Source organism: Mercurialis annua, linkage group LG1-X (genome assembly GCF_937616625.2).
Source record: "Mercurialis annua linkage group LG1-X, ddMerAnnu1.2, whole genome shotgun sequence".
Lineage (NCBI taxonomy): Eukaryota > Viridiplantae > Streptophyta > Magnoliopsida > Malpighiales > Euphorbiaceae > Mercurialis > Mercurialis annua.
Window position 1 is genome coordinate 54,206,927 of NC_065570.1, and position 52,738 is coordinate 54,259,664.

Here is a 52,738-nt window from a genome sequence, read left to right on the forward strand (position 1 = left end):
GCTCTTCTAGCTAACAAATGAGCCACTTTGTTTGTAGTCCTACTTGCAAAATTAAATCTCAAGCAATCTGCTCCCAGATTATAGCAGTCCTGGATCATTAAGCCAATGTCATTAGATGGCACACTTTTGTTCTTGAAGAGATCTATTACCACTTTTGAATCTGAGCTAATTTCAAAAGGAATAAGATTTTCCTCCATTGCCAACCTAACTCCATCCCTGATTGCCATTGCCTCACCATTACAGACTTCAGTGTTACCTCCATAATTGCAGAAACCTGCAGCTCTTTCTCTCCCCCTCCAATCTCGGATGATTACTCCAGTACCGAAGCAATTGTTCTTACTATCAAATCCCGCGTCTACATTAACTTTAAAGACATTTTCCTGTGGAGGTATCCATCTCTTGTCACTTGCAGCTGGGTGACCACTTCTTCTTTGGATTTCTTGTGGAGTCTTTTTCCTGTTTGCTGTCTCGAAATCTTCAACAAAGCCTTGTGCCCAGTTTATGATATGGTTTGCAGGTTTCTGTGTGTTCCCAAATAGGTTAACATTTCTATTATGCCAGATCATCCACAGGGTAGTGCCAAATACCAAAAAATCCTCCTTCTTCAAACCTGTGAACGCATGGAATATGAAGTCTTGAATGGCCCAGGATGATTCTGGTTTAACCTTCTCAGCTCTGCTCCACGTCTGCCATACCTTCCTAGCAGATTTACAGTACCAGAACACATGCATAGGTCTCTAATCATCTCCTCCGCAACTGTGACAACATGAATCTATTTTTAGCCCTCTCTGCACCAGGTTGGTTTTAGTAGGTAACCAGTTTTGGTGGCATCTCCAGAGAAACACTTTGATCTTTGCAGGGAGGTTCAGCTTCCATAAAGCCTTCCACCACATCATTATTGACATGGAGTCAGAACCTGAAGGTTGGTCTTTCATGGACCAAGCAGATCTATACCCACTTCTCACAGAGTACTCCCCATCCTTACTGAAGTGCCATCGCAGCTTGTCCTGTTGTTCTGTGATTGCTAATGGGATGCTTAGGATATCCTTAACATCAATGTCAATGAAATTGGCCTGTAAAAGCTCCATATCCCAATACCCAGTGGCTGTGATCAGGTCGCTCACCCTAGCATCCATTCCCAAAGCAGGCTGGCTTAAGGTTCTGAAGGTTGATTCTCTAGGGATCCACTTATCTTTATAGACATAAATTGACCTCCCATTCCCTACTCTCCACCTAGTGCCTGCTGAGAGGATTTCTTTCGCCCAGACTATACTTCTCCAAGTGAATGACCCCGTCCTAGGACAAGTAGCAGTTAGGAATGACCTATCCTTAAAATACCTTGCTTTATAGATTCTGGCTAACAGGCTTCCAGGTTTGGACATGATCCTCCATCCTTGCTTTGCTAGTAATGCTTTATTGTAACATTCCAAATCTTTAAAACCCATGCCACCCATACATTTTGGTTTACATAGAGCACTCCATCGAGCCCAATGGATTTTCTTATGACCTTCTTCACTTCCCCACCAAAACTTATTGCACAAACCTTCAATTGCTGCTATCAGGCTTTTTGGGATCCTGAAGCAGTTCATGAAGTAAGTGGGAATAGCCTGGATAACCGCTTTCAACATGATCTCCTTGCCACCACTGGAGAAGAGGTTTGCTTTCCAGCTTTTCAGCTTCTGCCAGATTTTATCTTTAATGGCCCTTAGGCTCTCTCCTTTCTTTCTTCCTACCATTGACGGCAACCCCAAGTACTTTTCATGGCAGTGGACTACTGGGATCCCCATTATCCGTTCTATCTGGTCTCTCAGAGGCTGACTTACTCCTTTCCCAAACGACAGGCCAGATTTTTGAAGATTAATCTTCTGGCCAGAGGCCTTCTCATAGCACCTCAGAATCTCCATAATTGTTCTGGCTTCCTCCACATTAACTCTTGCAAAGACCAAGCTGTCATCTGCGAATAGGAGGTGAGAGACCTGACATTGCCCACCAAAATCCACTCCCTGCAACATTTTCCTTTCCACAGCCATGTTAAGGAGGCAAGAGAGGCCCTGTGCACATATCAGAAAAAGGTAAGGAGATAGGGGGTCTCCCTGCCTCAATCCTCTTCCAGGACTGATTTTAGTGGATTTTAAATAGGGGTAATATAGAAAAATTGAATGTAAAAATTAGTTATTTTTTAAAAGTGGATAAGCATTTTGGAACAAATTTTTTTTCTCAAAGTGGACAATTTTATTGGGACGGAGGGAGTAAATTTTTTCTGATCACAAATTCTATCACTAATTCTAAATAAGTTTTTTTCTAATTACAACATAATGTGGCCAATGGAGTTGATGTTCGTTTTATTCACTTCAGCAAGTCATCAACGTTACTCATCAGTCTTCAACTCATTATTCATTCCACTTATCTACTTCACAAAGAAAACGATGACATTGATGAGACCCAAAAGCCTCACTTTTCTTACTATCTTCACTCTACTAATCCTCACTATTAGCTCAACTCAGCCACCATTCTCATGCGATCCATCAGACCCGTCAACAAGCTCTCACCTTTTCTGCAAAACCTCACTGCCCATTTCTCAAAGAGTGAGGGACCTTGTTTCTAAACTCACTTTAGATGAGAAAATCTCTCAACTCGTTAGCTCAGCTCCAGCCATTCCACGACTCGGTATCCCTGCTTATGAGTGGTGGTCCGAGGCATTGCATGGAGTTGCCGATGTGGGGCGTGGCATTCATTTTGAAGGAACTATCAAAGCCGCCACTAGCTTCCCTCAAGTCATTCTCACTGCTGCTTCTTTTGATGCTTATCAATGGTATAGGATTGGTCAGGTAAGCAGTTTGTACATTTTCCTTTACTCAAAGGTCAAAGTTCCAAACTTCAAAAGTGATAATGTAGCATATGATTATTGTATTTCACAATTGTACTGTTTAGATATCAAATCTGGTCAGCTAAGTAATTAAATGAATTGGTTATATTCGTGTTAAATGAATTTATTTAGGAATTTATTTGCAAATGAGATGAATTTTTGAATAAAATTGAACCACATAATATGGTCAGGTAATCAGTTAAAACAATGCCCTTTACTTACTTCTAACACAAAGTCTCAAACTTTACTCTGGTTCATTGTTATCTTTTGATTTGTTAAGGTGATTGGAAGGGAGGCCAGAGCACTATACAATGCAGGGCAAGCTACAGGGATGACATTTTGGGCACCAAATATTAATATATTTAGGGACCCGAGATGGGGGAGAGGACAAGAGACTCCTGGAGAGGATCCGTTGGTGACGGGAAAATATGCAGTTTCGTATGTGAGAGGAGTTCAAGGTGATTCTTTTCAAGGTGGGAAGCTTAAAGGGCATCTTCAAGCTTCAGCTTGCTGTAAACACTTCACTGCTTATGATCTGGACAATTGGAAGGGTGTGAACCGCTATGCGTTCGATGCTCGTGTAAGTTTAATATAATCTGTTAGTGATGGATTTCATATATGTTAGCTGTTTACTCTTTTATGTGCTTTATCAAGTGTTATGTTTCTTTTTTTTTTTTTAACTTGGAAATCGGTTGAGTGAATGTCACTTCAGTTTCATGCTCATATATGTTTTTGGAAATTGCTTAAGCTAATGAAGCGGAATTAAGAAAACAAAGAACTTGGAAAAAAAATAGAAGGTTAGTTTCCTAGATTTAATACTTGCATCAGTTTTGGCTGAACATGACTTTGAAATAGAAATGGGGTTTTCTTTCGTTTGTTTTGTCAAGTCACTTCGAAGATTTCTAGTTCACACACTTTTCTTGCCTTATTATTCACCTGGGCGTGAATAATGTCCATTGTTCTATCATCCTTGCATATTACTGGTAGAGTTATGTAGTAGCAGATTTGCGCATTGGGCTTACATATGCAAACAATTAGTTTTAACCTCTCAACTATAAAATGAAGTAAATCTACTTTGTTAAAACAGAAGGGATACTAACAATGATGTGTTTACTTATCGTATTTTTTATCAGGTGACTATGCAAGATTTAGCAGACACATATCAACCACCATTCCAGAGTTGTGTTCAACAAGGGAGAGCCAGTGGGATCATGTGTGCTTACAACAGAGTTAATGGAATCCCTAGCTGTGCAGATTTCAATCTTCTTTCTAGAACTGCTCGAGGGCTGTGGGATTTCCATGGGTATTAAAAGTTGCTCATTTATACTGCAATTTATATTCTTATGTGTGGATAATTTAGTCAATATGCAATGTGAAGTAGAGTGCTATAAATTATACTTATATTACAATGATAATCAGGTACATCACCTCAGATTGCGATGCGGTCTCCATCATCTATGATAATCAAGGATATGCCAAGTCCCCAGAAGATGCTGTGGTTGATGTTCTTAAAGCTGGTACGGGACCTACCTCTTGATCTTTTATGCCTATTTTAATAAAGGGAACATGTGCTTGTGTTTTTACCGTAGACTGGTAGATATTGCCTTATTTCTCTTCTGGCTGTCAGCATTAATTCTTTATCATGAATCTCGACTTCGGACCATCGTGATCCTATGGTCCACCATCTTTTCATCATTCAATGCCCATGTTTTTTCGCCATAAGACATGCAATTGGTTTACACTCTATCCTATTATCCAAAAGTTCAATGGCAGTGTCCGAGTGGACTGATTTTACTTCTTTGTTATGTTTTTCTGATGCTGTTTTTATAAATGAACACTTGTAACTATATCAAAAGCTGAATTGATTACATGTTCTGTATCCTCATGTTTTCCGCCTTAATAATATAGAGAAACTGTTCTATGTATGGGTCAGCAATGTGATGGAACATCATTATTTACATCTTTAAAGTTCCCATTTACAAATATGCTAGAGGCCGTAAGAGCTAAAGTGAGCTAATTTTATATAGACATGAATACGGAGCATAGTACTCTTAGTGAACTAAAAAATATTACTCAGTGAGATTCCGTTGCCGGTCATTAACTTTTTTGGTACATAAAAGAATTAAGCTTGCATTTTGAATTAGGTCATAAGATGTCTGCACAGTTCATCAGACTTTTAATTTAAGAAAATCTTCACAATAAGCAGTATGGTGAACTTACCTGAGCAAATAACTGCAGGCATGGATGTTAACTGTGGCTCATACTTGCAAAAACACACCAAAGCTGCTCTGGAGCAGAAAAAACTCTCTGAATCTTCCGTGGATAGAGCCCTTCACAACCTTTTCTCCGTAAGAATGAGGTTAGGACTTCTCAATGGAAATCCAAAATCACAGCCTTTCAGCAACATTGGTCCTGAACAAGTTTGCTCCCAGGAGCATCAGATGCTAGCTCTGGAAGCTGCCCGTAATGGCATTGTTCTCTTAAAGAACTCTGCCAGACTCCTTCCACTTCAAAAATCCAAGACTACGTCTCTTGCTGTAATTGGCCCAAATGCTAATTCGGTGCAGACACTTCTCGGAAACTATGCGGGCCCTCCATGCAAATCTGTTACTCCATTGCAGGGATTGCAAGACTACATTAAAAACACTTTCTATCTCTCAGGTTGCGATGCAGTCAAATGTTCTTCAGCTTCCATAGACAAGGCAGTTAGCATAGCAACGAGGGTGGATCATGTGGTACTGATAATGGGTTTGGATCAAACGCAGGAGAGGGAGGAGCTTGATCGCGTAGATTTAGTGCTTCCGGGGAAGCAACAACAACTTATAACCGATGTTGCAAAATCTGCAAAGAATCCAGTTGTTCTAGTGGTTCTTAGTGGAGGTCCAGTTGATATATCCTTCGCCAAGTACGATAAGAACATTGGAAGCATTTTATGGGCTGGTTATCCCGGTGAAATTGGTGGCCGTGCACTTGCTGAAATCATCTTCGGCGAACACAATCCAGGTAAATTTATCGGCAGTTCTTTCATCATTAATAAAATAGGGAGATGTGTTTCTATATTATTTGTTTGCAAGCAGTAAGTCCTTTGTAGCGTATTTATGGTTCTAACAGTTAATCTCATGGTGGTACTCAGGTGGTCGATTACCAATGACATGGTATCCCCAAGAATTTGTCAAAGTACCCATGACAGATATGAGGATGCGACCCGATTCTTCGTCAGGTTATCCTGGCCGAACATATAGATTCTACAAAGGCCGGAATGTATTCGAGTTTGGCTATGGTCTTAGCTATTCAAACTACTCCTATGAGCTTAAGCACGTACCTAAAAACAAACTTTACTTGAATCAATCTTCAACAATGCGTATACTTGACAGCTCAGATCCAGTTCGTGCTGCATTGGTCGCTGAGTTGGGCACGGAATTCTGCGAGGAAAGTAAATTATCAATTCGAGTTGGAGTAGAGAACCAAGGGGAAATGGCAGGTAAGCATCCGATATTGGTGTATACGAGACAGCAGGCAAGGCATGGAAATGGGAGACCAAGGAAACAGTTGATAGGGTTCCAAAGTGTGATATTACGTGGTGGTGAAAAAGCTGAAATTGAATTCAAGCTAAGCCCTTGTGAGCATTTTAGCAGAGCTAATGAAGATGGTTTGATGGTGATGGAAGAAGGTGCGCATTTCTTGATCGTAGGAGATGACGAGTATATAATTTCCATCATAATTTGATGTCAAGATTACTTGTTTTTCGCTTGGTGCCATTATGATGAACCAGAAAATGGGCGAAATCCAACAAAAGAAAGTTATGTATGCAAGGAGACTGAAAATGTATTGTCTGTACTTCCAACTTATTATAAAGGAAAAATTAAATGAGTATATTTGAACTTCTGATTTTACTATATTTAATGTTTGAAATTTTACTTTTTTAAATTAACATTTCAACTTTTTAATAATATCAAACAATTCTGTTTAGCTGTTCTTTTTTAATAATTGACGTATTGAAATTTATTTTGACCTTAAAATAACTAAAATACTTATTTAATGCAGTTTAAAAAAAATTGAAAAACTAATCTAAAAGAAATACAATTTTAAATAATAAAATAACATATTTTTCATCTAATTTGGTACTTGGGCAGCCAAAATAAGAAGAATAACCAACCAAGCCAAACCAATTTAATGAAATTGAATTTTAACAACAGCGCAAATTCACATACTGAATATAGTAGTAGCATTTAATGTCTGATCTCAACGCCATTTCATGAACTCAACTAAGAAAAATAATTTGTTGAGTTTCCATACTGTTATGATATCAATAAAACTGGACAGACCCTCTTGAGATTAAAGTCTCTCTCACTAGAATTACAGGTCAGCTGGGCTAACATAGTTGTTATTGGGTTATCATAACTTGAATTAGAGTCAGGCATCTGCTTTGAAATCATGGGATATGATTTCCTGCGGATGCTTTTTTTCCAATATTTCTGTGCTACTATTAGTTGCTGCCACATTTTCCTCTAGGGGCACAATTTCAGAATCTGACCTCTTAAGTGGAGAATTGTCTGTGTCATCATTTTCCGACGTGTCAGATTGCAAGTCGATGTTGAGATCCAAGGAAGCAACAGAAGTTAGGGCTGATTCCGGTATTACTGAAGCCGGAGTTCCTTTTGTCCAAAATGAAGGCATCCTTTTGTCATCCTCTCGCATTCTTTCCCCATATTTATTGATGTCGAAACCTGAACTGTCTTTGCCACCAAAGGCAGACTCAAGATGGTCCATGTCAAATACGTCTTCCATTATTTTCATGGTGTTTGGCTCGCCGGAGTAAACAAACTTGACTTTATTGTAAGTCTTGGGCTCTAGAAAAGCTTTCGCCACCTGCATTAAACGATATGTCCCAACATCAGAAGCAAATAAACTAGCATAGACGCTATGACTCGGGAACTATGTAGCACAGACACGGATACACGAAAATGAGAACACTTGGACATGGACATGGACATGTAACAGTGTTTTTCTAAGATTTCCTATGTTTAAAATGAAGTTTAATGTCCAAAACACTAAGTTTCCGGCACATTTCCAGAACGGGAAACGTGGACTGGATAAAATGTCCGTGCTACTTGGCTCGGGAAGTAGCCCAGAAATGAACACAGACCAGACGCCTGTTCGAACTTTCAGCAAACAGGAAATCACATCGCTTAAAAAATGCTTAGAAAAAGACCAGCAAAGTCATAAACTAAGAGAGAATTAAACTGAAGTTATCGGATCCACTATACACCGCAACAGGCATATATTACGTAGAACAAAATATAAATAATGCCTTCTATATTAATTGCAAAAGGTGCACTGCCATTTTTTCTGATTAAATGATAAAAAAAGAAATAACATAATGGAAAGAACAATAAAACAAGGTTGTGTTCCGTTACCGTATAAAATGGTTCAAAGAACTTGGGCGGGTTGTAAAGTATTGCGAGACCCAGTCTTTCTGGATAATGGTCTTGCAAAACATGGGCTGTTTCCTTTGTCACCTTAAGTGAAATATGTGAGAGATTAAAACCATGGAAATCTATAAGCCACACCATCTGCTCCTGATCTGGTGGTAAATTTAGGATGGCATTCTCCATGCAATAGACCAAGTACCTAATTTGTCCTTTTGTGGACTTCGTATTCTGCAATCAAAATAAATTTCTGTATTATGAACACTAAGCGAAGTAAAACTAAGCCAGTCTTGCATAATATCTCAACCTACAAAAACACATTAGTTTAGCACATGCAACTATTCTCACTGATGATGGCTCTTAAAAAGGGTTTTGTAACTCATAAATCAGCAAGTTACAATCAGCAAATACTTGATGAAATTCGTTCACAAAAAGCCAAACATGCTTTCTGAAAGAACAATCATGTGGCTCAACAGCACCAAAAGAATAAATTTAAAACTATACACTAACTAAAACATTTATGTTTGCTCTATTATGGAATAAATAATAATCCATTAACCGTTTAAAATCTCTTTTTTAAAATGACAAAAAAATAAATTCCTCACAAATGGGGCGACATAGACCAAACTTCTTCAAGTTGAAACCTAAAACATTAAAGGACAGGCAGAAAAGGTTAGTAGAAACTGTCGTATGAAACCTGGCAACTGGGTCTCATGACAAGAACTGTTCTCCCCTGCTTGTCAATATAACTTGTCCTGTAGATCTTCCCTGTCTGTGCTTCGGAAGAAACTTCTTCCTACACCAGAAACATAAAAATAAAGATATCATATTAAGGAAATCAATGGGTTCCCAAGCCTGTAGCCATTTCCACCCTCTTCCAAAGTAGAACTATGATGGCACTTACATTTATGGTTTAACATCCAATTTTTTTTTTAAATTCTTGCGAAAGACAATATCTAAGTGCATCACAAAATGAATAAAAGGAAAAGACATAAAGAAAATTGTGAAGCGTTGGCTTCTTGTCACAGTGAACTGTTCTAAGTGGGCAGTTGAAGATTAAACAGCTTTTCATTCCACACAACAGTTCATTTTCAAAGACTAGAGATATCCAGACTGCAGAAACAAGGTGGCATACCCAACGAATCTCTTCAGGTTTGTATTCTGCTCTCCATTTCAAGGTTTCTTTCAGCATTTTTATCGCCTTCTTCACATTCCAGTTTCGCGCCTTCAAATATCTCGTAATCGATGCATCAGAGCAATAAATGGACAATTTCTCAGGAAGCGACCCCACCAACTTCCTCACCTCATTAATCTGCATACAGCCACAGATTAAATTTTCACAAGCTTAAAAGCTTCTCTCTCCCTAGTATCCTTACAACAGTGCCATGTGCATAGCATTGTTTGTTCATAGACGAAAATCACAATGAGTAATTATGACAGGCAAAAAGCATATCAGTTAGATATACCTTCGCCTGCTGCTCTTCAGTTGTTAAAGACTTCTCAAAACCATTTGAAGAAGATTTCTTTAAAGCCTCACTCATTGTCACTTTCCTAAAAGCCAACTGATGAAAACATCAGAAATTTGGTCTCATCAATACATGTATCTGAACATCCTTTCATATATACGCATTTACCTGTCCTCAGAAACTATTAAAACACACACATTTGTAACAAAAACTAAAGAGCCGCCAAAGAAAAGGACATACCATTTAGACCATGATTATATAGGCATGGAGATTTTTTTTTTCTCATTCCAGCTTAAGGAAAAAAATCAACTGATGGGCTAAACAAAATAACATTTATCTGCATCTGTTGACCAAATATAACATCAAGTGAACCATAGGATAATAATTTACTTAAACCTATTTTTTTTTATGAGTAGTGTAAGAAGACTGGAAGTAGGAAATTTTGGCAATCAGCCTCTTTTTTTCATTTGAAGAAATGTAGGATCCACTAAAAATTAAGATGATTATAATAGGAACACAGATAAAATCCTTTCATTAAAAATTAGAGACGGAGAATTTACTATACTGAGCAAACAAAGAGTCAAGTTAAAATTAATAACACACCTATTATTAGTCCCTTTTCACAAAGTGATTCGCTGGATTACATGTTAACGAGAGAAATCAAGACATGAAGATATCTTTTGTGATCTAGAGCAATACAAAATCAGTAAAACCAAGTCAACTTAACAAAAGAATTGAGCCATGTAAATGAGCTAAATAAAGTTAAATTCATTGCAGTTGTAAGGTAATCAATACCTTAATTAACATACAGGAATTCATATCTTAATATCCTAGTAATCTCTTGAAGGTTATGAGCAAAAGCTTGGTAAATTACCGCAATTAAGTTTTTTACTTATTTCGGCACACAACTTGAGTGAGAGAGTTCTATTCAAATACAAGCAATGTGCACCAAACAACTCATAGTTATTTCCACACTCGGCATGACGTTAAGTACATATTGACACACCCATTTCCTATTCAGGAAAAGCTAAACCTAAGTCGTATACTTATTGTTGTTGGAAAACATATCCATCCTATTTAGAACTAAGGCTGATAAGATTTATGGCTTTGATTTGCAAGAATTTCCTCTTTTTTTCAAACTTCCCATAATCAATAATTTAAAAACTGAGGAAAGAATTCATTTCGAATCCCATACTCGAAATTGCATGGAATTATTGCAAAATCTATCAATTAGGACCCGCTTCGGTTCAACTTGAAATTCATATATTGATTAACAATTTTACACTTACAGTATAAGTGTTCAATGTTTGTCTAAAGCAACAATCTATAATCACTACCGTCTCTCATACACACAGGTCATTTTCACTTTAACACTAGATAAGTAATAACTGAGAGTAACACAAACATTCTCATATTTTAACAAAAACTGAACAGAATCATTTTCAACGGTGAACCAATAAAAAGCCATCTAAAGCAAAAACAGTAATCTCTGATCTAAACCACCAATAATTCTAGATTGACAGTTGGTAGCAGCCAAATTTTGTTAGTAATATAATCCAATGTGATTCATTACTGACATGATAAAGATAATACATAACGATCAAAAACCAACAGAACCAAAAGATAACACAAAATTTATAATTAGGACAGATTAATGAACAGGATCCACTAACCTGAAGCCCAGCAAATGGAACCTGAAAAAAGCAGAGAACGGCCGGTTGTTTAGCTTATTTTAAGCGGGTCAACCGTGAGAAGGGTATGGCTTCTTATTTGTGTGGATTGATTTGAAAAATATAAAGTTGTGGATGGACACACATCGACTTAAAAATGAGTTGGTAATGCTGTGCTTGGACTTTAGGCATGAAGTTAAAATCCTTTTCATATTGTTTTTTTAAAGTTGAAGTCATTTGGAAATATGATGCCCTATCTCTCACCTCGTTTTTCTTTATTCATGAACAATGCTTTATTTGATAACTAGGAGGTCAGAAATAACCCTGCAAGTTAGCGATGGAAAACAAGAGTGTTTTGTGTCCCATTAGGGGTACTAGTGACTTTTCAGGTGTCTATACGAAAAAATGGAAATAAACAGTGGAGTTGTCGTTTGTTGATTCTCCAAATGTCGTCATACCACGTGAATATAAATGTCAAATATTCATTATTTACCAATTTTTTTAGCAATTGACTATGGTTAAACAGATCTCGAAACTCTTTTTTTCCTTCATACTCCCACCATCCGTTAACGAAGAGATAAATACTTTTTACATACAGATTAAAAAGATAATAATTATTATTATATTTTTTAATTTTATTTTTATTAATGGTGGTCGTATAATTTACATATAGAGCAATATTCATTAATTTAGAAAAAAAAAAAAAAATTAAGAGATTCTCATGTAAAATTGCGTAAAAATCATAATATGGACTTCTTATATGGGATATGAAAAAATGAGATGTCTATTTTAAAACGGGACGGAGGAAATATAATTTTATTTTACATCTCTTTCGTACCAAAATGATTAGCCATTTAGATAAATATGAAAATTGAAAAAAAATATAATTAGTTGGTTAAAATTAATTTTTATTTATTTTTCTAATTGCATACCTTTATAATTTTTTAGATATATAAATACTTATTTAATTTTTTTATAAATGCAGTTTGTTTTTGAATATATGAATATTAATTCATTTGATGATAACCATGTATATTTATTTAGAATAAATATAACTTTTATTTTTGATTTATTTATGAAATATAGAAAATGACCTATCAATTGGGAGCTGAGGGAGTAGTAATTTTGCCATATTTTAATATAAATAAAAGAATTTAATTTTTTCAAATTTAAAATTATTCATCAATAATAGTCTTAATTGAGAATTGTTTAGTCGCTGTATCTATAATTTTCTCCTCTTTCAATGTGATACCCAAATTGCAGTTTCTAACTACACTATACCGTTTTTTACAGTGTACCTATATTATGATTTTACGACAACTGGATAATTTTCTTTAAAAAATGTACATTTCCATGAAAATAGACTTATGCAGTGTACTAACATGAATGCTTACTTATATAGTGTTATACATAGAAACTATTATGTTCCTCTAAAACGATAAAGAATGTATTTTTCTCTTTATGCAAAAGAGATTTGGAGGGGGGAAATTTTATTGTTTGGGAAAATATTGTGGTTCCACGCAATCGGTAAAATGTTCAGTCACAATCATATAAACCAATCTTAGCAAAAATTTATTAAACAAAATTGTAGTTTGGGGCTGTAAAATCACAGTCTACATATACTGTAATTATGAATTGAGATTCATATACGGGAAAAATAACATTTTCAGCCAATATTTCCGCTTTAATAATGTGGGAAGTAACCTAAATTTGTGATGGAAAATGAAAGAACATGGCTCTTCCCACAATTCATCTAATCACCATAAAAGTATTTAGAATTGGAAGTACATGAGTGGCATAAATCAATAACTTAGAAGAAGAAGAAGAAAAAAGATAAACAGACACGTTCAACTATATCTTTTTTTTTTTTCAAAGGGTATTTAAGCCCATATAAAATTCATTGATCAAGATTGTTACATAAGAAAAGTCATATCACAATGTTAAAATATGAACTTTCAAATTGTAGATCTAGAAAACACTAACAAACTTATAACACAAGCTAAGTAAATCGAAGAAGCGGCAAATCTAGCCATAGATTCCGCATAAGTTTACCGAACGAAAAGTTAAACTTCCGTTGGAGCGGGACTTAGATCTACCTTTTACTCCGATAAACCGGCCACACCCGACCCGCTTGATCATTTGGAGGTTGGTTTTTTCGATCATCTTTGTCAATGAAATTCCAAGAAGATAGATTGATAACCCTTCAAAACTTAGATCTACAAGAGATTACCTTGAAGCCCGAACAATCGCTAAAAAAGCTTGAACGATCTAAGAAAAAAGCCACAAAATCCTACAAAATATATAGAAATTCTTACAAAAAAGATAAAAATCCTTACCGGAGTGATAGTCTTCATATCGAAGAGGTCTTATTGATATTCAAATTAAAATATGTATTACTATTCATGGGCGGAGAGGAGGTGATTTCCGATTGGGATCGGAGATCACCTTCTCCCACCCTTCAAGGTATGAAGATGATGAAGTTTTTTAGAGAGAAGAGGGAGCTATTTTTTTAGAGAGAGAAGATAACTTCATCATTCTCTCCATATATGTTTTGGAGTGTCCACGTTCAACTATATCGCCTCTGCCACTAGCGGCAGTGGGTCACATTGGAGAGACAAAATAATGCATCAACATACCACATCATAAGTTTTAAGCTTTCAAAAGTAACGTCTATTCTATTTTCTATTCTATAATATAAAATGTTTGACAGCGTTTAGTGGCTTAATTTCTTAAAAAACCCCCACCTTACATTTTTTTTTTCGTTTATACTCTGACCTTGTAAAAACACAATTTGTACTCAATTTTGAGTTTTTATATTTCATCTCTACCCAAAAGCATTAAATTGTGCTCTTTTCATTTGAAAAAAAGTTTAAAACAATCCTTTATTTTTAACTTATATACTAATTAGATATTAATATTATTAATAATACAAAAATACCATCTTTTTTAAAAAATTAAAAAATAGTAATAATTTTTTTTAATTTTTTTAAAAAATAATTTTGATTTTTTTTTTAATTTTTTTTAAAAATATTTCCGACAAAAAATTAAAAATAATAATAATTTTTTTTAATTTTTTATTATTTTATCAAATTAAAAAAAATTAATTAATTATTTGGATGTATTTGATTATTTTTTAAATTTAAGGATTTATTTGTATATTTTAAAATAGAAAAAAGTATGTTTTAAACTCTTTTCCAAATGAAAAAAGTACAATTTAATGCTTTTGGGTAGAGATGAAACATAAAAATCCAAAATTGAGTACAAATGGTGTTTTTACAAAGTCAGGGTATAAACAAAGAAAAAGTGCAAGGTGGGGGTTTTTTAAGGAATTAAACCGCGTTTAGTTACTTGTTTTTTTTCTTTCTGAGAATAGCGTTAGTTACTTAAATGTGGAGGGTTATCGATTATTTTTGCGTTCTGTCAAATCAACAGTGACAAAAAATGTGCGTTCAGTTAAATGAACAATGACAGAAAATAATTAACATCCTAGCATCATAAACCCATCACATAACCCTCCATAAAGATGGGTTCCAGAGAATAAAACAATTATCGAACCTGCAAATATGCTTAAGCCCAACACACGCAGTATATTTCCAAAAATAAACAAATTGATTTATAATTCTGTAGCTGAAGCTGAAGATTATGTACAGAGTGAGTAAAACAAGTCCCTAGTATTGAAGTTCCTTATACGAAATTCACTACTGTCCTTCCTTTTTTCTATACAGAAGTTGAGTTCCACAAGTATTCATTCCATCTAAGTCCCTTCCTTTCCCTTTGAAAAAAAAAACAAACATTTGCCGACACTTTTGTGCCCTCAAATGCTCCGTAAAGTACTAGCAAAATCAGAAGTGAAGATTACACAACTAAGTAAAAGCGAAATGGCTAGCAAATCTTGAATCAAAATTGATTGCACTCGTACAAGAAAATGCAAACATGAAGCATGTTGCAGACAGACATCACATCACTGATTAAAAATTAATCCATGCCAAAAACAATTAAAGTCTCATGGAAAATATGAACAAATATAACTTAATAGACCACAAGCTTATTTGGTGGTTCGGTTAATCTTCCATCCAAAAGGCTCTCTGCCTCTGCTACTCACAGGCCTGACTCCTGAGCAACAAACCAACATCAGCTTTTACTTATTGGAGGACAATATCCAAACTTATTTACAAGTCCAAAATCTTAACTTAAGATACAAAATTTGAAGAGGCAGTAATACGAAGCTCAAAAACTAAACAAAGTGATAATCCATTATGAAAACCTTATTGCTTGAAGGTTTAAGGCAAGTGGCTGATCACATCAGATAATATCCATATACTTTCTACTATATCTGTAACCACCATCCCTGTCTAACAAATTTTGCAAATGGATACGATGTGAAGTTACTATGCTTTTAGATTTTAGTTCTACTCCAAAAAGTAGAGTAAATAATAAAATGTCAGTTTTCTTATATGTATGACACTTGACATTCACATAACACTAGCGAAGAGACATGAATATTTTATATTTCATACCTGGGTGATGCCAAAACTTCTCGTTAGTTACAAGACGTTCAACTGATGTGTCTTGATATGAAGTATTCCTGACAACAACTGGCTTCTTGGTGGAAGGTTGTTTCTTGTTCCCCAACTTAGAATCTATGGAGCTTTGGCTCATTAAAGTTGACCTCCCATTTGAGAATTGGGAAGCTTTTTGCTGCCTCAACTCAAGTCAGCAGGCTGCTTCCATGAACTCTGCCTTGGAATAGGTGGCAAGTGTCCTTCTGCAGGAAAATCTGCTTCGCTTAGCCTCCTAAGCTCTGCTGATTGTCCAGAATTTACATCACCGTTACGTTCATTTTTAGGTTGACAAGCCTCTACAGAAATCGTCCCCTCGTTACATGATAGGTCAACTGACTTTTGATCCTTGATTGAACGGTATTTGGCTGCCTCTTAGGTGTCAATGATTTCACAGCCCCGGGGCTTGCTTCAATTCATCTAGTATATTAATTAAGACAGTCTGTCTAGCACGCTTTTTTCCTAACATTGCTCCTTTGGGAAATCTTAAACAACGTACTTCAAACATAACAGTACCAAAACCCAAGATCCCTTTTGTCAACGAAATGAAAAACAATCAACGACAACAACAATGTCCGGTAACCGAAAAACCCTAACCCTACATTCCAGCACTCAGCAATTATCGAATTATGGATCTTCCCTCACGCAATTGGAAGCCTTTTGTCACGACCCATTTTCATGAATCGCGACCGGCGCTAGGGTATGGGTAATGTAGTACCAAAACCCGTAGCTAGCCTTTCAAATAACAAATAAACACAATAACCTGCAGAAAACCAATGCTCGGGGGCAACCGAGACTTCAGCCTAAATCTAGCAGTTATAATAATCAACAGTTAATATAACATGCTTATCCAATTCCGAGTCTAAAATAAGCATAACATAAATAATCCGAAATAATTACATAACATGCCAGAGCAATATAACTAGTCAGACCAATCCGACAAACAACTGTAATAATAATAAAGACTTCTAGTCAACTACTGCGGTCTAAGAATAAAATAGTTTGACAGTTTATCAAAATAAATGGAACCTCCGAGGAAAAGTAAATGCGGAGATCACCAGACTCTCTCAGATCATAACCCTGGGGAAAATTGGGAAAACAACGGGGTCAGATATACTGAGATGAGTTCATACCACTATTTACATTTATTAAGTGGAAAACCTTTAAAACGTTTAAAACATTTAATAACGATATTACAGATAATAGTTGGAACCCTAATCCACAATTCTAAATAATAATCATAATCCAATAGGTCTGGTCCCGAGAGCTGAGCTACACCGAGTTACCACTGACCACACTTATACCAGAGTCCCGAGAGCTGAGCTACACCGAGTTACTCTACTTGGTCCCGAGAGCTATGCTCACACCGAGTTACCACATTTCCATATATACCTTACCCAGATCAATACCGGTGCGCACGCAGTCCTAATGATGCCCATTAGGTAGCATGTTCCAACTAAGAGCCATAATATAAAAACAGTTCGAAATATACGTACAGTATATATATTTAATATTAAAATAACAATTTACTTAATAAAGCGGTAAATAGTAAATATAAACTCACTGCTTGCTAATCCACGTGAATACCGACAAGCAACTAACTCTGGTTCGCCTCAGAAGCACGAACAGTAGACGAGTCTAGACAAATAAAATAATTATTAAAATCAGACCCTAACTCTAAGGAGTACTAGACACCACATAAGACTAGCACAATTACCACATAGTAAATAAACAATCCAAAATAACACAAATATATACAAAAGGTAATAAAACCCAAATAATATAAGTCTATTGAGTTCCCGTTTAAATCCAATTTATAATATTATTTTAAAAACTTTAAATAATAAATAATTTCCAAATAGTGGGTTAGCCGAGTTATCATAAACTACCAAGCTAACCTCACTTGTCGAGTGACCCAAGTCTAACCCGACTCAAAACAATTATCCAATATAAACCCAAGTTTATATTTATAAAACAATTTAATCAAAAATAATAATCCAATTTAAAAGCGGAACTCAATAACTTCAATTCTAAGTAACCCAAGTTACAAATCAAAAACTTAATTAAATAAGTCAAATAAAGTTCAGGGACCAATTTGTACTTTAACCAATTAGGGACCAAATTGTACTTTTGCCAATTAGGGGCTAAATTGCACTTTAGCCAATTTGATTTCCAAAAATCAAATTAATTACTTTTATTTTATAATTAAAACCAACAATAAAGTTAATAACCAAAAATCCACTTAATTAAGTTATAAAATAAGTTTAGGGGCTAAATTGTAATTTAGCCAACTTTTGACAAAACGACACTTGAAAGCAATTATAATTACCCGAGTAATTATATTAACTTAATTTATAAATATCTATCATTTCCACTATTTAATTTATATTTAAATAAAACCCAAGATTTTAGTTAAAGTTAAACTTAAAGGATTGATTTTATTTAAGCAAAATAACTTGGTGGCTAAAGTGGCTATTAAGCCATCATCTTCAACAAAAAGAAAAAAGAACAGAGCCATGTTCATGCCGCCATTTCTCATTTGAAAGAATCAAAACCAACTAAATCCCATTCACTATATAACTAACAACTTAAACACTTAACACAAATCCAACATTCCCAAATCCAATCATACTACCTTCAATCTATAACCCAACAATTTAAACACAACCAAATCACAAGAACAACAAGAACCATACGGCAAACTCAAGATCATGGCATGATAGTATTTAACCAAAATCTAATTAACCCATTAACAAGGATGCCAAAACATGAAGAAGAAGCAAAACCTAAGCCTAAAGCATGAAGGAACACCACGGCAGCAAGCAACAATTCAAGAACAGAATTTTTAACAAAACCAAAGCGATAAACCGAACGGCAAAAGAACGAGATCAACGGCGTACCGTTAAGCGAAGCGAACGAATTGAATCGAAGGTAAACGAGTCTAGAACGCCTGAGATCAAACGGTTTCAGTTTCGATCTAGAAACGAACACACACGGATCAGAAAACCGAAGTATGTTCAAAGCTAAAAATCTGAAATTCAAGAATTAAGAACACTTACTGAACAGCAACTTTGGAGGATGATTACGGATTCGATACTCAGCGAAATGACAAGCGGAAAACGGCTAGGGTTTCAGTGATGAGTGGTGAATATTTTCTGTTTAGAAGTCGAGCTGATATAACGAGTGCAAACGGGCCGAAAACGAGATCGAACAGGGCCACACGGAAGGGTCAAAAGGCTGCTGCCATTCCCGAACGGAAAGGCCAAAATTTGGCCTGATCCCGTTCGGGAAAGGCCTGGTCCCGAACGGGACCAGTGCAAATTTTGCACAGTCCCGTACGGGACAGGCCCAGTCCCGTACGGGACCATGCGGGATTTCATCAGGTCTCTTACGAGACCTGGTTTATCCCCTTGGTTCAACCATTTGGTTGAACCAAGACCCAAAGGAGAATATATTTTTTTTTTTAAAACCGAACCGAGGATGAACCGAACCACAGTTAATTTACGAAACTTCAAATACCCCACAAATACATCCGGAACCACGTCGGAAATTACAAAAATAAATTTTAAAAATTTACGGGATATTACATTCTCCCCAACTAATTAAAAATTCGTCCTCGAATTTAACACGACAAGTAAATCACAACAGAACAATACGTAGCACAAGCAAAACTACACAAGTCACAGAAAAACAAGATATCGTACCTCACGGAAAAAGAAAAGGATAGCGATTCCGCATATCCAATTCGGTCTCCCAAGTACACTCCTCTACAGAATGATTGCGCCAGAGAACTTTGACCATCGGAATCTCCTTGTTCCGCAATTTACGCACCTGCGTATCGACAATCTCAACTGGCTGTTCCTCATAGGACAGCTCCTGGTCAATCTCAACACTCTGAGGCACAATCACGTGCGAAGGATCAGAAATGCACTTTCTCAACATAGAAACGTGAAACACAGGATGTACTAACGACATGTCTGGCGGTAGAACCAGACGATAAGCCACAGCTCCAATCCTCTCCGAAATCTCATAGGGACCAATATACCTCGGTGCCAACTTTCCCTTGACGCCAAAACGAACCACGCCTTTCATAGGCGAAACCCGAAGAAATACGAAATCACCAACCTGGAACTCAATGTCTTTCCTCTTCGGATCAGCATAACTCTTATGCCGACTAAAAGCAGTCTCTAACCTCCGCTTAATCAACGGTACCTTCTCAGAGGTAATCTGAATAATCTCCGCTCCCGAGAGTTTACGCTCTCCGACCTCCTCCCAACAGATAGGAGATCTACACTTACGCCCGTACAAAGCCTCATACGGCGCCATCTCGATACTCGCATGATAACTGTTGTTATAGGAAAACTCAATCAACGGCAAATGAGTATCCCAGCTACCCTGAAAATCGAGAACACACATCCTGAGCATATCCTCCAACGTCTGAATAGTCCTCTCAGACTGACCGTCAGTCTGAGGATGAAAAGCTGTGCTGAAATCCAACCGAGAACCCAAGGATTCCTGTAACGCTTTCCAGAACCTCGAAGTAAACACAGAACCCCTGTCTGAAACAATAGAAACCGGTACGCCATGCAAACTGACAATCCTGTCGATGTATAACTGAGCCAACCTCGAAGCAGTATACGAAACCTTTATCGGAAGGAAATGAGCTGACTTGGTCAAACGGTCAACTATCACCCAGATGGAATCGTATCCCTGTCGAGTACGTGGTAAACCAACCACAAAATCCATAGCAATCCGCTCCCACTTCCACTCTGGAATAGGTAGTGGTTGCAGATAGCCAAAAGGTCTCTGATGCTCCAGCTTCACCTGCTGGCACGTCAGACACTTAGAAACATACTCAGCGACATCCTTCTTCATCCCGCTCCACCAGTAGGTACCCTTAAGATCATGGTACATCTTAGTAGAACCCGGATGAACACTATAAGCAGACTTGTGCGCTTCTTCCAGAATCTGGTCCCTCAAACCATCTGAATCCGGAACACACAATCTCGAACCATGTCTCAGAACACCATCCACAAATGTAAACTCAGGATTTCCATCCTGCTGAACCTCCTCAATAATCCGTTTTAACTGTGAATCCTCAGCTTGTAAAGCTTTGATCCGATCAATCAAAACGGGTTGCACTTGCAACTGTGCTAACAAACAACCAGTCTGAGAAATCTGAAAACCATAGCCCGAAGCTATCAAACTGTGCCACTCTCTAACCATGGGTCTACGCCCAATCTCAGAAATATGAGCCAAGCTGCCCGAAGACTTGCGACTCAACGCATCGGCTACCACATTAGCCTTACCAGGATGGTACTGAATAGTACAGTCGTAGTCCTTCAGCAACTCTAACCATCTCCTCTGTCTCAAGTTCAATTCTCTCTGATCAAAGATATACTTCAGACTCTTATGATCAGTGAAAATCTCACAAGTAGCACCATACAAATAATGCCTCCAGATTTTCAGCGCAAAAACCACAGCTGCCAACTCTAAATCATGAGTAGGGTAATTCACCTCATGCTTCTTCAACTGTCTGGAAGCATAGGCAATCACCTGTCCATGTTGCATCAGAACGCAACCCAAACCAATCCGAGACGCATCACAATACACTGTGAAACCATCAATGCCAGAAGGCAATGCCAAAACCGGAGCTGTAGTCAAAATCTCCTTGAGCTTCTCAAAGTTCGCCTCGCACTTGTCAGTCCACTCAAACTTGACACCCTTCTGTGTCAGTTTAGTCAAAGGTGCAGATATTCTGGAGAAATCTTGCACGAACCGACGATAGTAGCCAGCTAAACCCAGAAAACTTCGGATCTCGGTAACTGACCTTGGCCTTTGCCAATCCATGACCGCCTCAATCTTCTTCGGATCAACCTTGATCCCATCTTTCGACACCACGTGTCCTAGAAAGGTAACCTGATCCAACCAGAACTCACATTTTGAAAACTTAGCATACAACTGATGCTCACGCAACGTCTGTAGTATAGTCCTCAAATGGTAAGCATGCTCCTCCTCACTCCGAGAATAGATCAAAATGTCATCAATGAAGACGATCACAAATTGATCCAAAAACGGCTTGAACACTCTGTTCATCATATCCATAAACGCTGCTGGTGCGTTCGTCAGACCGAAGGACATAACCAGAAACTCAAAATGCCCATAACGAGTCCGAAAAGCAGTCTTAGGCACATCTGCATCACGGATCCGTAGCTGATGATACCCAGACCTCAAATCAATCTTGGAAAAACACTTCGCACCCTGCAACTGGTCAAACAAATCATCGATGCGAGGAAGAGGATATCTGTTCTTGACAGTAACCTTGTTCAACTGTCTGTAGTCGATACAGAGTCGAAAGGAACCGTCTTTCTTCTTCACAAACAGAACTGGAGCACCCCACGGAGAAGTACTCGGTCTGATGAACCCGCTATCCAACAACTCTTGTAACTGGTCCTTCAACTCTTTCAGCTCTGCAGGAGCCATCCGATACGGCGGTATCGAAATCGGAGCTGTACCAGAAACCACATCAATGCGAAACTCAATATCACGATCAGGTGGTAATCCAGGCAATTCCTCTGGAAACACATCGGTGAACTCATTCACTATCGGTACACTATGCATATCACTACCACCAGCCTCCAAATCACGAACCACAGCAAGAAAACCCTGGCAACCCTTGCCTAACATCCGCTTCGCCTTGATGGCGGAAATCAGATTCTTAGGTGTTTCTGCCTTTTCTCCCTGAAAGGAAAAAGGTAGACCACCTGGAATCCTGAACTCGACTGACTTCTCTCGACAGTCAATAGAAGCATAATGGCGTGACAACCAGTCCATCCCCAAGATAACATCAAAAGAAAGAACGTCAAGTACAATCAAATCAGCACATAATTCTCTACCCTGAATAACCACTGGACACGAAGGATAAACAACGTCCACTACTACACCTTCAGACATAGGTGTAGACACAGCTAGAGGTTCATTCAAAACAGATGGTGCTCTACCCAATTTCCCAGCAAAACAAGTAGAAACAAACGAATGGGTCGCACCCGCATCAAATAATACCAAAGCATCAGTAAAAGAAATCGGAATGGTACCTTGCACCACCGCATTTGATGCACGCGCATCCTGAGGAGTAAGTGCGAACACTCTGGCCTGACCCTGCGGCTGCTGCTGCGAACTCTGTCCGGTACCATAACCGTTGGAACCTCTACCGCCGTTACCACGGCCACCAAAACCTCTGCCACCAGAACCACGGCCCCGCTGGCCACCAAAAGATGCTGCAGGTTGAGAGTACCCTACAGACTGTGTAAACGCAGGTCTCTGCTGCTGATAAGATGACTGCGCCACACTGGAGTTAGACATCTGCTGCCCAGATGTCGGACACTCCCTAGAAAAATGACCCGGCTGGCCACAAGTAAAACAACCTCCAGGAGCTAACTGACACTGACCATAGTGCCTGCGTCTGCAATTCTGGCAGAACGGAATGTTCGATACACCACTGTACCCGCGTCCTGAACCACGGTTACTCCCACTGCTACTGGAACTGTACGGAGCACTCCTGGCACTATGCCTCCCTTTGTTGTGAGTCCGTCGACTCCCCCTGTTGGCCTGAGAAGAGCCACTGTAGTAGTTCCCACTACCATGCTGCACTGGGGCCTGCTGCCCCCCACTAGGAACGTCACTCTTTCCCTTCTGATTCTGGAAAGGGTCAGAGATCGTCCCAAACTGAACCATCGAATTCTCCATCCGCCGCGCACTATCCACTAACCGGGCAAACTCCATGTTTGTCCCTATCAGCAAAGGAAGAAACTCCGAGCCTAAACCCCTAACATAACGGTCGTTCACTCGCTCTTGATCACCCTGTAGATCTGTAGCAAACCGCCCCAAACGTACAAACTCAGTAGTGTAGTCTGTCACTGATCTATCCCCCTTCTTCAAAGTGAGCAGCTTTTCTCTGAAACTCTCAGTAACAGAGAAGGGTAGATAGTAACCTCTAAACCTGATCACAAAATCAGCCCAAGGCAAAGTATCCATAACTGGTCTGATATTATCGCGATACCAATCCTTAGCTGGACCCTTCAGCGACATTTCCACAAGCATCACTGATTGACGATCAGACGCTTGAATCCTCTGACTGTTGTACTCAAATTCCTCCAAAAAGTCAAGAGCATCCCCAGTACCATCAAAAGAAGTCGGATTCAACTTCAAGTAGGTCATCACCAACTCTCTGTCTGTTGGAATATGACCGACACCAGCAATTCCACCAATACCAGCTACAGCTCCAGCCTGAGGTTGCTGTTGCTGCGCTAACAGACCCAGTATATTACACTGATTCTGCAGTAGAGCCTGATTGTTCTGCATCTCGACAACGCCAGCCAAGAAAGTAGTGAAGTCGAACGCTTGCATATTTGGTGCTTGCTGCACCTCTGGTGCCTGCTGCACATTCGGTGCCTGAACACCTGCTGCACCGCGTCCTCTAGCTCCACCTCTACCAGCACCAGCTCCTCTGCCTCTACCAGCACCTCTACCTCTGCCAGCACCTCCACCTCGACCACGTCCAGCATTAGCCTGAACTGGTGGTACGTTCTGATCGACTTCCATGGAAATCGCATCATCAGCCACAGCTTCTTGCTCTGCCGCAGCACGAGCACGAGTACGAACAACATTGTCCATATCCTAAGGATTGAACAAAAACAATATAAATAACACATAATTCATACCCAAGTATGAAACAAAACAATTAATAAATAGGATTTCCCGAGAAATCAACAGCAATAAAATACTCACCCAAGCGAAATAGCATTAACAATTAACAGCATCAAATCAACAAATAATGACTGACTCGACGCAATCCTATTGGTGTAGGCAGAATGTTTTAAAATCAAAAGATGACGGTTTTTAAAGACATGACAGAACCCTATATCCGCAGTAGTTCCTAAGACACAACCATACTTAACAGAGTAAACACATAGCAAGCAATTGGCCTTGGTTTGAAACCAATGCTCTGATACCAAGTTTGTCACGACCCATTTTCATGAATCGCGACCGGCGCTAGGGTATGGGTAATGTAGTACCAAAACCCGTAGCTAGCCTTTCAAATAACAAATAAACACAATAACCTGCAGAAAACCAATGCTCGGGGGCAACCGAGACTTCAGCCTAAATCTAGCAGTTATAATAATCAACAGTTAATATAACATGCTTATCCAATTCCGAGTCTAAAATAAGCATAACATAAATAATCCGAAATAATTACATAACATGCCAGAGCAATATAACTAGTCAGACCAATCCGACAAACAACTGTAATAATAATAAAGACTTCTAGTCAACTACTGCGGTCTAAGAATAAAATAGTTTGACAGTTTATCAAAATAAATGGAACCTCCGAGGAAAAGTAAATGCGGAGATCACCAGACTCTCTCAGATCATAACCCTGGGGAAAATTGGGAAAACAACGGGGTCAGATATACTGAGATGAGTTCATACCACTATTTACATTTATTAAGTGGAAAACCTTTAAAACGTTTAAAACATTTAATAACGATATTACAGATAATAGTTGGAACCCTAATCCACAATTCTAAATAATAATCATAATCCAATAGGTCTGGTCCCGAGAGCTGAGCTACACCGAGTTACCACTGACCACACTTATACCAGAGTCCCGAGAGCTGAGCTACACCGAGTTACTCTACTTGGTCCCGAGAGCTATGCTCACACCGAGTTACCACATTTCCATATATACCTTACCCAGATCAATACCGGTGCGCACGCAGTCCTAATGATGCCCATTAGGTAGCATGTTCCAACTAAGAGCCATAATATAAAAACAGTTCGAAATATACGTACAGTATATATATTTAATATTAAAATAACAATTTACTTAATAAAGCGGTAAATAGTAAATATAAACTCACTGCTTGCTAATCCACGTGAATACCGGCAAGCAACTAACTCTGGTTCGCCTCAGAAGCACGAACAGTAGACGAGTCTAGACAAATAAAATAATTATTAAAATCAGACCCTAACTCTAAGGAGTACTAGACACCACATAAGACTAGCACAATTACCACATAGTAAATAAACAATCCAAAATAACACAAATATATACAAAAGGTAATAAAACCCAAATAATATAAGTCTATTGAGTTCCCGTTTAAATCCAATTTATAATATTATTTTAAAAACTTTAAATAATAAATAATTTCCAAATAGTGGGTTAGCCGAGTTATCATAAACTACCAAGCTAACCTCACTTGTCGAGTGACCCAAGTCTAACCCGACTCAAAACAATTATCCAATATAAACCCAAGTTTATATTTATAAAACAATTTAATCAAAAATAATAATCCAATTTAAAAGCGGAACTCAATAACTTCAATTCTAAGTAACCCAAGTTACAAATCAAAAACTTAATTAAATAAGTCAAATAAAGTTCAGGGACCAATTTGTACTTTAACCAATTAGGGACCAAATTGTACTTTTGCCAATTAGGGGCTAAATTGCACTTTAGCCAATTTGATTTCCAAAAATCAAATTAATTACTTTTATTTTATAATTAAAACCAACAATAAAGTTAATAACCAAAAATCCACTTAATTAAGTTATAAAATAAGTTTAGGGGCTAAATTGTAATTTAGCCAACTTTTGACAAAACGACACTTGAAAGCAATTATAATTACCCGAGTAATTATATTAACTTAATTTATAAATATCTATCATTTCCACTATTTAATTTATATTTAAATAAAACCCAAGATTTTAGTTAAAGTTAAACTTAAAGGATTGATTTTATTTAAGCAAAATAACTTGGTGGCTAAAGTGGCTATTAAGCCATCATCTTCAACAAAAAGAAAAAAGAACAGAGCCATGTTCATGCCGCCATTTCTCATTTGAAAGAATCAAAACCAACTAAATCCCATTCACTATATAACTAACAACTTAAACACTTAACACAAATCCAACATTCCCAAATCCAATCATACTACCTTCAATCTATAACCCAACAATTTAAACACAACCAAATCACAAGAACAACAAGAACCATACGGCAAACTCAAGATCATGGCATGATAGTATTTAACCAAAATCTAATTAACCCATTAACAAGGATGCCAAAACATGAAGAAGAAGCAAAACCTAAGCCTAAAGCATGAAGGAACACCACGGCAGCAAGCAACAATTCAAGAACAGAATTTTTAACAAAACCAAAGCGATAAACCGAACGGCAAAAGAACGAGATCAACGGCGTACCGTTAAGCGAAGCGAACGAATTGAATCGAAGGTAAACGAGTCTAGAACGCCTGAGATCAAACGGTTTCAGTTTCGATCTAGAAACGAACACACACGGATCAGAAAACCGAAGTATGTTCAAAGCTAAAAATCTGAAATTCAAGAATTAAGAACACTTACTGAACAGCAACTTTGGAGGATGATTACGGATTCGATACTCAGCGAAATGACAAGCGGAAAACGGCTAGGGTTTCAGTGATGAGTGGTGAATATTTTCTGTTTAGAAGTCGAGCTGATATAACGAGTGCAAACGGGCCGAAAACGAGATCGAACAGGGCCACACGGAAGGGTCAAAAGGCTGCTGCCATTCCCGAACGGAAAGGCCAAAATTTGGCCTGATCCCGTTCGGGAAAGGCCTGGTCCCGAACGGGACCAGTGCAAATTTTGCACAGTCCCGTACGGGACAGGCCCAGTCCCGTACGGGACCATGCGGGATTTCATCAGGTCTCTTACGAGACCTGGTTTATCCCCTTGGTTCAACCATTTGGTTGAACCAAGACCCAAAGGAGAATATATTTTTTTTTTTAAAACCGAACCGAGGATGAACCGAACCACAGTTAATTTACGAAACTTCAAATACCCCACAAATACATCCGGAACCACGTCGGAAATTACAAAAATAAATTTTAAAAATTTACGGGATATTACACCTTTGTTACCTCTTCTCCTCCTCGCCCTTCTATTATTCTACGAAGAACGGGTCTCCCTTCCTTCTTGCACTCTCGTACCCAGTAACTCCCGTCAAAACGACGCTGCTGAAGAGAAAAATCTGGATGATGACTTGAAAGTAATGATAGTCGCAAATTTGTTACTAGTTGGTTCCAAAACTAGTTACTTTGACCTCTATTTTAGAGATTATTACATGTCCAAATTCTTCAGGGTAAATTTATTTTCATTTTCTTCTGTCCCTTTGCTAATTCATATATGAATGAAAGAGATTTTCGTTATAATGAGACTTCGAAACTTTGGTATTTTAATTGAATTGCTGTAATAAGCTGATGTTTATATTTTTAATGGAACTGAATATCTATGAATTGCTGCTATTATTTAAAGCAGAAATCTTTTCGCAGTTTGAAGCCCGATATGCTGCTAGTTTTGGGAGATGTATCTGCTGCAGGATTTGAATTGTCGAAAAGTAAATGGGTATCTGTGCTACATCAATTTCATGGAATTTTGGGACCATTTCTTGAGCTGCCCGTTCATGTTGTTCTTGGTGATAGAGATATTGGGGAATGTAGTAAGCTCAATTCGAGTTCTGTTCATTGGGTATCGAGGAATTTTCCTGGTTTAGATTCAGCTGGTTGTGGTGGTTTTGACATTAGTAATGTTAGCTTTGTCTCACTTAATGCTGTTGCTTTGCTCTGTGGTAACAATAAGTTGAGATTTAGCGTTGAAAAGGCGATTGAGACTGAAAGTATAGATCTTAGAATGGGAACTGAAGGCGCAATGGATGGTATTGTAAATTTTAGGAAACTGCCTGATAGCTTTAGTTGGAAAGAGAATGCAATGTCGTCTGGATCTGGTCCTGTTCTTCTACTTCATTTCCCCTTGCACCGAACGGCAAATGACAATTGTAAGGGTCACAACAGTATCGAGAAAGCTGCTACATCTTTTCAGGATGACACAGATGCATTAGAAAGCAGGTGGGTTTTGTTTTGCATTTCTTATTTTCTGTTCAGTTTCATGAAGAAACTCACTATGATGATGATAGCTGAATTATTTATTGGTCAATGACAGTTAGATGGGAGCTAACTTATTGAACTTCCATATGTTACAGTTGGCTGTAAAAAGCCAAATTGTGAAATTTGATGTGAAGTTAGCCTTTCATGAAATGAATTTATAAGAGTTTTTTTTGTCTCTCCATAGGAATTGATTTGCTTTTATTTGCCTTCTATTTTCTGCATAAAATTATTATTGCTGGAAGTTCTGTTTGCTTATGAATTTTTATCTTCATGGTATTTACTGGCAGAGGACCCTATGATTTATTGCATACTGTTCCACCAAATGCTTCTGAGTATATTTTTCAAGCTCTCAAACCAAGGTAATTCTACGCAGAACGCTCAATCCCATTGTTGCCTGATATGCTTTATGATGTTTATGTACTTTGTAGTTGTGTAATTTTTTTATCAAATTTGATTCATTGTATATCCAGCCATTCTGAAACTTCATGGTCAGGGTAATTTAAATGTACAAGTATTTTGTGAAAGACAATTAAGTGGTTCATTAACTTAATACTATTCTGTTAACTTATCACTTTAGCCGACATACGGAAAGGAGATACTTGTATTGCTGATTAATTTCTCCCCCATTTATTTTCTCAATGCCACTGGTTCTAACCTTATTGTGCATTTTTGCTAATATATCTACTTCATATATCTGCCTTAGTATGTATAGTTTTCTCTCATTTTTTTCTTAATGCCGATCAACTATGGTTCATGCTGTTATTCGCAGGATAATTTTCAGTGCTCATAGCCATGAATTTTGTGATTACACTCACTCAGACGGGATTCGTGAGGTGACTGTTCCTGCAATGACATGGAAAGCAAGGGATGACCCTGGTTTTATTATTGCCACCTTCCATGGTGTCAAAAGATCTGTAAGTGTCAGCTACTGCTCCCTCGCTAGAGAATCTCATGTACTAATAGTGTATGCTTGTTTTCTGATTCTGTTACTAACAACGTGGCTTATGACAAATAAACCTCAGAACTCTAGTTTTAGATGATGGGGGATATTTGTTACTTGTTGTACAATGTAAACTATTAAAGTTTTGAATTTTGTATCGGTTACTGTGATAAAGCATTTTTTTCTTTCTTAATTTGCGAAAGAGCTTATACTTTAAGAAACTTTTCTGACATTTTAGGAACAGTTGTGCAAAGAGCATACCTCTAATCTTTCTTGTTTCTTCATCCAGCAATATTTTGATCTTAAGTCAAACTGTAAAGCTTTAATTCCAATTCAACCAGGTCAGCTGCATTCCTCTAACAAAATTAGCTTCAAATGGGACTTCAAGGTCCTGTGTTATGCTCGATGTTACTATACTCACAGACTGAGAATACACTGATGCGATAACTTCTATAGGAATTTGTTTTACTTTTAATTATTAGTTGGCATTACATCTATTAACTTCACTGTCAGGCCTTGACCTATAAGCAGTGGAATTGTGTCAGTGTTGCAATCTAGTCTCAAATTATAGCAGAGTGGATAGTATTTTCTACGAGACTGGATTTCACATATCCAGATTTGTTGATAGAGAGTTGAATTATTACAATTGATTACCATGGTTATGCAAATATCACCAACCATTGGTGCTGATTTTCGTGCCTTTAGATGCACAATAGACAAGATTATGTAACAACTAAAAGCATCATCACTCTGGTTTTAGTCCAGTTTTCATACATATTTGGGTTTCGGGAGAATATAACATTGGAACAGTGTACAATTAGCCGTTCATTACCATTTTTCTTTCAAATTTTTATCGTGCATTTGTTCTTGCAACACAAGTTTCTGTCTTGTTCATGGAGTTTGTCATCAGAACCAAAGACTCTTGTTCAAGTAATTTGACAAATGCTAGAATTCATTAAACAATAGTTCTTTTTATAAGCACAGCAGTCATAATTTTGCTTCTATGGAAAATAGTCCATTCGAATTTTATTTTATTTTGCTTAGGCCTCTAAATTTGGCAATCCATTAATGGACACTTTCTGTTCGGAAAATGATTTTTATTTTCAAATAATTATGTTAATTGGATACTCTTTGTCTCCAACAAGCAAGTACTGAGAACCTTTTTCCATCACCATTAGACCATCTTCATTAGCGCTGCTAAGGTGCTCACAAGGGTTTAGCTTATACTCAATATCAGTATTCTCCCTGGCATCAAGTTTCACACTTTGGAACCCAACCAACTTCTTTATCGGGCTCCCACTTCCAAATACTTCTTGCCTTGTGAAAAGCAACACTGGATGCTTTCCTGTCATCTCGCCTTGATTTTTCACTCTTACAGTAACTGAAAACTTGCTCTTTTCACAGAGTTCTTCCCCCAACTCTGCAACTGTCTTGTAACCAACTGTATTTGAATTTTCATCTTCTTGTTCATCTAATGATCTTAAGGAGATCTTGTTTTGTGTAAAAGAGATAAGCTCATAAGAATAGTTTGAGTAGCTTAGACCATAACCGAATTCAAAAACCTTTTTGCCTTTATAGAATCTATACGTTCGGCCAGGATAACCTGAAGATGGTTCTGGTCGCATCCTCATGTCTGTCATCGGGACTTTTGTGAAATCTTGTGGGTACCAAGTCATCGGCAACCTGCCTCCTGCAAGTCAGCATGTCTAGCATTGTAAATCAGAGGTAATTTGTCACAAATTTTACTTTTTGTTCATTTTTTCTGACTCCTGCTTTTGATTAAAGAAATATGATGATGTATTAGTATAGTAGAAGCTTATACCTGGGTTGATGTCACCAAACATGATTTCTGCAAGTGCAATGCCTCCAGCTTCACCCGGATAACCAGCCCACAAAATGCTTCCAATGTTGTGATCGTATTTGGCGAAAGATATGTCTACTGGTCCCCCACATAAAAGCACAAGAACCACAGGTTTCTTTGCAGCTCGTGCAACACCGACTATCAGCTCCTGCTGCTTTCCAGGTAGGAGCAAGTCTACACGATCAAGTTCTTCCCTTTCCTGTGTTTGATCAAGTCCCATGACTAACACCACTTGGTCTGCCTCTTTGGCTATCTTTACTGCTTGGTCAATTGCAGCAGAGGAACATGCCACTGTGCTACAACCTGGGTGATACTTAATGTTTTTAACATAATTTTGTAGTCCTTGCAGCGGTGTAACAGTTTTGCATGGAGGGCCTGCATAATTTCCAACAAGGATGGTTGAATTGTCAGCATTTGGACCGATAATTGCAAGGGATGTGGTTTTTGATTTCGAAAGAGGGAGCTGATTAGAGTTCTTTAGCAGAACAATGCCATCGCGAGCTGCTTCAAGAGCTACAGCCTGATGTTCTTGAGAACAAACCTGATCTGCACCAATTTTTCCATAAGGCAGGTTAGTTGGATTGCCATTGAATAGTCCTAGCCTCATCCTAATGGAGAAGAGGTTGTTAAGGGCTCTGTCTATTTCAGATACAGAGACTTTCTTCTTTTCAACTGCTGATTTGGTGTACTTCTTCAAATAATTCCCGCAGTTCACATCCATCCCTGTAAGTTTACAGTTCTAAAATGTTAGAACACAGATGATATTAAGCTACTTCTCATTAATTTTTTATTGAATTATAGATAGATAGCGAATGGAGTAAGGTTTCATGAGCTTTTTGAAGCAAATAAAATAGATTACCTGCTTTAAGCACATCTGCAACTGCATCTTCTGGTTCTTTAGCATACCCTTGATTGTCATGGATTATGGATACGGCGTCGCAATCAGATGTTATATACCTGAGTAATGATTGATTTAGTTAACAGCTTGTTTCTTGGTAATCAAGAAACTGAAAGGAAAAAACCCTAATTGTGAAAAACCATCGAGTGGTTTATTTTGTAGGTTACCCATGGAAGTCCCATTGTCCTCTGGCTGTTTTAGTTAAAAGATTATAATCTGCGCAATTTGGGACTCCATTGACTTGATTATAAGCACACATTATCCCGCTGGCTTTTCCTTCTTGTATGCAACTTTGAAATGGGGGTTGATATGTATCAGCTAAGTCCTGCTTTGTGACCTAAACCCAGGTAATATTTATGGCATATGTTAGCAGCAACGTTTTAAATAATGTTACAGTCTAATTCTCGGCGACCCAAAGAATAAAAGGAAATATAAACATGTTTTTAACATTTATGTCATGGAACAAGTTTTTTTTTATCTTAATAAACCCCCAAAGTTCTAAAAACAGTTCAATTTGGCTCCTTTTCTAAGTGGTGTTATGCTCCTTTTCATAGTTGAACTGTTTTTAAAAGTTGAGTGTGTATTTGAAATTAAAAATCCAACAGGGATTTGTGTGTTTTTTAAGAGAAACGTAACGGGCCTATTTGCACCTTATTCCAAAAATTTAAAGAAAAATTATTTTCTATCTTTCTTATCTTGATCTTCGCACCAATTAATGGAAGACAAGAAGTTCAGTATTACTGAAGATACCAATAATACTAAATGAAAGTATATAATTGCAGACACCAAGACAAGCTCCCATGAGTCGACTTTCAATTTAATTAAACAATTATTTAAATCTGAACCGATCGGACCAATGAGGAATCTTTTAATTTAGTATTTGTACCATAATTAACAAAGAGACAATCAAACACTATTATTACAAACTAGGGGTCTAATCGGAGTCAAGTTACGAAGCTCGAAACTTCACTTGAATTCGATGAAAATTTATTTTAAGAACTCACTTTCAAACTCGATAAATTAATCGAGACTCAAGTTTTAACTCGATTTGATTTGATAGTATGTATAAATATTTAAAAATTAAATTTCATATAAATATGAAAATGTTATCGTAAATATATAAAATTATAAAGGTACGAAAGGTACTAAAGTTCGATTTAAGCCGCGAACTTATCGAACCGAATATTTTAATGCTCAAACTCGATTGAGTAATGAACTCAAACTCGACGTGATACTAATCGAGCTGATTTCAAGTACTTTCACATCAATTTCAAATAGCTCATGAAGGTGGCTCGACTAGTTTACGGCCTATTAGAAACTTACTTGAGCATTGAAAATGAACCTGTTGGTGCCATTCCACTTTTCCAAATCATAAGCAGTGAAATGCTTGCAGCAGGCAGAAGCTTGAAGCTGCTCCCCAAGGACTCCACCTTCAAAAGAATCACCTTGAACTCCTCTAACGAAAGAAACTGCATATTTGCCTGAAACCATTGGATCTTCTCCAGGTGTTTCTTGCCCTCTTCCCCATCTTGGATCTCTAAATATATTTATATTTGGTGACCAAAATGTCATTCCAATTGCTTGCCCATTATTGTATATAGCTCTTGCTTCTTTTCCAATCACCTTAAACATCAAGAAACAATAAATGATAGGGTTAGTTACTATCACTCCTATAATTAGATAGACATTATCAATTTCGACCTAAATTTAAAAGAATACTACATTTCCCTCACTTTAGGTATTAGTACGGGTGAGCAAACGGTCGTTTCTGTCAAAAAAATGGATCAATTTAACTAGAATTGAATTAATCCAATTATATATTTAGCCGAGTTCACTGAATCGACCGAATTAATTAAATCAATCGAAATTTTAATATATAGATTCAAATTGATCGAACTAGATCTTTACCGAAATTAGTCACTTAATTCGGTTAAGTCAGTAAAAATATTATAGAAATTATTAAATAAATACAAAATAATTGGTTATTTTAATTAATCAAATTTTAAAACTTTCAACTATAACAATTAATGGAAGCGAACTGACCAAACTATCGAATTAACCGGAATAGATCGTTTGATTAGATTTAACAGATTCTTTGGCCATTGGGTATTAGAGTGAATTTTCAATATTTAGGGAGAAAATAGTAAATCTGACACAAACTCAAGGAGAAAAGAGTAATTAACTCTACTAGATATTAATGCAGAAGTAATGTAGATGAGCTGAAATGCTACCATTATTTAACTTACTTGACCAATGCGATACCAAAGTGTGGAATCAAACGAAGCAGCAGAGAGAATGACTTGAGGGAAGCTAGTGGCAGACCTAATGGTTCCATTAAAATGGATGCCTTGTCTCTCACTGACATCAGGCAAGAAAGCTACGCCGTGTAATGCTTCAGACCACCACCTATAGGCGGGGATACCGAGCCGAGGGATCGACGGCGCTGTGTCCACAAGCTGGGAGATTTTCTCATCTAGTGTTAGTCTAGAGATGAGGTCTTTCACTCTCTGGGTTATGGGCAGTGAGGTTTGACAAAATAGATATGATTTTGTTGATGGGTTTGTGTAGTCACAAGAAAATGGAGGTTCAGACTTAGCTGATTCTGCATAGATGAAGAGGAGTAGGGTCAGAAGAGAGATTTTTTGGAGCTTCATTTTATGACTTTAATTCTTGTGAAGAAATTGGTAGATTGTTTTATAGGAGAAACATCGATCACATGGTTTTTTTTTAACTTCTTATTCAAAATAGTACACATTTTTTTACTTATCTTAAAAGTCACAAGAAAAATAGAATAAAATATTAAGATCATTAATATAGGTTAACTTGAGGAGTAACTGATGTTTAAAATCTTTAGATGAAACTTGAAAGAGATTGGTAGTAGGTTTTACTGGTCCACAGCCATGGTCACGGATACTGACTAATGACTCGACTCTTGTGAGCTGGGACTGGGACGGTGGCCGATCATTTTGTAATACATGACAAAAATTGGCATGGCTTTGTGTGTTATCATTTCAAGAAAAACTCTATGTTGTGTTACTTTGAATAATTACTGGCTTTAACAGCATCAAAATTGTACATAACATTTACATAACTTATTTAATCAATAACAAAAATTATTGCTGCAGCTTAAGAGATTTTACAACCAAATTCCTGAAGAAAAGGTTAAATATTTTAAGGTTATCACATTATATTTTTTCAAAACGGTTATCGAACTGTAGTACTTTTCAAACGATTATCAAATTATAAATAGTTGTAAATGATTTTTGAATTAGAGCTTTTACAAATTATTAAACTACATACAATTATATAAAAAATTATCAGATCGCGGCTTTTCTATAGAAAGGTTATCGGCTTGTTATGTAAACGAAGCAATTTGGTCATAGTTTTTTATAAAATGATTATCGACTTGCTAATGTAAAAAGTTCTCATTTTATGTCATCTTATCTTTCCAAAGTTAATAAGTTAATGATTGTAAGTTTGTAACTCTAAACATAATTTACAATACCACCTGAGGAATCACTAAAGTGCCATGATAGATGTGCTCCAACCGAGTAACCTGAAACCATAAATAATGGTTAGAAATAACACTGAAAGAGGATCTCCGGACATTCACTCTGACGATCGAGTTGGTAATTTTTAGGAGATAAAAAGAGAAAAGAAAGATAAATGTGAAATGTGGAATAAAAATAAATTATCCTGTGCTTTGGATATAAGGTGGTTTATATAAGTGGCCCTCTTGTTGTTAAATTTTTATTCTTCAATGAAGTGTCCTTCTTAAATTATAGGCTGAGTTGTTTCTGTTACGGACGAGAAAAGGTGGTGTCATACACGGGTAGCGCGAAAGCACGCCTTCTGTTTGTTAGGAACGCTTTTATAGTCTTTATACTAACGTGACACATATAAATTATCCTTCAAGCAATGTGTAATTTGCATGTAATCGTCGTATAACTTCTTTTTCTGTTGGATTTAAAATCTTAGATACAATTTAACACCTATCTCGGTATTTCGTAATGATCATTTCTATGGTTTTCGGGGTTTATTAATCCGAGGTTGGCTTTTTGTATTTTGAAAGATGGTTCCTTTTATTATATGCATGGACTTTTACCCATGGGGGTTGATTCAAGTGGTAAGCGGATTGATATCGCTTAAGCAAGATCTCCGGTTCGAGTCCTTGTGAATGCAGAAAATTCCCACTGGAAAACTCGCCCACCATGCCAGGTGCGCGACGCGGGTCGGATCCGGATTAGTCAGGGCGAAGCCTTAGAATCCGGATGGGCTTACAAAAAAAAAAAATATGCATGGACTTTTATCTCCATACAAACGTTTGGACTCAACTTATGATTAAGATGAACGTAGTTGAATTTGTGATTTTAAGGTTATTTCGCCCCTAATATGTTATCACTATCATTAAAAATGATAAAATAAAACAATTACAAAAATTATTGTCTTCTTAATATATATATACAAGGCAAATGTCCCTTTTTAAATAGGACGATAAAAGTTTTATTTTTAAATTTTTATTAAATCTAATGTTTGTTATTTATAATATACATTACACGTGATATTCTAATTTTTCCACAAATGATAAAAGAATTTCAAATTATTTTGTTGAACTTATATGATAATTACAATGGCTGGTATATTTGACTAGTTATTTTTAACATTTATGTAAAAAAGAGATTTTCATGTAGACTCAGTCCACCACGTCATCCGTGAACTAAACCAATCATATTATAACACCTCATTAAAATGAGGGTATTCTTATAATATCATTATTTACAAGTGTATGCAAATAACAAACGAAATTATAAGAATACCCTCATTTTAATGAGGTGTTATGATATAATTGATTTAGTTCACGGATAATATGATAGATTGAATCTACATAAAAAAACTCTCTAATGTAAAGAGTTCTAAAATATCCGGTATCCTCCGCTAACAAGTATATAGGGATGGCAATGGGGCGGGGTGGGGCCGGGGAAGCCATCCCCATCCCTGCGTTTATGGGGAATCCCCATCCCCGTCCCCATTTAATTAATGGAGATAAAATCATTGCCGTCCCCATTCCCATGGATTCACCATCCCCATGGGGATCCCCGTTCCCCGTACAATTAAATATAATTTATAAATAATTTTATTATTTTCATAAGATATTTGAAAAAAAAAATCATTATAGAAAATACTATTACCTTTTATAATATTATATATTTATACCTAAATAGAAACTAATAAAAAAAATTATGTTAAATTATTTAAAATTATAAATAACATACTAAAACTTATAATATAATATAAATATATATAAATATAAATCGGATCCCCATGGAGACGGGGATGGGGATCCCCATGGGGTGGGGACTATACTCCCCGTCCCCTCCCCATCTCCGTGGTTGGGGAATGATTTTCCCCCATCCCCGTACCCATGGGGGTAATTGGTGGGAATTCCCCGCCCCATTAGGGGCGAGTCCCCACGGGGAACGGAAAATTCCCTCCCCATTGCCATCCCTACAAGTATAGTAGTTTTATCTCTGTATAAAAGAAAGAACTCTAAAATAAATAAGCGGAATAGACAATTCTACCCTTAATGTGAGTATTGCCCTAGAATTTGAGATGTGACTGCTTCCATGATCCAATCCAACGGCCGACATATCTCATAAGAGGGCCTTCATATTTAACCTAATGCGCTGGGATCTTCCTCCTCTGTGACGGCAGCGCCATCTGTTAGGGTTTCTGATATTGTTGACGGGCAAGGTTTCTGAGACAAAATGGTGAGTTCTCCTCCGTCCTTATATTTCTTCCTATGTATTAAGCTTTGGAATTCAGCGAAATCTATTGTGAACTGCGAATTATTTGTTTGTGCTAATTTTGTTGATTTTGTGGAAGGTTCTCCAAAACGACATCGATTTACTGAATCCTCCAGCTGAGCTCGAGAAGAGGAAGCACAAGCTCAAGCGTCTCGTGCAATCTCCCAACTCATTTTTCATGGTCTTTTTCATTTCCCGTCTTTTTACTTATTTCATATTTTTAAAAAATATTTGCACTGATATATGTGTGTTTTTTTGGGCGTGGTTGCGGTATAGGATGTTAAGTGTCAAGGTTGCTTCAACATGTAAGTTCTTTTATTTTTTTAAATAATCCTGCTTAGGTTATCCAATTTAAATATAATTGCTCTGTAGTTATAGTTTATGAGATTAATTTTGCCAATGTTTACATGTTGCAGAACAACTGTGTTCAGTCACTCGCAAACTGTAGTAGTGTGTGGCAACTGCCAGACCGTGTTATGCCAGCCTACAGGCGGGCGTGCAAGGCTTACAGAGGGCTGCTCTTTCAGGAGAAAGGGCGATTGAAGGAGCTACTTTAAATTGTTAGTAGAGTTCTTTCCAAGGTTTAATTGTTTCCACATGGGAGCTCTCCTGTTGATTTTGTTTTGAGATTCATCTTTGGCTTATCATTTTGAATTTTGTTAGTAAAAATGACAGACCGGCCTTAATTGCTGTTTCCGGTTTGTTATGTGATTCTTGAATTGCTCTGATGATATGTTGGTTTAGAAATCAGTTTATACTATTATATCTCTAGCCTCTGGGCTAATTAGTTTCAATGTCTTTGATTTCTTTTATACTGCAAAGTTGAATTTTATGTTAGCTCTTTGAGCTGCTTTGGAATGCTCGATTCCATTCCTTAAAAAAGCTTTGGAATATACTTCCTGTATATCTGAATTGTATATTTTAATTAAAACTTTAGGTCACCTTCTGTTGTAAATAATTAATTTGTATTCTTTGATCTTCTCATGTTTTTATTTACAATTTGAAACCACAAGTATCATTTTCCCTCTGTTGATTGGGTATTGAGATTTCTGATTCTTATGCATATTTCTAAGGGTGGCTGTACAATTTTTTCATTGAGCACACGCATTTTGTTTTTTGTTTTGCCAAAGACAGAAAATTTTGAGCAGTTGATCGTGGATTCATAATTTTGCATCAATATGCTTTCATTTTTCTGTCATTTTAGTGGTGAGCAGTGTGGAGGCTTTAATTTGTCTTTAAATTTTAGGCCTTGGCTCAGTTGGTTTATCAGTACGTTTTAGAGGTCCACCACCGCCATGGTCACTGATATTGAGTAGTACTCAACTTGCTTCAAATAAAAATTCAGCTCTTGTGTGCTGGGACTGGGAGGAAAAAGCTAATGTCTTTGTAAGAAATGGCAAAAAATTGTATTGCTTTATGTACAGTCACTTGAATAAACTGTATGTGGTGCATTGGTTTTGACTAGGGGTGTGCATAGTTTGGATTGACCGATTTATCATTGATTTTTTGGTCCAAACCAATAATACTGGTTTGGAAAAATATCTAACCAAAACCAAACCAGCCATATAACAAACTAGTAAAATTGGTTTGGTTTGATTTGATTTTTTTTTAAATCAGTTCAAACTATCATCAAATAATTATTTTATTTATCATATAAAATAAAATTTTAAATTATTTTAAAAAATTATTAATCATAAAAATAAATTTTATATTTATATAATATTCTAATGATGACTATCAAATGAAAAAAATATTTCATAAATTTTTTATGTTAATTATTTGTACATTTTATTAACATGATATCTTAATATTATATAAATATAATATTGACAGTAAATATATAAATATTAAAATTATAAATAATAATAATATCTAAAGATATTATTTTATCAAGTACAAATTTTAAAGAATTGTGTTAAATTTTTAAATTTTAAGTCATAATATTTATATATATATTGGTTTGATTTGCTTTGTCTGTTTATAATTTTTGAAACCACAAATCAGACCAATACTTATTTTTTTAATTGTTCAAATCAAAGGCAAACCAGTAATTTTTCAAATTGTAATAATTAGTTTGGTTTGGTTGAATTGGTTTGACTCGATTGTTTTGAATTATTTTTGTACAGTTTTTATTTTTTGACGAGAGAAACAAGGCGTATGTTTTCTCCAATATGAGCAAGAGAACAGATATTTAATGTCTTTGGTGAAATACAAAATTATATGTTTCATTTCAATTCAGTATTACAGAACAATAAAGATGATTGGATCCAACGGTCTTCCAGTTCTGAGAGGGATTACATTATGATAGGTGAGGGAATTCTTAGGTTCTCCTAAAACAGCAAAAATGTTTAATGAGAAATCCACAAGGCTTAGGTATAACCTCATGCCTGTAACCGATGTGTACAATTTGCTTATTTATATATTATCAAACAGGAAAATCTCCCCCATATAACTTATAAATTTAATTAGGATACGAAATTCCCAGAAATTATCGGATTGTTAATTCTTGAAACTACATAAGCTAGCAAATATTACTTTTTCATGTTATCTGTCAAATGTGCAACAGCTAAAATGAGCTCAACGTCTTAAATCAAATATTTATTTATTTATTTATTTGTCCATTTGTTACATAAATGAACATCACTAACTCTCAGAAATATATATCCCCTCAAAGTCAAAGGACTATGGACCAGGTCGCAAAACAACTAGACTCGATTCATCCATAAAAACAAGATACAAAAATATAATTGCTTCTAGTGGTAGGTAACATGAAATCCTTTTTCCAGTCTCTTGCTTTTATATTTAACATCAACAGGATCAAGGATTATGCATGATACGCATTCCTAATGAAATATTTGAATTTACATAAGACTTTCGAAGAAAAACAGAACTACAGTGACCCCCGGGTTGATGCTGTAGATGACTAACCAGCAAATAAGCTTGCCAATTCTTGGACATATAACATACTAATGCAACATTTCATCTAATTTCTGCCTGTATTGAGCTAATCTCTGCATAAACATAACGTTGGTATTAGTTTTAATCCATACAGAAAAAAAAAAAAAAAAACAAGTTGAAACTTCATACCCTAGTATATGCATAGACCCCAGCCTCGGTTGGTGCTGCTGGGCTTCCCCTCCTAATAAACCTCCCCTCTTTGAATATATAAAGCATAGGTATTCCAGTTGATAGTTCTAAGCTTATGACCTTTCCAACAAGAAATTCAGAAGTAAGCTATTATGCTATGCCATCAAAAAAGAACAAAAACATGAAGGTAATACTTCAATATCATTATAGCTGCTCACCTCTTGGGATGTTAACTTGTCGAGATACATAATGATAGATCTCAACGAATTCCCATGGGCCGCTATCATTACATTTTTCCCAGAAAGAAGCTGCGGTTCAATCTGCAGCGCAGAATTTCTACGGTCAGAAACTAATGCATAATGTCTGATTTTAATTTATTCAATCTTCGAAAAACCTTCAACTAGATGATATAAAGCATAATTATTTATACCTGATCTTTAAAATAAGCTACCGCTCTTTCAGCACACATTTCCAGACTCTCACCGTTAGGCGGGGGTATGTCATAACTTCTCCTCCACTCATGAACTTTTTCCTTCCCAAATCTATCTGCCGTTTCCTGCTTATTCAAGCCCTGCAACTCCCCGTACCTATAGAGAAAACAAATTTAGAAGTTTAGGAGTAAAAAGATTAGAAGCGAAAGGATTACAGGTGAAAAAGATTCATTACATTCTTTCATTTAGTTGCCAACCAGTTATAACTGGAATGGACTGCTTTAATGTTTCTTCACTAAAGATTTGACTCCATGCATTTGCCTGTTGGCTCTCATTGTGCATAATGATTGGCACCTGTATTCAGTTCATAACCCAATTAGCAAAATATAAAAAATTGGAACATGATTCTCAGGGGCATCATAACCCTAAGGCCATGTTTGGTTCATGGAATGTAATAGACTACTTATTTCATAAGAAATGGAATAGCTATTCTTAACTTTTTGAGAGGAGTGTTTATTCCACAAAATCATGGAATAGCTATTCTTAACTTTTTGAGAGGAGTGTTTATTCCACAAAATTATGGAATAGCAATTCCATAGAATAAATATTCCATAAACCAAAGCAAAGAATAGTCATACTATAAGGAATAGCTATTTCATTCCGCACCTATTTCATAAACCAAACATGGCCTAAGTACAAAAAAAGTTTGGATTATGCATTTGTGTTTTCGACTTCCAGTGTTTAAGTGTGTTTTGAGCATGTTATGCTAACTAAAAGTTATACCAATAACTAGTGGCGGATCCAGTTTTTTTTTTTTAAAGTGGGCTAATATATAAAGTGATGAATATTTAATTACTTACGAAGGTGTTTTTTTTTAATTGCCTTACATATTAGCTTTTTGAATTTGAAGCAACAACAATATGTTTTATCAATATTGGATCAACTAATGAAACATTTCCCAATTTACCTTTCTACGACGATGCTGAGTCATGGCGAGCATGGCAGTCATCTGAGCACGAATCAATGCTGATGTATATATCATGTCGATGGGAATATTACTAATTCTCTTGCCAGCTTCAATCGCCTCTTCCACGCCTTTCTTTGTAAGTGGGACATCAACACAACCTGTGAACAGGTTCTTCTCATTCCACAATGACTCACCATGTCTAATCAGAATTAGAGCTGCCTCACCTGAATTAGAACAAAATACAGTTATTACAAACTTTCACATGAACAATTATGATCATATGGCAGAATACATAGAGAAAATACCATTTTAGATATAGTTTGAATTTTGAACAATCTAATACAAATGTTAAATTCCTGTGATGGCTCAAGGATAAAGCTGGCTTACTTGATTTCTTTTTAATTTCAGTTGTGGTGCCACTGGAAGAGGTTGAAACAGGATCAACCAGAGATGTATTAGAAGCTGAGGCTTGAACGACAGAGAAGCTTCTCCTAGCAGAGCAATGTCCCAATTTTCTTGACACTGATAATCCAAAATCCACCTTAGAACACTGCAAAATTGATTTCACAGGAACACTCCCAAACTCCTGACTAAAGCCAGAGTTAGGGTGATGTTGAAGAGTCCCTGTTGCTTGGTGAAACGCAGCACTGGCCATTCTGAAAATTCAAATCACACAAATAATTGTTTCAAATCTAGGCTATGAATGGCCTCAAAGAGCACCAGAAAAACAGAATATAGCATATTCGTTTTATCAGGGTCAAATTCAAATAGTGCAAAACAGAGAAAATAAAAAAAAAACTTAAAGGAATAGCCGCCGGAACCATTTGAAAACGGAGTGCTAATTAAATCAACAGAAAACTGAAAACATAGATCCATCATAGCCACACAGATCATTATAAAAATAATGAGAGATTACCTGTGGTGTAAAAAGAAAGCAGCAACCTCTAATCAATACAAGAAAGAAAATAGTTAGGAGAATCTGACTTATATAGAAGACGAGCGGAGAAAACGAGGAACAAAAGAAAATGCAATAAAGAGAGTTAATTACAAGAAAAAACTGACGGAGAAGATGATGATGATAGATTCTCAATTCAGGACCAAACTACACGTTCATTTCACTTGCAGAAAAGACAGAGAGAGTTTGGAGTTAGGTTTCAGATGGGTACGTGTAATTGTTGAGAGCGGAATCAAGAATTATAGAAGACATCGAAGGATCTTCTAACAGTTGAAGAACAACTCGATGTCATTGTCAGGTATGCTACTAAACTATTATGACCATTGTACAAAGTCCATTTTTATTTTTCAACAGTTGGCTAAAAACAAGAAAAACTGGTAGGCTACTTGTCGTTTTTCAATTTTGGAATTCGATTTTCATTTTCTTTTTCTCATTTTCTTTTTATTTTTCATAAAAATAATAATTACTCATCTCACGATAAAATAATTAAACGCTTGGACAAAACAAAAACTTTCTGAAGACATTTGGCCTTTTTTATTTTATTTTTTTTATTGTTTTTTATGTTGCAAACTAATAGACATTTTTGAGTATACATAAATATTTAAAAAATTATAATTTAGATAAATAAATGAAATATATGAAAATCAAATTCAATAGTAAAATACTTGCATGAGAACACAAAGTAATCAAATTCAGTTAATAGTATATATACATAAAAAAAGATAGTATTTGTGATACCAACAACCCCTTGTTAATTTTGATTTATCATATTGTTATAAAAAATACTAAATTTTGTCTTGATGTGTTAAAGAGAGTTGAACAACCCTTCAAGAAGGTCGAGGGACCAAAAGGCAACCAAAGCACAGTAAAAGAAAGAAACACATCCTACATGGAAATTTAAAAAGTATGAACAAACTTACAAAAAGCAGCCTTTAAAACTCCACCTAACTCCGAAGCCTCCTTTGACGATTTAACAAGTTCCTTTTTGTCATGCTTAAATCATACTTTGCCATATAATCTACCAAATTGGAACATCCACCAAATCTTGAATTCTAAATTGAAGCAACATAGTAGCTAAAGCATATACTAAAAGGATCATTATAATTCTCTCTATATTATAGTTGGTAATTGCTGATTTAGACCTACTTAAGTTGGAGGGTTTCTATGTATTTTATACTACCTTGGCATTTTGTCTTTATTTCTTTAGTTATTTGTATCATTGCGGAGTAGGAGCTTGTGTAGTTTAGGATCACAAAGGAAAGGTTATTAATTCCCTTGCCAGACGTTTCACACATGTCCAGTCTCCATCTTTAGTAGAAGCAATGGCACTATGAGAGTCTATTTTGCTAGCATCACGAATGCGAGTTCCGAACCCCATTTTCAAAGGTGATGCAAAGTTTATTATTGACGCTTTGAATGCTAATACCTCGACTGATGTTAATTATGAGGTTGTCATTGACGATTGTAAATTCCTATGTAATAGGTATAGTTTTAGTGATTTCCGCTTTGTTAAAAGAAGTTGTAATTGGGCGGCACATATAGTGGACAAAGGAAGCCCTCAGAGATTCCATTTTTTGTAATAATTCTCTAACCCAAGTGTTGTGCTAGAAGCGAGACTTTTATAGTCGATAATTAATGAAGATTTTATTTTTTTGGGAAAAAAAATTAGCAATATACCCTTTCATTTTTTTGTCACTTTTTACACTTATTGATATCTCAAAAGAATGTAGTAGTATTATATTTTGTATGTCCATCTATATTTAAAAAAAAATACATACTTTCTGTCCCATTTAAAAAGGGACATGTTCCATTTTTATTTGTCCCACTTAAAAGGCTATATCTTATTTTTTTTATGCCAATTTTATGTGAATTTTTCTCTTTTATCCCCTTTTCTCTTTCTATAATTGATAGCTATTAGTCTATACACAAATTACAAAACCATTATTAACAAGGGTAAAATAAGAGAAAACTTTATAGTTACTGCTTTTTTAATTTATATATAAATGTCATTTGTCTCTTCTTAAACGGGACGGGTAGTTTATTTTCTTTTTTTTACTTTCAACATTAATTTATAGAATTAATGATGTATTTAACTGTATAATATTCCTAAATAAAAATAAAAGATATAAAAGAATTGATCTATCACATTTAATGTACTCCCACATTTGGAGTATTAATATTTGTGAGAATACAAAATAACAAACAAAATATGACAAATGGAGTAGAAAATAATAGAGCAAATTCGTATGAGACCTCCAATATTTGACATAATACACACTTTACTGCCTTTTGTTTAATAATTAAACGATATGATCTTTCATTTTTGTTTTATAACAGTTTAGTCCCTCATCTATTTTTGATGTTAATCAACAGAATTAAAAGACTTGAGGGTAAATTAATTTGTAAACATGAAGGACAATCTTTGACAAAATAAAAATGAGGGACAAAATCGTAGAAAAAATAAAAACGGAGAACCATATAATTTTGTTGACTCGGTTGAATAACACCAAAAATGGACGGAAGGACTAAATCGTTAACTGAAATAAAAATAAAAGGTCATATAAGTTGAATTTTAAATAAAAAATTAAAGTGTGAATTATAACAATTATGAGGGGTCTCATAATAATTTGCTCAAAACAATTCTATCAAAGAAGATGTAATCAATTTAATTATCATGTTTGATGATTAATCTTTTTCAAACTACAAGCCTATCAATTGAATACAAGAAATTATAATTGTTAGCCTTTTTATTGAATCCTTGGTCCTTGATGAATGATGAACTTTTACCCTTCCATAGATTTTCCATTACACTAAAATGACATAAGTTCTTTAATTTAGTTCATGGTCAATTTTTTAACATTCTCGATTGATGTAACATTACTCTCTTATACATTATCAATAGGTGGATATCCGTATGGTCCATCCAAACCTATCTGATGGATACCGAATCCTATTGAAAGTATAATGGAGCCGAGTTACAGGAGATCCATTTTTAGGTGATACCGGACTCCCCCTGAAGATCCGAAGATATGAAGGAAATGCCGAATCTCTTTAGATTCGGTAACATAAAGACCGAATCCCACGTGATCCGCCGAGAGCGCATCGAGTCCGGGATTCGGGTAAACGACTAAATATGGAAATATTGTCCTATTTGGACACAAACACTACATATGGAAGGATAAGCTCTACTTTAGGAAGATAAGACTATTTAGGAAGACGTTCCTAAATAGGACTCTTATCAGATTAAGGTAGATCACGACAAATCAGGAGAATCCCTACGATATTGCCGAATCCCTATAAAGTAGGATTCACTTGCCTAATACAACTCTACTAGGTATATTCGACTACTATAAAAGGAGCACGAGGTATGCCTAGAATGACAATTACATTCATATACTCAAAACGCTGCTCAAAGCTCTAGACTGACTTTAGCATCGGAGAGTTAATCGGACAACCACCGTCCGGTTAGCTTCTACCCTGTTTTGCAGGTTCACTCACCGGTTCAGAAGGCAGACTCCATTAATTGGCGCCGTCTGTGGGAAAAGCTTAACTAAACTTCAAAAGAAGGAGCTTTTCTGAACTCAAATACAAATCTCATTGAAGAAGATGACTTCTGAAAGAGTAAACCTGAAGGATCAAACGCCACAGAGAAAACGAAAAGCAACAGAACTCTCAACTCCTCCTCCAGTAACTTTTGACGGGGAAGACTTCGGGAGAATAGCTGAAGAGCACAACGAAGCTCTGGTAGTGGCCATGATCATCGAACACTGGAACGTTGAGAGAATCCTGATCGATGAAGGAAGCGCAATAAACCTAATAACAAAAAAGGCCTACGAAAGCCTAGGAAGAGACCTAGCGGAACTAAAAAGAAATGCCACGCCTGTGGTAGGATTTGGGGGCTTGCCAATTAAGCCCAACGGAACAATTACACTCGATGTCAAGCTAGGAAGGACAAGGAAAAGCGAGGAATTACCTACACGATTTAATGTCGTAGACATCGACCTGCCATACAACGCGATACTGGGGAGACCGTTCCTCCACGACTCAGCCGCCGTGACGAGCATAAAGGCACTAACCATGAAGATACCGACGAAACAAGGAATTATCACGATACAGGGAAACCGAGCCGAGGCGAAAAAGTGCTACGAACAAGCAATAAAAGAATCAGGCGAAACAATGGCAATAGAAGAAATCCTTAATCACGACATCGAAGAAAAAGAAACAGCACCCGAAGGCGAAACAAAGAAACTCCAACTCGACAAGGAGAAAAGAGTAAATCTCGGCGCAAACATGAACCCAAAGATCGAAAGCGAAATCACGGCCATGCTGAAAAACAACGTCAAAACTTTCGCTGCTAACGCGTCAGAAATAGTCGGAATAGACCCCCAAGTCATTACTCATGATCTAAATGTAGCAGAAGCGGCGAACCTAGTGAAGCAAAAGAAAAGGAAGTTCTCGGAAGAAAAACAGAAAATAATCGCTGAAGAAGTAGAAAAACTGGAGAAAGCAGGATTCATACGAGAAGTCCACTACCCCGAATGGGTAGCTAACGTAGTTATCGTAAAGAAAGCCAACGGAAAAAATGGAATGTGTGTGGATTACACCGATCTAAACAAAGCGTGTCCTAAAGATAGCTACCCTCTCCCAGATATCGATCAACTCGTGGACTCTACTGCTGGACACGCGATGTATAGCCTAGCCGACGCAGCTCAAGGCTACCACCAAATTCAGATGAAGGAGCAAGACCAGGAAAAAACTTCATTCATCACGGAGGGAGGAACTTACTGCTACACGGCAATGCCTTTCGGCTTGAAAAACGCTGGAGCAACATACCAAAGACTTATGAATTTCATGTTCAAAGACGAGATAGGAAAACGAGTCCTGGTGTATGTAGACGACCTAATCATCAAGAGCGAGAAGGAAGAAACCCATGCAAAAGATCTTGAAGAAACATTCAACATACTGAATAAGTTTGGAATGAAGCTGAACCCTGACAAATGCACGTTCGGCGTACAAGGCGGGAAATTCCTGGGATTTATGATATCTCAAAGAGGAATAGAGGCGAACCCCGAGAAGATCAAAGCAATTATGGACATGAAGGCACCAAGAAGCATAAATGAAGTTCAAAAACTCAACGGGCGAATCACAGCACTCGGTAGATTCATGTCTTGCTCAGCAAAAAGATGCTTGCCTTTCTTCAAAGCCCTCAAAGGAACACAAAAATTTGAATGGAATGAAGACTGCGAGAACGCTTTTGAAGAAATAAAGAAGTTCCTCGTCACCCCTCCATTGCTCAGCAGACCGCTGAAAGGGGAGACACTATACCTATACATCAGCACCACACACGAGACCATCGGGACAGTGCTGGTGAGGGAAGAAGATAACGAGATGAAGCCAATCTACTACATTAGTCGAGTCCTGAAGGGCGCGGAGACACGATACCCCGAGATCGAAAAAATGGCGCTGGCCGTATTGACCACAGCTAAAAAGCTGAGATACTACTTCCAAAGTCACAACGTTGTGGTAAGAACAAATCAACCATTGCGAAAGGCGATCCAACGACCAGAAACTTCCGGAAGATTAGTCCACTGGTCCATCCAACTCAGCGAACACGACATAAGATACGAACCTCGTCCGACTCTAAAAGCACAAGCTTTGGCGGACTTTGTAGCAGAAATAACTCCAACCGAGACTGGCCAACCCAAACCAGCCTTGGTATGGGAACTCCACGTAGACGGAGCGTCGAATGAAAAAGGAGCGGGAGCAGGAGCCATCCTCAAAGGACCCGAAAAAATCAGAATCGAATATGGAGTAAACATCCAATTCACCGCCAGCAACAATGTAGCTGAATACGAAGCCCTAATCGCAGGCCTCGGTCTCGCATTAGAAATAAGAACGGAAATCCTAAAAATCTATAGCGACTCCCAGCTGGTGGTAAATCAGGTCAAAGGAGAATATCAAGCCAAAGAAACAGGGATGATCGAATACCTGAGTCGAGTCAAAACACAGCTCCAACAGCTGGAAGCACAAGGAGGACAATGGGAAATCATTCAAATCCCGAGAGAGGAAAACACCGAAGCCGACGCCATCGCCAAATCAGCATCAGAACTCGGAGATCTATTCGCTAAAATGCAGTTAAAGGAAATTCTCGAATCGCCAAGCACCAGAAAAACAGAAGTCATGGCAATCGAGGAGGCCGACTCCTGGATGACTCCATTGATCAAATATCTAGACCGCGGCGAGTTACCAACAGACAAAGTCGAAGCCATTCGCACCATCAGAAAATCTGCCAACTACTCTTTTCACAACGGAGTTCTCTACCGAACCTCCTTGACTCATCCATGGTCTAGGTGCGTCTCGCCTCAGACAGGAGAATCCATCTTAAAAGAAATCCACGAAGGAATATGCGGAGCACACGAAGGAGCAGTCACCATAGCAAGAAAAACAATACTCCAAGGATACTACTGGCCGACCATCAAAGAAGACGCGAAAACATTAGTCAAGAAATGTGATAAATGCCAAAGACACGACAACATCAGTCGTAAACCAGCAGTACCTCAAGGATCAATGGAGAGCCCGTGGCCGTTCGCCACATGGGGGATTGACATAGTTGGACCGTTTGAAACGGGAAAACACCAAGTGAAATTCCTAATCGTCGCAATAGAGCACTTCACAAAATGGGTAGAGGTAGCACCTGTCGCAACCATCACTGCAGCCAAAGTAGAGGAATTCTTCAAGAACGAAGTAATATGCCGATTCGGCATACCCCACACTGTAATAGCAGACAACGTCAAACAATTCAATTGCAAGCGATTCAAGGCATTTTGCAAAGGACTGATGATCAATTTGAAATTCACTTCGGTGGCACACCCTCAGACAAACGGAATGACAGAAGTCACCAACCGAACCATAGCACAAGGAATAAAAAAGAGACTTTCTCAGTATAAGGAGAACTGGGCAGAAGAATTATACAGCGTTCTATGGGCATACAGAACAACTCCTAGAAAAGGAACTAGCGAAACACCTTTCAGGCTCGCCTACGGTACTGAAGCAGTAATTCCAGTAGAAATTGGCATACCCAGTATCAGAGTAAACTATCTAGAAGAAGAAACTAACGAGGCTAGAACAAGGCTATGTCTAGACCTACTAGAGGAAAGAAGGGATGAAGCGGCAGCCCGAGCCGCTACATACAAGAAGCAAGCTGCAAGATACCATAACAAAAGAATGAATTTTAGAGAATTTCAAAGAGGCGATCTGGTCTTACGAAACGCGGAAGTTGGCAGAGGTAACGCTGGAGTAAAGAAAATGCAGGCTAATTGGGAAGGCCCCTTCATTATAGAAGAAGCTACTGGCAAGGGCGCATATAAACTAAAGACAATAACTGGGTCCATGGTACCCAGATATTGGAATGTAGAGCACCTGAGAAAGTATTATCAATAGATTAATTCATGGCATGTACTTATTTCCATTTTTGAAATAAAAGGCGATTTGGTGATGAGAAGCAAATTTTATAGGCTCGCTCGAGACCTAATATATATAATTTAACAAGAATCGTTCGAATCTTAGTTAAAAACAATTTAGACTCGTCCGAGTCAAATAAATAAAAGGATCCGTTCGGACCTACAAATAAATTACAACAACAGAAGTTTAGATTAACTTCTCAAAATAACAAGCGAGTTTAGATTAACTCTACGACTAAAGAAAAGCAATGGTCAAAAGATCATTATATTCACAGAACAAAATTACAAAGGATCCGCCTACGATCCAATACAAAAAGAAGACAAAAGCAAAAAATACAAAAAAGCAAAAAATACAAAAAAGCAAAAAATACAAAAGGGAGAAAATAAAAATTAAGCTTTCTTCAGAGCATCTTGCTTCTGCTTATCAAGCTTCGCCTTCACCTCCTTCGCCAAAGAAGCAGGGTCCAACTGATTGACTCCAGAAAGATCGACGCCAGGATTCTGCTCCCGCAGCTTTGCCCCAATCGCCAACCGGTATTGAGTCATGACTTGGGAATAAAAACTCCCAGAGTCACCCAAACGCCGGCGGAGACGCCCCTCTTCTTTCTTCAGATCATCCCTCTCCTTAGTGAGAGCATCTGAAGAAGACTTTAGAGACTCGACTTCATCGGACAAAGTTCGAACCCGAGCCTCTAAGGCGGAAATCTCCCGAGTCTTGGCAGATACGGAGGACCTCAGCTGTTGGATCAGACCAGTCGCCTCGCCAGCTTCATCCTCCATTTTTTGCTTCTCGAAGAGCCAAGACTCAGAATCCTTCTGAAGCTTCTTCAATTGATCCACCGCATCCCTTCGGCGGCGCTCCAGAACAGCGATGGACTGGACCACCTACAAAAGAAAGCAATAAATAAGAAAATTATCAAAGCAAATCACAATATAAAGTAAAAGAAGACAAACATACCGAAAAACCGCCGAGACAGGCGAACTCAGCTAAACTATCGCCATGTTCGCGATCAATGGACTCGATGTCCTCTTTTATCATAATATTCTCCATGCAAGCATGAAGAATGGCGACGTTTGAAAGTCGAGGCGGATTTTGTGCGTCCGCCCAAGCTGCAAACCGAGGTGCCTCCTCGATAGACACCCCAGAAGATTTCTTCTTCTTGGGACGCTTGGCAGAAGCTCCAGCCTGGTCCTCAGCAGGACGCTTCTGGCCGGCGGTAGGCAACCCCTTCAGAGAAGGAACTGATTCCTTCGAAGGAAGCAGAGGCGACTTGGAAGTCGCAGCAGGAACCTGATCGCTAGAAGCAGGATCAAGATCAGGATTCACCGAATCAGGCGTCGGATTCGGCACGGCGATCGTAGAGGGAT

General features: G+C 37.1%; 6 protein-coding genes across 12 annotated transcripts; 3 read left to right on the top strand and 3 right to left on the bottom strand.

The window, feature by feature from the left end:
• Positions 1 to 2,334: 2,334 nt before the first annotated feature.
• LOC126664789 (probable beta-D-xylosidase 7) lies at positions 2,335 to 6,762 on the top strand. The gene is made up of 6 exons (XM_050357340.2): positions 2,335 to 2,828; positions 3,147 to 3,446; positions 4,000 to 4,169; positions 4,286 to 4,383; positions 5,105 to 5,869; positions 6,000 to 6,762. The coding sequence occupies exons 1-6, from the start codon at positions 2,427 to 2,429 to the stop codon at positions 6,590 to 6,592; spliced, it is 2,328 nt and encodes a 775-aa protein (XP_050213297.1). The 5' UTR covers positions 2,335 to 2,426; the 3' UTR covers positions 6,593 to 6,762.
• A 243-nt stretch (positions 6,763 to 7,005) lies between these two features.
• LOC126662128 (uncharacterized) lies at positions 7,006 to 11,645 on the bottom strand. Of its 5 annotated transcripts, none has more exons than XM_050356016.2 (7): positions 11,435 to 11,645; positions 10,002 to 10,104; positions 9,762 to 9,857; positions 9,431 to 9,607; positions 8,993 to 9,091; positions 8,284 to 8,526; positions 7,006 to 7,735 (listed from the first exon to the last, which is right to left on the bottom strand). In XM_050356016.2, the coding sequence occupies exons 2-7, from the start codon at positions 10,002 to 10,004 to the stop codon at positions 7,280 to 7,282; spliced, it is 1,074 nt and encodes a 357-aa protein (XP_050211973.1). In that variant the 5' UTR covers positions 10,005 to 10,104; positions 11,435 to 11,645; the 3' UTR covers positions 7,006 to 7,279. The 5 variants fall into 5 exon arrangements, with proteins under 5 accessions (XP_050211973.1, XP_055959912.1, XP_050211990.1 ...); XM_056103937.1 differs by lacking the exon at positions 11,435 to 11,645 and adding an exon at positions 10,365 to 11,412; XM_050356033.2 differs by lacking the exon at positions 10,002 to 10,104 and having other exon boundaries at positions 9,762 to 9,846.
• A 4,300-nt stretch (positions 11,646 to 15,945) lies between these two features.
• LOC126664368 (uncharacterized) lies at positions 15,946 to 32,599 on the top strand. 3 transcript variants are annotated; one of them, XR_008789661.1, is made up of 7 exons: positions 15,946 to 16,647; positions 27,936 to 28,165; positions 28,342 to 28,928; positions 29,255 to 29,326; positions 29,737 to 29,881; positions 30,249 to 31,632; positions 31,712 to 32,599. XR_008789661.1 is itself a non-coding variant. In XM_056103940.1 (6 exons), the coding sequence occupies exons 1-6, from the start codon at positions 16,620 to 16,622 to the stop codon at positions 30,333 to 30,335; spliced, it is 1,149 nt and encodes a 382-aa protein (XP_055959915.1). In that variant the 5' UTR covers positions 15,946 to 16,619; the 3' UTR covers positions 30,336 to 32,599. The 3 variants fall into 3 exon arrangements, 2 of the variants coding, with proteins under 2 accessions (XP_055959915.1, XP_050212689.1); XM_056103940.1 differs by having other exon boundaries at positions 30,249 to 32,599; XM_050356732.2 differs by lacking the exons at positions 30,249 to 31,632; positions 31,712 to 32,599 and having other exon boundaries at positions 15,947 to 16,647; positions 29,737 to 30,100.
• On the bottom strand, positions 30,842 to 35,377 carry LOC126664367 (probable beta-D-xylosidase 7). Its single transcript, XM_050356730.2, has 6 exons — positions 34,913 to 35,377; positions 33,990 to 34,289; positions 32,834 to 33,003; positions 32,628 to 32,725; positions 31,730 to 32,491; positions 30,842 to 31,597 (listed from the first exon to the last, which is right to left on the bottom strand). Exons 1-6 carry the CDS (start codon positions 35,318 to 35,320, stop codon positions 31,011 to 31,013), a joined length of 2,325 nt encoding a protein of 774 aa, XP_050212687.1. The 5' UTR covers positions 35,321 to 35,377; the 3' UTR covers positions 30,842 to 31,010.
• Positions 35,378 to 38,241: 2,864 nt separating this feature from the next.
• On the top strand, positions 38,242 to 39,264 carry LOC126664370 (40S ribosomal protein S27-2). The gene is made up of 4 exons (XM_050356735.2): positions 38,242 to 38,434; positions 38,550 to 38,651; positions 38,747 to 38,775; positions 38,887 to 39,264. The coding sequence occupies exons 1-4, from the start codon at positions 38,432 to 38,434 to the stop codon at positions 39,011 to 39,013; spliced, it is 261 nt and encodes an 86-aa protein (XP_050212692.1). The 5' UTR covers positions 38,242 to 38,431; the 3' UTR covers positions 39,014 to 39,264.
• A 1,791-nt stretch (positions 39,265 to 41,055) lies between these two features.
• LOC126664369 (2,3-bisphosphoglycerate-dependent phosphoglycerate mutase 1-like) lies at positions 41,056 to 44,237 on the bottom strand. The gene is made up of 9 exons (XM_050356734.2): positions 44,004 to 44,237; positions 43,872 to 43,899; positions 43,343 to 43,611; positions 42,956 to 43,179; positions 42,224 to 42,342; positions 41,988 to 42,144; positions 41,776 to 41,877; positions 41,558 to 41,677; positions 41,056 to 41,481 (listed from the first exon to the last, which is right to left on the bottom strand). Exons 3-9 carry the CDS (start codon positions 43,608 to 43,610, stop codon positions 41,437 to 41,439), a joined length of 1,035 nt encoding a protein of 344 aa, XP_050212691.1. The 5' UTR covers position 43,611; positions 43,872 to 43,899; positions 44,004 to 44,237; the 3' UTR covers positions 41,056 to 41,436.
• Between the last annotated feature and the right edge of the window lie 8,501 nt (positions 44,238 to 52,738).

Bases quoted from the DNA above. Each gene is read 5' to 3' on its own strand.
- LOC126664789 (XM_050357340.2), top strand. From the start codon at position 2,427: ATGACATTGATGAGACCCAAAAGCCTCACTTTTCTTACTATCTTCACT. The intron at 3,447-3,999 runs GTAAGTTTAATA...ATTTTTTATCAG, and splicing joins GCTATGCGTTCGATGCTCGT to GTGACTATGCAAGATTTAGC. The intron at 5,870-5,999 runs GTAAATTTATCG...GGTGGTACTCAG, and splicing joins CTTCGGCGAACACAATCCAG to GTGGTCGATTACCAATGACA.
- LOC126662128 (XM_050356016.2), bottom strand. The intron at 9,092-9,430 runs GTATGCCACCTT...TTTCTGGTGTAG, and splicing joins AACCTGAAGAGATTCGTTGG to GAAGAAGTTTCTTCCGAAGC. The intron at 7,736-8,283 runs GTAACGGAACAC...CGTTTAATGCAG, and splicing joins TCTTTGAACCATTTTATACG to GTGGCGAAAGCTTTTCTAGA.
- LOC126664368 (XM_050356732.2), top strand. From the start codon at position 16,620: ATGGATCTTCCCTCACGCAATTGGAAGC. The intron at 28,166-28,341 runs GTAAATTTATTT...TATTTAAAGCAG, and splicing joins ACATGTCCAAATTCTTCAGG to AAATCTTTTCGCAGTTTGAA. The intron at 29,327-29,736 runs GTAATTCTACGC...TGTTATTCGCAG, and splicing joins TTTCAAGCTCTCAAACCAAG to GATAATTTTCAGTGCTCATA.
- LOC126664367 (XM_050356730.2), bottom strand. From the start codon at position 35,320: ATGAAGCTCCAAAAAATCTCTCTTCTGACCCTACTCCTCTTCATCTAT. The intron at 33,004-33,989 runs GTAAGTTTCTAA...ACCTGGGTTTAG, and splicing joins GGTTCATTTTCAATGCTCAA to GTCACAAAGCAGGACTTAGC. The intron at 32,492-32,627 runs GTAATCTATTTT...GTAAACTTACAG, and splicing joins TGCAGATGTGCTTAAAGCAG to GGATGGATGTGAACTGCGGG.
- LOC126664370 (XM_050356735.2), top strand. The intron at 38,652-38,746 runs GTCTTTTTCATT...GTTGCGGTATAG, and splicing joins CTCCCAACTCATTTTTCATG to GATGTTAAGTGTCAAGGTTG. The intron at 38,776-38,886 runs GTAAGTTCTTTT...TACATGTTGCAG, and splicing joins TGTCAAGGTTGCTTCAACAT to AACAACTGTGTTCAGTCACT.
- LOC126664369 (XM_050356734.2), bottom strand. From the start codon at position 43,610: ATGGCCAGTGCTGCGTTTCACCAAGCAACAGGGACTCTTCAACATCAC. The intron at 41,878-41,987 runs GTATAAATAATT...TCTGCGCTGCAG, and splicing joins TAGCTTATTTTAAAGATCAG to ATTGAACCGCAGCTTCTTTC. The intron at 41,482-41,557 runs GTATGAAGTTTC...ATGTTTATGCAG, and splicing joins GGGTCTATGCATATACTAGG to AGATTAGCTCAATACAGGCA.